At 45.4% G+C, this 71,604-nt stretch overlaps 1 protein-coding gene across 2 annotated transcripts; it reads left to right on the top strand.

The window, feature by feature from the left end:
• Positions 1 to 39,251: 39,251 nt before the first annotated feature.
• Lbh (LBH regulator of Wnt signaling pathway) lies at positions 39,252 to 66,271 on the top strand. 2 transcript variants are annotated; one of them, XM_085832563.1, is made up of 3 exons: positions 39,252 to 39,352; positions 45,613 to 45,715; positions 63,622 to 66,271. In XM_085832563.1, exons 1-3 carry the CDS (start codon positions 39,333 to 39,335, stop codon positions 63,808 to 63,810), a joined length of 312 nt encoding a protein of 103 aa, XP_085688689.1. In that variant the 5' UTR covers positions 39,252 to 39,332; the 3' UTR covers positions 63,811 to 66,271. The 2 variants fall into 2 exon arrangements, with proteins under 2 accessions (XP_085688689.1, XP_021004741.1); XM_021149082.2 differs by lacking the exon at positions 39,252 to 39,352 and adding an exon at positions 42,740 to 42,996.
• Positions 66,272 to 71,604: the final 5,333 nt, after the last annotated feature.

The following is a 71,604-nucleotide window of genomic DNA, read 5'->3' as shown; positions in this document are numbered from 1 at the left end:
GCTTCAGTTGAGGAAATGCCTGCCTCCACGAAATCCAGCTGTAAGGCATTTTCTCAATTAGTAATCAAGGGGGAAAGGCCCCTTGTGGGTGGTGCCATCTCTGGGCTGGTAGCCTTGGTTCTATAAGAGAGCGGGCTGAGCAAGCCAGGGGAAGCAAGCCAGTAAGAAACATACCTCCATGGCCTCTGCATCAGCTCCTACTTCCTGACCTGCTTGAGTTCCAGTCCTGGCTTCCTTGGTGGTGAACAGCACTATGGAAGTGTAAGCCGAATAAACCCTTTCCTCCCCAACTTGCTTCTTGGTCATGATGTTTGTGCAGGAGTAGAAACCCCGACTAAGACAAATTGGTACCAGAAGTGGGGTATTCTGGTGACAACCTGACCATGTTTTGGGGAGGACTGTGGAAGGACTTTGAAACTTTGGGCTAGAAGATCTATTCAGTGTTAAGAGCTCTGTCAGACGTTGTGTAGGAGCTTGGAAGATAATGTTGAGATCAGTGCAGAAGACAGAGGCCTGGCTTGTGTAATTTCAGACTGAAGATTAAAGACTATTATCAGGGCCATTGCTATTTTGATTGTGAATTTTCTGTGGTTCTGGTTAGCTGGGGCTGAAGAATCAGCTGTGATTAACAAGATACCAGAACTACTAAAGCAAAAACTTTGCGTTACTGGGACTATTGATGCTGGTTACCTGGAGCTAAAAAATTAGTTGTGATTAAGAAGAGACCAGCATCATTGAATTATAAACTGAGAAAATTGTTGGGTTTAGTTATTTGATTTGAGCATGATTTGTTATGAAGCAAAAATAGATCCTGAAGGAGATGGTAAATACTGGATATTTTGGGTCTTTTAGAATCAGGGTCCTGTTGTGTAGCTCAGGGTGGCCACAAACTAGAAATTCTCCTGTCTTACTTTAAGTGCTAGGATCACAAGCATGCACCATCACAGCTCACTAAAGCTTTATTTCTACCTATGTTTTGGTGTGTGTGCATACACATGTGCACACCTGTGCGCATGTAGAAGCCAGAGGTCGATGCTGGCGTGGATGTCAGTCTTCTTTGCTCCGTCACTCTCTACCTTCTTTTTGAGACAGGGTCTCTCACTGAATCTGCAGCTCATGGATTTGGCTAGGCTGCCTGGCCAATGTGCTTCAGAGATCTGCCTACCCATTTCCCACTACTGCCCCGCCCCCATGCTGCATCATAAAAGCATACCTACAAGCCTGAGGTTTTTTATGTGGGTGCTGGGGATTCACACTCGGGTCCTCGTGCTTTCACAGCAGGCACATTTCCCTAGTCGCTAATGCTCTATTTATTTTTTATTTTTTTGACAAGGTCTCACTATGTAGCCTTGGCTGTTCTGGTACTTTCTATGTAGACCAGGCTGGCCTTGAACTCAAAGAGGTCTGCTTGCCTCTGTTTCCCAAGGGGGTGAGATTAAAGCCATGGCCCACTGTGCCTAGCTTAAAACATTTTTAAGTCTGGCTATTTACTGTCTTGGCCTCTTATTTCTTTCCAGGGGCTTTTTCTGTCAATCAAAACAAAACAAAACAAAATGTTAAACAGAACAAAAAAAAAAAAATCTCAGGGCCTTCCACGTCCTAGGGCAAACACTCAGCGACTGAGCTATACCTCCAGCCTTAAAGCTTTTTCTGCAAACTGAAGAAATCAGCTCTGACCCTTCACAATGGAGAGACTTTAAGGAGTACCATTTTAGACAAATTGATTTTCCTCTTTTAACAAATACAATTTTTATTCTGAGAGGAAATTATGGTAAATAAAAAAAAGATTAAATAAAAGAGAATGAAAACCACAATTAAATAATGCACAAGAGGTACAGTTCACACTTATAGTTTTTCTTTTAGAATATTTTATATTATATATTATAGGTATAGTGTATAAATATATAAATATTTCATATAAATATTCCATATGTTCTTCACACAATTCTTATATACTCTTGGTCATTAGCAGTGATCACAAGCATAACTTCTTTTTTAAAACATTTTTATTAGATATTTTATTCATTTACATTTCAAATGCTATTCCTATAGTCCCCTATACCCTTCCTCCACTTCCCCGCCCTGCTCCCCAACCTGACCCTGGGGCACATAAAGTTTGTAAGACCAAGGGGTCTCTCCTCCCACTGATGGCCAACTAGGCCATCCTCTGCTACATATGCAACTAGAGGCACAGTTCTGGGGGGTACTGGTTAGTTCATATTGTTGTTCCTCTTATAGAGTTACATACTCCTTCAGCTCCTTGGGTACTTTCTCTAGCTCCTCCATTGGGGGCACAAGCATAACTTCTAATGGGTGTATTTATCCATCATAAATGCATGTCATACCTGAACATCTCTTTGTTGAGAAACATTATGCTATTCCAGTTTTTCTGCTATTCTAAAGAGCAATAGCCTGAATACGTATATATCTCTACTCATATCCCTGAATAGAACATCAGGGGTGAAGACTTACCGGGTTAAGCACAGTGAATATTTAGCATTTTATGGCATATAAAGACCATAATCCAACCGTCTAGGAAGAATGGCTATAGAAAGAGTTTATTTATACACTTGCCATTCAAGCGTAAAAGGACACTGATTCTGTTTGGCTGGGGTGACGTCAGAAGTGAGCCGTTGCTGGGTGGCATGTGAAGACTCTGAAGCCATGAAGGTGTAAGTCTGAGCATTCCATTCTATCCACGGTCTGCAGCCCATGGCTCCTTACCGGATCGCCTGAAGACACTTCTTGGATCTTCAGCAGTGGCCTTTAAACTGTAGCGCTAGTGAGAAGACTTCAGGAGCTCAGGAGCCGGCTGTTCTCCACCTGGCTTTCCAGCACCTTCTCCCGGGGGCTTGTTTTCCCTCCAGCTGGGAGACCTGCCAGACACTGAGGAACCAATGTTCCCAAGGCCGGTACATCTGATTTTTGCTCTTGGCTGGAATTCAGAGCAGGGGAGAGTAAACTACAGCTGGGCCAAGGTGAGTCTGTCTCGATGCCGTCCTTGGGCTAAATGGATAAGGTATGAGGAGCTGAGGCCACGTACGGTGGTGAGGGACTTCATGAGCTTGGTGAGCAAACCTTTGAGGTGAGCAACAGACCTTAAGAGCTCTGTTGGAGACCTGCTTCAGCCCCAGATCTCAGCCCTCACCTGAGGGAGGCCAGTGTCTTCCAAGGCCAATAAATGATGCAAACCTAAACCTCCATAGTGTATACCTTTGCACAAAGGTCTCAAAAGAAGACAAATTGGGATCCACTGGAGCATTTGCTATGTGCCAGGCACCTTATAAGACCAGAAGTCTTATTAATATGTAATGCTTTTCAAAATGAACAAGCCATGGGAGACAAAAGATTTTGCTTATGGTTACAGGGCTAATTAATTAAAACTGGGATTAAAGTTGAGTGCTTTTCAATTTCTAGGAACTGAGGCAGATTTTTCCGGGTGGATCACTAACCTTGGACTCCCCTCAAACATTGCCTCTTAAGAATCCCTAGAGCTAGGACATGGTTACTCATCTCTCAGAGACTCAGTTCCTTCTATAAACCCAGCCCCCCGCTGCCCACCTTACAGGATCCTGTCAGAGAGGTTGCAAAGGTGCCATTCTCAGCCTCCAGAGAGACCTCTCTAGCTAGCTGGGTCGCACATCATTTTTACTTTTGTCACCTCTTCTGAGAACCCTGAGGAGGAAACCCATCTAGGTCTCCATCTCAAGGATTTCAGGGAGACCTTGGTGTCTGGAGAGAATCCACTGACTCCCTAACCATGTTGGCCATGACTAGCTCTGCCGTGCCATGCTGCCTGCCTGATTCCTACCACAGGATGATTTGCCTCTGAGAAATAACCTGCTGGGAACACTGAGCAAGAAGATTCAACACTCTCGGAACACTTCCTGGAATCTCGATAAACCCAGTCCTCAGCTAGAGGAAGGGTCAAGCAATGACCACTCTTGCCTGGCTCAGACCTGGCAGAGCAGGAACTGTGCAATGTATCCTACATCTGGGTACCAGCTCATCCTGTTTTGTCAGAAAATTCTCCAGTGAGGATCAGGGTGCCCCTCATCTCACCTTGCTGGCTCCCAGGCATTTTCAGACCCACCCCTAGTTTCCTCTGGGAGGCTGACACACCTGCCGAATCACTCCAGTCTGGTGTTTCCTTTAAAGGCTGTGGACTGAGCACAGCCATCTTAATGGGACTAGCCAAGCCAACCAGAGCCACTTCCCAGCCTGCCTGGGAAACATTTCATTTTCTATTTGTAGAATCACAGATGTTGACTTTTGATCTCTTTCTCTTTCCCTCGGGGCCTCAAATCAGTACTGACAACTATTTGTTTCTCTTCTCTTCTCTTCTCTTCTCTTCTCTTCTCTTCTCTTCTCTTCTCTTCTCTTCTCTTCTCTCTTCTTTTTTCTTTTCTTTCCTTTGTTTTCTTTTATTGGATATTTTCTTTATTTACATTTCAAATGTTATCCCCTTTCCAGGTCTCCCCTCCAGAAACCCCCTATACAATCCCCCCTCCCCCTGCCTCTATGAGGGTGCTCCCACACTCCCACCCACTCTGGCCTTCCTGCCCTGGCATTCCCCTACACTGGGACATCGAACCCCCTCAGGCTCAAGGGCCCCTCTTCCCACTGATGTACAATAAGGCCATCCTCTGCCACATATGCAGCTGGAGCCCTGGGTTCCTCCATGTGTATTCTTTGGTTGGTGTTCCATTCCTTGGGAGCTCTGGGGGTTGGGAGGTCTGGACAGTTGACAGTGTTGTTCCCTCCATGGGACTGCCTACCCCCTCAGCTCCTTTAGTCCCTTCTCCAACTCTTTCATCGGGGACCCTGCACTCAGTTCAATGGTTGGCTGCAAGCATCCGCCTCTGTATTTGTCAGGCTCTGGCAGAGCCTCTCAGGAGACAGCTATATCAGGCTCCTGTCAGCAAGCACTTGTTGGCATCTGCAATAGCATCCAGATTTGGCAACAGTATATGGGATGAATCCCCAGGTGGGGCAGTCTTTGGATGGCCTTTTCTTCAGTCTCTGCTCCACACTTTGTCTCCATATTTCCTCCTGTAAGTATTTTGTTCCCCCTTCTAAGAAGCACTGCAACAGCCACACTTTGGTCTTCCTTCTTGAGCTTAATATGGTCTGTGAGTTGTATCTTGGGTATTCTGAACTTTTGGGCTAATATCCATTTATCAGTGAGTACATACCATGTATTTTCTTTTGTAACTGGGTTACCTAACTCAAGATATTTTCAAGTTCTATGCATTTGCCTGAGAATTTCATGAAGTCATTGTTTTTAATACCTGAGTAGTATTCCATTGTGTAAATGATGTACCACATTTTCTGTATCCATTTCTCTGTTGAAGGTCATCTGGATTCTTTCCAGCTTCTGGCTATTATAAATATGGCTGCTATGAACATAGTGGAGCTGTGTCCTTATTACACGATGGAACATCTTCTGGGTACAGCCCAGGAATGGTATAGCTGGGTCCTCAGGTGTGCCCTTCCCCCAGCCTTGAGCAGACTAAGTAGTCTTTAAGTGCCACAGTTGAACCTTAATGACCCAGGTGGAGTCAATTTCCTACAGGAGTAGACTGCCTGCTGAGCCTGCTTTGCAACATAATCCAAACACAGGATGGGTCTGTGGGCTCTCCCTATATAAACACAGTGCTGACTCTTAAATTGGAGCCTTGATCAAGAAACTTTTGTCTTGGCTTCCTCCTTCTCTCTCTCCCTGACCTTTTTCATTTCCAGCCACCACTACCCCCTTTCAGATAACCCAGTTCATCCATGGCTACTGGTCAGTTATACTCAGGTAGTACTATGTCCAATTTTCTGAGGAACCGCCAGACTGATTTCCAGAGTGGTTGTACCAGGTTGCAATCTCACCAGCAATGGAGGAGTGTTCCTCTGTCTCCACATCCTTGCCAGCATCTTCTGTCACCGGAGTTTTTCATCTTAGCCATTCTGCCTGGTGTGAGGTGGAATTTCAGGGTGCTTTGGTTTGCATTTCCCCGATGATTAAGGATGTTGAACATTTCTTTAGGTGCTTCTCTGCCATTCGGTATTCCTCAGTTGACAATTCTCTATTTAGCTCTGTACCCCATTCTTGAGTTTTTTTTTTAATATATTGGATATTAACCCTCTATCATATGTAGGTTTGGTAAAGACCTTTTCCCAATCTGTTGGTTGCCTTTTTGTCCTATTGACAGTGCCCTTTGCCTTACAGAGGCTTTGTAATTTTATGCGGCCCCATTTGTCAATTCTTGATCTTAGAGCATAAGCTATTGGTGTTCTGTTCAGGAAACTTTCTCCTGTGCCCATGTGTTCGAGGCTCTTCCCTGTTTTCTCCTCTATAAGTTTCAGTGTATCTGATTTTAGGTGGAGTTCCTTGATCCACTTGGACTTGAGCTTTGTACAAGGAGATAAGAATGGATCAATTTGCATTCTTCTACATTTTGACCACCAGTTGAACCAGCACCATTTGTTGAAAATGCTGTCTTTTTTCCACTGGATGGTTTTAGCTCCTTTGTCAAAGATCAAGTGACCATAGGTGTGTGGGGTCATTTCTGGGTCTTCAATTCTATCCCATTGATCTACCTGCCTGTCACTGTACCAATACCATGCAGGATTGTTTTTGGTTTTGTTTTTTATCACTATTGCTCTGTAGTACAGCCTGAGGTCAGGAATGGTGATTTCCTCTAGACGTTCTTTGACTGGTGAGAATAGTTTTCGCTATCCTGGGTTTTTTGGTATTCCAAGTGAATTTGAGAATTGTTCTTTCTAACTCTATGAAGAATTGAGTTGAAATTTTGATAAGGATTGCACTGAATCTGTAGATTGCTTTTGTCAAGATGGTCATTTTTACTATATTAATCCTGCTAATCCTTGAGCATGGGAGATCTTTCCATCTTCTGAGGTCTTCTTTGATTTCTTTCTTCAGAGACTTGAAGTTCTTGTCCTACAGATCGTTCACTTGTTTGGTTAGAGTCACACCAAGATAGTTGATATTGTTTATGACTATTGTGAAGGGTGTCATTTCCCTAACTTCTTTCTCAGCCCATTTTCTATTTTGTGTAATAGTTCGAAAAGTATTGGTATTAGGTCTTCTTTGAAGGTCTGATAGAATTCTGCACTAAACTCATCTGGTACTAGGCTTTTTTTTGGTTTGGAGACGTTTAATGACTTTTTTTTTCTTTAGGCAAAACGGGATTGTTTAGATGATTTATCTGATCCTGAATTAACATTAGTATTTGTATCTGTCTAGAAAATTGTCCGTTTCATCCAGATTTTCCAGCTCTGTTGAGTATAGGCTTTTGTAGTAGATAGATTATTTTTTTGGTTTTCCTCAGTTTCTACTGTTATATCTCCACTTTCATTTCTGATTTTGTTAATTTGGATACTGTCTCTGTGCCCTCTGATTAGTCTGGCTAAGGGTTTATCTATCTTGTTGATTTTCTCAAAGAACCAGCTCCTGGTTTTGCTGATTGTTTGTATAGTTCTTTTGGTTTCTACTTGGTGATTTCAGACCTGAGTTTGATTATTTTCTGACTTTTGGATGTATTTGCTTCTTTTGATCTAGAGCTTTGAGGTGTGCTGTTAGGCTGGTAGTGTATGCTCTCTCCAGTTTCTTTTTTGGAGATACTCAGAGGTATACGTTTTCCTCTTAGCACAGCTTTAATCGTGTCCCATAAGTTTGAGTGTGTTTTGCCTTCATTTCCATTAAATTCTAAAAAGTCTTTCATTTCTTTCTTTATTTCTTCCTTGAACAAGTTATCATTGAGTAGGGCATTGTTCAGCTCAATGTGTATGTGAGATTTCTGTTGTTCTTGTAATTGAAGACCAGCTTTAGTTTGTTGTGGTGATCTGATAGGATGCATGGGATTACTTCAGTCTTCTTGTATCTGTTGAGACCTGTTTTGTGACCAGTTATATGGTCAATTTTGGAGAAGGTACCATGAAGTGCTGAGAAGATGATATTTTCTTTTGTTTTAGGATGAAATGTTCTATAGATATCTGTTAAATCCATTTGGCCCATAACTTCTGTTAGTTTCACTGTGTCTCTGTTTAGTTTCTGTTTCCATGATCTTTCCATTGATGAGAGTGGGATATTGAAGTCTCCCCTACTCTTGTGTGAGATGCAATGTGTGTTTTGAGCTTTAGTAAAGTTTCTTTTATGAATGTGGGTGCCCTTGCATTTGGAGCATAGATTTCAGAATTGAGATTTCATCTTGGTAGATTTTTCCTTTGACCAGTATGAAGTGTCCTTCCTTATCCTTTTTGATAACTTTTGGTTGAAAGTCGATTTTATTTGATATTAGAATGGCTACTCCAGCTTGTTTCTTGGAACCATTTGCTTGGAAAATTATTTTCCAGCCCCTTACTCTGAGGTAGTGTCTGTCTTTGTCACTGAGGTGTATTTCCTGTATGCAGCAAAATGATGTGTCTTCTTTACATATCCAGTCTGTTAGTCTATGTCTTTTTATTGGGGAATTGAGTCCATTGATGTTAAGAGATATTAAAGAATTTTTGATTCCTGTTATATTTTGTTGTTAGAGGTGGAGTTATGTTTGTGTGTCTATCTTCTTTTGGGTTTGTCAAAAGAATATCATTTTCTTGCTTTTTCTAGGGTGTAGTTTCCTTCCTTGTGTTGAAGTTTTCCATCTATTATTATCCTTTGTAAGCTTGAATTTGTGCAAAGATATTGTGTAAATTTGGTTTTGTCATGGAATATCTTGTTTTCTCCATCTACGGTAATTGAGAGTTTTGTTGGGTATAGCAGCCTGGGCTGGCATTTGTCTTCTTTTAGGATCAGTATGACATCTGCCCAGGATCTCCTTGCTTTCACAGTCTCTGATGAGAAGTCTGGTATAATTCTGATAGGTCTGCCTTTATATGTTACTTGACGTTTTTCCCTTACCACTTTTAGTATTCTTTCTTTGTTTTGTGCATTTGGTATTTTGACTATTATGTGATGGGAGGAATTTCTTTTCTGCTCCAATTTATTCTGTAGGTTTCTTGTATGTTCATGGGCATCTCTTTCTTTAAGTTAGGGAAGTTTTCGTCTATAATTTTGTTGAACATATTTACTGAGTTTAAGTTGGGAATCTTTGCTCTCTTCTATACATATTATCCTTAGGTTTGGTCTTCTCATTGTGTCCTGGATTTCCTGGATGTTTTGGGTTAGGAGCTTTTTGCATTTTCTTTGACTGTTGTATCAATGTTTTCTATGTCATCTTCTGCACCTGAAATTCTCTCTTCTATCTCTTGTATTCTGTTGGTGATCCTTGCATCTATGACTCCTGTTCTTTTTCCTAGGTTTTCTATCTCCAGGGTTGTCTCCCTTTGTGATTTTTTTATTGTTTCTATTTCCATTTTTTTTTTTTTGATTTTTCGAGACAGGGTTTCTCTGTGTAGCCCTGGCTGTCCTGGAACTCACTTTGTAGACCAGGCTGGCGTCGAACTCAGAAATCCGCCTGCCTCTGCCTCCCAAATGCTGGGATTAAAGGTGTGTGCCACCACTGCCCGGCTTTCTATTTCCATTTTAAAATCCTGGATGGTTTTGATCAATTCCTTTACCTGTTTGGTTGTGTTTCCCTGTAATCCTTTTTTGTTTGATTGATTTTTGGTTTTTTTTGTTTTTTGTTTTGTTTTGTTTTCAAAACGGGGTTTCTCTGTATAGCCCTGGCTGTCCGGGAACTCACTCTGTAGACCAGGCTAGCCTTGAACTCAGAAATCCACCTGCCCCTGCCTCCCAAATGCTGGGATTAAAGGCATGTACTACCACTGCGCAGCTTTCTCTGTAATTCTTTAAAAGAGTTTTGTGTTTCCTCTTTAAGGGCTTCTACATATTGACCTGTGTTCCTCTATATTTCTTTAAAGAAGTTATTTATGTGATTCCTAAAGTCCTTTATCATCATTATGATATGTGATTTTTAAATCAGAGTCTTGCTTTTCTGGTGTGTTTGGGTAACCAGGGCTCACTGTGGTGGGAGACTGGGTTCTGATGATGCCAAGTAGCCTTGGTTTCTGTTTTTTATGTTCTTGCTCTTGCCTCTCCCCATCTAGTTATCTCTGGTGTTAGCTGGTCTTGCAGTCTCTGACTGTGGCTTGTCCCTCCTGCAAGCCTGTGTGTCAGTACTCCTGGGAGACCAGTTCTCTCTGGGAGGAATTTGGGTATGGAGAGCTGTTTTGCAGGGTCAGCTTGGGGCGCTGTGGCACAGGATTTTTTTTTTCCTCTTTCTTTTTCTCTTTCTTCTTCTTTTTCCTTTTTCTTTTTCGTTTTTTCCTATAAAGAGAAAATGTCAGGAAAACCAGGAAGGTTTTAAAAATGTTGGAAGAGTTACAGACCAGTTACAGGATCAAGAAAGAAGACACTTGCCACTGAATGCCTGTGACATCATGTGATCAAACAGTGGCTGAGTTAGAGAGTTTCTGAGGTCATGCTTCTTAGCCACTAGGGTATTTGTAAATCACCCAGTATGATTTTTTAAAATGACCAATTTATTACAGTTCTAGATACAATCAATCCACACACATATATATGTGCACACACACATACAAACACTCTACACATACACACATACAAATATACACATGCATACACCAATACACTCATATACCACACACATATAAAAACACACACATACACACACCACACACACACACACATACCACACAACATATATAAACACACACACACAAACTTGCGAGCCTAGGAGAATCATTATTACCAAATACATTTCATGTTCTGTTGTTTATTTTGTAAATTATTTTTATTTAATTTTTGGTAATTCACATATGTGTATAGTAGTTGTGAACATTTCACTTTACCATCCCTGCTCTAACCCCACTCTCCATGCCCCGTTCCCAAGTCCTCTCCCCTTGGTTTTCTTGTCTTGTTTTTTTGAAGTCTTGTACAGACAGTCATAGGGATTGTGTGTTTGTAATTGTGTTAACCACGTCATGCCCTGAGGACAGCTTTCCCCAGGATTCCTTCCCACCTGCCAGCTCTTACAATCTTCCCACCCTGTTTTCTGAGTTTCTCTCATGCAGGCATTTTGTAATCATGTGACTCAGACTCCTATGTGTGGGCCCATGAGCCCATGGGCTCAAGGGCCACACACAGCTAGGTGTTTACAGGTAAGGCGCTGGCCATATAAGGAGCAGATGCTGTAATTTAATTAAAAGTCACAGTTAGATTTGTGTCTCTCCTGTTCCATTTAAAGAGATTTTCTGATACATATACACCCCAGAGAAGACATTGGATAACAAGGCCTTCAAGTGGTGAGCTCTTTCTGAACTCTTAGATGATTTCCTTCTTTAATTATAGTTTGAGGTTATAATATAATTACATCATTTCCTCTCTTTCATCCCTCCAACCCCTCCCATGAACCTCTTGCTTTCTTCCGAATTCATGGATATGTGTGCAGCATGTGTGTACACATAGACACACATTATCTATCTATCTATCTATCTATCTATCTATCTATCTATCTAATATGTGTGTGTGTCTATGTGTGTGCACTTAGACACACATTATCTATCTATCTATCTATCTATCTATCTATCTATTTCATATGTGTGTGTGTCTATGTGTGTGCACTTAGACACACATTATCTATCTATCTCATATATATGTGTATGTATATATGTGTGTATATATATATATATATATACATACACACACACACATATATGTATGGAGAGAGAAAGAGAGAGAGAGCCCAGTCTATATAATGTTACTTATATGTGTGTTTTCAAGGCTGACCATTTGGTATTGGATAACTTAGAGTGCTCTTCTCTGGGGGGAAGACCAAGTCTCCATTTCTCCCGTAATTTTAGCATTTCTTAGTTGCCTGTAGTTCTTGGCCTAGAGTTGAAGCTTCCTGGCCTTTCTGCCTTTCACATTAGCATGCCTAATAAGGCCTGCTCAACACCTGGTAAATCAAGCCTGGTACTGAAGACATAGCCAACCACCCGGGGCTAGTGAAGTCATGTTGAAAAAAAAACCTACAACCACCTCTTCATTAAACCAATATAATCCCTGACTACACTCTAAATATTTATTCTTCCACCCACAGATAAGTGTGGTTCTCAACCCTCATCAAAGAAACTTCTCTTTACAACAGACAAGAGACCTCTATAGAAAATGGCAGCTGGTCCGAATGCAGAGTTGAGGAGCCCAATCCCAGTGGACACATCTACAAAACATTCCCACACCAAAGGCTAGGGGAATGTTGCAGAAAAGATGATAAGAGCCAGAGGGACAGGAAGTTTGGTGTGAGATGGCATCTCCTAGAAATGTCAGAGAAGCCACACCCATGAAGTCTCGTGGATCATATATTCTATCTAGCTCATATAAAAGACACCCAATCCTGGTATTTATTTACAAGTTGTAAGCCTAAATTGGGCAGGTTTTGAGCTATTCCCAACTTACATCCCAGCCATTTTATGTCCCTTGTTACTTGCTGTTTCCCCTGGCCACATGTTCATGGTCCAACTCCACTCATGGCTGCCTTCTCCTCTCTTCATTTCCTTTCTTCTCTTTCTCTGGTCTCTCCTGAGACCCCTCACTGGACCCTCAAGTCCCACCTTTCTACTGCCCAGTCACAGGCTTTAGCCTTTTATTGACCAGTTAACTTGGAAAGCAAGGTTTGCATAGCAAAAGCCTGTATGGGAGAATTAGCTAATCTTGGGGCAACCAAATCTTGGGGTACAGAATTTAGCATTTACACAGGAGCACCAGACCAACCCCCAACAAACATGGCTGCCTTAACACAAGCAGAACAAAGATGACCCCAGTAGACTTGCTACCCTGGGTGATTCTAGATAGAGGAGCATTATCTCTGCCCTAGCAATGGCAGCGGAGTCCCTATATGAAAACTGCAGGTTCCAGCCGGCCTCATCAGCCCCTCCCCCAACACCTACTTTCAGAAACTTCTCCAGCCTCCAGTGCTGGGTAATTTTTCTGCTCAATGCTCTTAGCACTTTCTCATAATTTGAAGTCTTAGCCCAGGCAGGCTTACGTGCCCCCAAGGACCTTGTATTACCTTTGTCCCTTGTTGCTTTGACAAGATGCTGGACAAAGCAACTTATGGAAGGAAGGGTTGGTGAAGCTCCAATTCGAGGTACAGTGACAGACGTTTGAGGGAGCTGGTCACACTGCACCCAGAGTTGGGAAGTGGATGAAGAAGGCTGCCATTTCATATATATATATATATATATATATATATATATATGTGTGTGTGTGTGTGTGTGTGTGTGTGTGTGTATTTCACATATATATTTCATTTCATATATATATATATATATATATATATATATATATATATATATGTGTGTGTGTGTGTGTGTGTGTGTGTGTATACACATCCTAATAAATGCAAAAATCAGGCAGCCCCCAACCTAAATTCACTCACTGAAGTAAATGGACTGGGAAAGAAAACAACGCATGCGTGAAAGCCTGCCGCGTGAAAGCCTGCCCGGTGACCTTATACTTGGGCCTCTGCAGGTGAGGTGTGACCTGCTACAAGGGAGAGAGCTTGCTTGTGGCTTCCTGAGAATGGGGGTTGGAAGGAGGTGAGGCGGGGCAGGAGTATTGGAGCAGCGGGTATCTAACCCTTCGTCCTTGCCTTTAACTTTAACTACCTTCCAATTCTGAGGTTGTTTGAAACATTTGTGCAGAAATTCAGGCCTTAGGCAAGTGGGGGATGGAGCCGCTACAACCTCCTAAAACCCTGAGTATCAATGAATGTTAACAGGGCTTCTCCTTGGTTTCTGCTTTGTAACACTCCAAATAAGCCTCCTTTCCAATCTGCACAGCCACTCCAAAAGGTAAATATTATTATACCCGTTTTAGAATTTTGAAAACAGGCCCGTAGAAGCTGAGAGATTAGCCCAAGACTACACAAAAGACGCGGGGTTGGAAACGGGGCTTCCTGACGTTTAGTTTGGAGCTCATAGCGTGCTTTGTATTCTGCTCAGATACAGAGGAGCGCTGCTGCAATGGTGCTCAGATTACTAATCTCCAAGAAGCAAAGAGATCTTCAACGGGTTGGAATGTTGTTTGAACAATGCCCAAGCATACCAGTAGAGGGCAGAAGCCTGCCACTCAAGAGGTTTACATCCTTTAAAGCCCTCCGTGGGGAAGGGAAGGAGGCTGCGCACAGGGGTGGGGGATCGTGGGGGAGGGGGACCTGCTTCTTTCCTTCTCCTCAAAGCAGAAGGAGCCAAAGTGGACTGCAAGATCCCTTGGTGGGAGGAGGTAGAGGCCATGCAGGACACTAGAACATTCCCGGAATTGTAACAGAAACAAAGCCATATGCTCCTTTCTAACCTGGTATCATTTCCCTCAACACCTGCTTCTGCATCCAGGAAGAAAGCATCCTCTCTTCTGTCTGTGGGAGCATGGGAACACTTAGAGTAAAAGCCCTTCGCAAATAGTACGTGCGTACAGGTCAGTGGAGGCGAGTTCACAGGCATTTAGCACGCAGCATCTCTCACTAGGGCATGCGCTCATAAGGCACAGGGATGGCCTAGAGAGGTTCGGGAACTAGGGAAGAGGAAAGGTCCTGCTTCCATCTGGATGGATCACGTGGACATCAGGACAACATCCTCCTTTAGTCTGTTTCAGACTGGCTGGCCTGTCCCCTGGGCATCCTGTGTTGAATCTTGTTGGCAGCAGCTGAGGGGCCCCCCCCCGGGGGGGGGGGTTGGATAACATCTTTAGCCTCCTCAGCCCTCTGCAGGATCTGCTGCAGCTAATGCAGCTTAGAACTGCAAACACTGCTCCAAGGCTGAGCCTGAGAAGCTAGAAACCCCAGAGCCTTGGAACTGTTGCTCCCAGCTGAAACTCATCTCAGTGACCAGGGGTTTTCCAAGTTGGCCGGAGGATACATACAGCTTATTGTCGTTCCCAGGCCTCTGCCCTGGGAAGCAGAGAGAGAGAGAAAGAGAGAGAGAGAGAGAGAGAGAGAGAGAGAGAGAGAGAGAGAGAGAGAGAGAGAGAGAGAGAGAGAGAGAGAGAGAGAGAGAGACCCTGCCTCTATGAGGGTTTTCCCCACCCACTCCTGCCTTCCCACCCTGGCATTCCCCTACACTGGGGCATAGAACCCCCTTGGGCCTCTCTTCCCACTTATGTCCAACATATGTGGCCAGAGACATGGGTCCCTCCATTCTGTTTTAATGAGACCAAAAAGCTTAACAGATTAGCACCAGTTACCCAACAGACAAAACTATGAGTCCGGTCTTGAGCACGAAGACATCATCAGCTTATACTGGCATGTCTATCAACACAGACCTCTACCTCTTATTGATCCACACACTCACTCTCTCTCTCTCTCCTAAACTTCTGTCATAGAAATAAATACCTATCATCAATTTCTTTATCATTAAGATTCAAAGGCTCCCTTATTCCTGCTCCCCCTCCCCCCACCGGCAGCTCTTTTTTTCTGAGACAGGGTTTCTCTGTGTAGTTCCGGCTGTTCTAGAACCAGCTCTTGAAGAACAGGCTGGCCTCGAACTCACAGAGTTCCCCCTGCCTCTCTGCCTTCAGAGTGATGGGATCAAAGGCCACCACTGCCTGGTTTCCTTCCTTTCTTAAAATATAAGCCTCGCTCCTAGGCTAACCTTGAACCTGTGGCAATCGTTTTTTCCTCAGCTGCCCAAGCCCTGGGATTACAGGCCTGAGCCACCATTGCTTGGCTTAATTTGTCTTTTTGTGATTGCTTTATATCATCAAGCACAGTGGTTCTCAACCTTCCTAATGCTGCGGTCCTTCCCTTCAGTTCCTCATGCTGTGGTGACTCCCTACTTAATAAACATCATTTTGCTACTGTTATGAATCATAATGGAAATATACAATATACAGGATATCTGGTATGCAACCCCGATGAAAAAGTCAATGACCCCCAAAGGGGTTGTGACCCACAGGTTGAGAACCACTGACTTTGTCTCTTGTCCTTGTGTTCTTCAGTGTTGTAGCATGTGGTAGACTGTGTTTTCCCCCTAAAGCTGAATAATATTCCAGTGGATGGATACTGTATAGCACACATTTTACATCCATCAACTCCTGAGTTTTCCTATACCTCTTGGCCATGGTCACTAGAACCACCATGAGTGTCAGTGTGCAAATATCTCCTCAAGGTTCTGCCTTCAGGTCTTTGGTCTGAATGCCCAGATGTGGGCTGCTGGATCAAGGATAGGCCTAGTCATAATTATTTTTGAGAAGGATCCATTCTGTTCCTCTGTAGTGATGACATTTTACCAACCCAGCAACAGAGACAGCAATTCCAGTCTCTCAACATCCTTGCCAATATTTGTTATTTTCTGGAAGCACACACATACATGAGAGGACATAATAGCTGTGATTTGCACTTCTCTGAAAATGACTGATGTTGAACATCTTTTCATGTGCTCATTAGTCAGTTCTGTATCATTTTTATATGTGTGTGCAAGCTCATGTGTGTGCTTGTGTGTGTGTGTGTGCCCAAGTACAAGTGTGAGTGTGGAAGCCAGAGATCAACTTTGGATGCTGTCCCTCAAGTGCCACACAGTTTGTTTTTGAGATAGAGCCTCTTCATGGGCTGGAGTTTGCTGAGTCTACTAGGCTGGCTGGCCAGCAAGTCCCAGGGGTTCTCTTGTCTCTGCCCTGGCATTGACATTGCAAACACAGCACCACATCTGGCTATTTGCAAGGATTGTGAGGCTCGAACTCAGGTCCGTATTTACCCCCATTGCCCTCTCCTGTGCACTTTTCTCATCCTGTGGACCTCTTTCCTTGCTCCAAGCAATCCTTCGACTTCTCTGTCTTAATTTTTAAGAATATAGGCTCATAAATGCGAGATCTCATGGCATTTGTCTTTCCAAGTCTGGCTCATTTTCCTTAACATAATCATCTGTAGATCTATCTTCCAGCAAATGACGGAATTTTATTCTTTTTATCTGAAAAGATACACATCATCTCTGAGTTACAAACTTGCTTATTTTTGGGTCAGGTTGTTTGATCTTTATTATTGAGTTACAGTTCTTTACTTACTCTAGATACACAGTCATCAGACATCCCAATACAAACATAACTTGTAGATATCACCTCCCATTCCATGTTACCCTTTCACTCCGTGAATTGTATGCTTCGATACACAAACGATTTTTAGTTTGGTGATCTCTCAGTTGTATGTTTTTTGTTTTTGTTATCTGTACTTTTGGTACTACATCCAAGAAATAGTTGCCAAACTCAATATTGAGTTTTAGGGATGTTATAATTTGGCTGTTTTGTTTTTATATCAGACTTTCATTCATGCGTTATTTGTTGGTTATATGTGTGGTATGAGGTGCTGGCTCATCACCAACTGCCCCAACACGGTTTGTTTAAGAGCAGCCCTTCCGTTTGAGGCCCCTGGCACATATATAGCAGAGAACTGCCTTGTTTGCCCTCGGTGGGAGAGGATGCTGCAGGGAAAGAGTATGTGGGGAGGGCACCCTCTCAGAGGTGAAGGGGAGGGGGAGGGGGAGAAGGAAGAATTCTTTGAGGGGAAACAAGAAGGGAGGGCAACACTTGGGATGTAAGTAAATAAAATAATTAATAATAATAACAACAACAATAGGCAACCAGCCCTTCCCCATCGGCAGGTCTTTATGCTAGTGCCGCAATGTTTTGATTGCTGTAGGTTTACAATATGTTTCTAACTCAGGAAGTGCTTGCTCTCCATGCTTGCTCTTCTTAGCAGGTTATTATTTGAGCCCCTTGAGATTCCACATTAATTTTCCCACGAATAGAAAATAGATTTTTGTGTGTGTGTAGAATTTCTACGAAAATTGCTGTTGGAATCTTTTAGGGGTTACATTGACAACGTAGATCCTATGAGGCAGTAGGAGCAGCTTAACATTTGAACTTCCACCATGAGTGTATGGTTATGGGATGTGCTTTGGGTTGGTTGGTTTGTTTTTAGTTTTTGTGAATGTAACCTTTACCATCATAGTCAACTACCTTAATCATCAGGGAAATGCAAATCAAAACAACCCCGAGATTCCACCTCACACCAGACAGAATGGCTAAGATCAAAAATTCAGGTGACAGCAGATGCTGGCGAGGATGTGGAGAAAGAGGAACACTCCTCCATTGTTGGTGGGATTGCAAGCTTATACAACCACTCTGGAAATCAGTCTGGCGGTTCCTCAGAAAATTGGACATAGTACTACCGGAGGATCCCGCAATACCTCTCCTGGGCATATATCAAGAAGATGTTCCAACTGGTAAGAAGGACACATGCTCCACTATGTTCATAGTAGCCTTATTTATAATAGCCAGAAGCTGGAAAGAACCCAGATGCCCCTCAACAGAGGAATGGATACAGAAAATGTGGTACATTTACACAATGGAGGACTACTCAGCTATTAAAAAGAATGAATTTATGAAATTCATAGGCAAATGGATGGACCTGGAGGGCATCATCCTGAGTGAGGTAACCCAATCACAAAAGAACTCACACAATATGTACTCTCTGATAAGGGATATTAGCCCAGAAACTTAGAATACCCAAGATATAAGATACAATTTGCTAAACACATGAAACTCAAGAAGAACAAAGACCAAAGTGTGGACACTTTGCCCCTTCTTAGGATTGGGAACAAAACACCCATGGAAGGAGTTACAGAGAAACAGTTTGGAGCAGAGACGAAAGGATAGACCATCTAGAGACTGCCATATCTGGGGATCCATCCCATAATCAGCCTCCAAACGCTGACACCATTGCATACACTAGCAAGATTTTGCTGAAAGGACCTAGATATAGCTTTCTCTTGTGAGACTATGCCGGGGCCTAGCAAACACAGAAGTGGATGCTCACAGTCAGCTATTGGATGGATCACAGGGCCCCCAATGGAGGAGCTAGAGAAAGTACCCAAGGAGCTAAAGGCATCTGCAACCCTATAGGTGGAACAACAATATGAACTAACCAGTACCCCCGGAGCTCGTGTCTCTAGCTGCATATGTATCAGAAGATGGCCTAGTCGGCCATCAGTGGAAAGAGAGGACCATTGGTTGTGCAAACGTTATCTGCCCCAGTACAGGAGAACGCCAGGGCCAAGAAGTGGGAGTGGGTGGGTGGGGTAGTGGGTGGGGGACTTTTGGGACAGCATTGGAAATGTAAATGAAATAAATACCTAATTAAAAAAAAGAATATCTAATTCTTTTTGACACTGTGATAAATGGAATTGATATTCCATTTCCTTTCCAAATTGTTCATTATTAGTGTATAGAAATACTTTTCTGACCATTGTGGGTTTTTTTTTTAATTTTAATGGAATCCCTAATTCATTTTTAAAATTTAATCACATTGATATTGCTACTTCTGCCCACTTCCTCGTATGTCACGGTGGGTCTCTGTTCATCTCCATCTTTTTTAGTAATCGATTCCCTTAGTGAGCCAGCTCTAAGTGTCTTTCAGCAAGGGACATTCATGCCTGTGTCTCTTTATAGTTATCGGCAAAGTTTCTTTATGGCCTATACCCAGGAGGAAGAATGCTAGATACTGGGGTCTGGAGTTCCTACAGTTGCTCAATCAAATACAGCCAGAATATACTCAGCACAGCAACACTGTTCCTTACCCCTACGCACGGACTCTTTAGACTTCCATTTACGCACAGAAGGGCTAACGCTTTATCTTTTCCACCTTTCTGGTTTGCTGGCTGAGTGGGTATACAAAGATGTCCCAGCCTTTTCATTTTTATCGTTAATGTCGTTGACAACCATCCGAGTCTCCTCCCGACCATTCATTCAACTTACCAAAAGTCATCTGACGGTTTCTCTCTTTTCTATTGGTTTATACGCAATGCAAATATAATCCAGGTGTGCAGCCCCTTCTGGATACAAAGACTTTTCCAAACTATCATTTAGTTATCCATACATCGCACACACTAAAATAAATATGCACTTTGGATATAATCAACTCCATCAGGTCTCTACCATGTGTTTATTCTTTCCCACTCCCAAGTAACAAAGAAATTCCCTTTTTTTTTTTTCATACTGAGTTTACATGTCGCGTAAGGTCAGAATGTGTTTTGCTTTTCAACACAGGATGAGCTAGCTAGACCCTACCACTGATCTCCAAACACATCCTTTCCTTACAGTTTTGGGTGCTGCCTCCACCACACGTGTCAGAATTTTCTTTGTATCAAGGGGTCTGGCTTTGACGTCTTTGTCTTGTTCTGCAGTCGTTGCCCATTCCTGTCCCAGCACCACAGGCACCTGACACTCTCGTGGCTCTCTCATAGATGTTATAGAATATGCTTCTTTAGTTCCTAAAGCAATCTGATGGAATTTTAATTTGCAGTTTGATGGGATTTATAAAGTAACTTGGAGGAAATGGGTACATCAAACCTGTTAAGCCACTGGAGCTGGCTAGTGGTTAAGGGCGCTTGCTGCTCTTGCAGAGGACCTGCATTGGCAGAAGTCCTGCACTGGCAGAGGTCCTGCACTGGCAGAGGACCTGCACTGGCAGAGGACCTGCACTGGCAAAGGTCCTGCACTGGCTTCCCAGAAGCCACATCAGGTGTCTCAGAACTGTCTGTAATGCCACATCTTAACATCCAACATCCTCTCTGGCCTCCTCGGGCACCCCCACACAGAGCACACACGTACATATACACACACAAACACATAAAGGCTATAAGTGTATCGTGAAAAGAGTTCAATTAGCCCATCAATAAATATAGTCTTACTTCTCTTTAGCTCTTCTTTTGGGCCAGTTTAATGTTTTTCTCCTTCAAAGGGGACAACACTTCTTGAAAGAATAATTCCAAATGCTCCAGGGTTTGTTTTTATTTTGCATTTACTATCGTAAGAATCATGTGTGTTCTCATATGTTTTATATTTTAATATGCCTTTTATTGTCGACATTGAGGAGTGACATTCATCTTTGTAAAATAATTGGTATCAAGAAAACTTGAACTTTTCTTTTAAAGACGTATTTATTCTTATGTGAGTACACTGTCGCTGTCTTCAGACACACCAGAAGAGGGCATCAGGTCCCATTAAAGATGGTTATGAACTACCATGTGGGTGCTGGGAATTGAACTGGAAGAGCAGTCAGTGCTTTGAACGACTGAGCCATCTCTCCAGTCCAACTTGCTGAACTTTGATTAGATCTAAATTTGTGGATTGAGTTCTTTGATTGTGTGCCACCAGCCTTCACTCCCCCTCCCAGTGGCTTTTATTTGGTTGTTTGTTTGGCTTTACTGCTTTGCTTAGACCTCTTAACACTCCCTTGAACTGTGGCAATGATAATAGGTCCTTTGATTGCAGGCATAAACCTGAAGTCTCTTTGTGTCCTCTATTGGGCATAAACATTCAGTGAATAGCCTCATCCAATTGAGAAAATAGAGCATAGAGATATTCTTTATTTCTTAAAAAAATCCAAATTTCTTAGACTTATTAAGTTTGGAGTTTAAGTTTAAATAAACCACTTAAAAGATTTTAAAATAGGAAAGCCTAATTAGAAAGAGAAAAAAAAAAACCATGATGTTCACCATCAATGGACTGAAGAGTTCATGAGTTAATGTTCATGATTATATCTCAGTAAAGTTCTTTCTCCAAAGTGGTTTATTTGTTTGTATTTTATGTGTATGACTGTTTCACCTACATATGCCTGCACACCACATGCATTCGGTGCCCTCAGAAGCCAAAAGAGGGCATCAGATCTCCTGGAACTGGAGTTATTAGATGTTGAAGGGGCCTAGATGCCTGCTGAGCAGCCAATTTGGGTCCTCTGCAAGGGCGGCAAATGGTCTAACCTAGTGCGCCATCTCTGCAGGCCCTGGTGTAACTTTTCACTTGTTGCTTCTTTTACTTTGTTTCATTTCTATTAGCATTTATTAGTTTCTTTGTTTATGTTGAAGCAGGCCCGGAGCTAGCTTACTCTGTAAACTAGGCTGACCTAGAACTCAGAGATCCGCATGCCATGCCTCTGCCTCCTGAGTGCTGCGATCAAAGGATACATCCGATGCTTGGTCTGGCTTACTAGCATTCATTAACTGTCGAAAATAATGGGTTTCACTGTGACATGTACACGATATGCTTTGGCCATCTTCAGTCACCTAGCCGACAGCCTGCTCCCCCGCCCACTGTTCCCTGGATTCTTTTCTGTCTTATCTCAACTTAACTTCTATCTTATATACATACAGTTAGCTAATATTTTATTTAGAATTTGGAAACACGGAGTATTACCATCCTTACCTGACTTTGTAATAAAGGTTAGTCTTACAATGGAGTAACTCGGTGCTCTTTTCTAGAACAGCTTGTGTTTGTCTGGGGATTATCTCTTCCTGTAACAAGAGCAGAACTCACCTGCAGCAGGAGTCTAGTGCAGTGCTTTATTGAATACCTGAAAAAAGTCCGCTTGTTATTTAGTTCCAACTTTGGAACTTTACAGTTTTCCCAAAAACTATAATCAATATTAGTAAGCTTCCAAAGTATAATTTTTTATAATATCATTAGCCTAAAACGTTTGTTAGAGCTGTAGACACTTTCAGTATTTAGCATATGACTTTAACTTCTCTTTTTAATCTCTCCAGCAACCTCACCAGATAGCTGTGTGCATATATGTGTATTTTAGAGTTTATTATTATGTGTACGCATGGATAACTCCTATGTGTATGTATTGTCTCATATACTTGTGTGTAGAGGTCAGAGGATGCCTTTGTGAATTGGTTCTTTTCTTTATGTGTGTCCTGGGAATTATACCCAGGGCATCAGGCTTGCATGGCAAGTGTTTGTACCAATGGAACCATCTTGCTCAATCCCATAATACTTGTCTTCTGTGTGTGTGTGTGTGTTGAACAGGTTTCACTGTAGCAACAAGTACTCTGGCACTCACTGTGTAGCGCAGACTGCCTTTGAACTCTTGCTGACCCTCCTGCTTAGCTTCCCAAAGTGCTGGAATTACAGGTATGAGCCACCATACCGGGCTGACTCAATGTGTTTTCTTTAGGTTTATTCTGGATTTCTGTCATTACTGTTTTTGTTCGTCAGTATATGCGATTGAACATTTAGCTACAAGAAGGTTTCCAGAAAAGATTTAGAATAAAGTTACCTAAAATCTTAAATACTTGATACTACTTTGTCTTACTTTCATTCAAGTGACAGTTTGTTTGGATACGAACTTGTGGGTATAAAATCCCTTTCCATGAACACCTTAAATATTACTTAATTGCCGTGTTCAATTTCACCATTAAGTTTTTGACATCCTGGTATTTTTCCATCTAAAGTTTCTCTAGCATCTATTAGTGTTTTGAGACTTCTCTTGGTCGCTTATGTTCTTAAGTTTTACTACAGAGAACTGGCTTTCTTTTCTGTCTCTCTTGTTAACACTAGGAGTCCATTCAATCTGATGTTTTGTGTTTTTATTTCTAAGTAGTGCTCGCCTTCAAACGTGCCTTCCTTTCTTCCTTATTTGTTTGCTCTTTCCTGCTCCAAACCCTGTGCTCCTAAGCGCTGTACCCTTTGAAAATAGCACTCTTTCTTGCATTTGTCTGTGGAGGTCTTGCTGTCCTCTAACATACTGTGAAGGGCAGAAATGGGACCTACGTGATCACAGTGTGCACAGTGTAGCCTTGTCTATCGTTTAAGTGAATATATTGATGAATGAACCAAGAAAATACAGGGGTGGAGGGGTAACGCAGGAGGTGTAGTGAGCACACAGTGGGAGTCATGACTCAGCATGTGCCCACACCCAGGGCATGACCTCTGTCAGGGTGGCAGCCCCTTCAGCAGTCCCCTCCTTGTGGGAGGGAACTCCTGAGCCAACCAGCCCAGCTCAGCCCAGCCCTGAGATAATAACCTCTACTAGCTCCCTACTTGATTCATGTTCCATCCTGACTGTCTGACTTGACTTCTTGGCTTCCCCCTCTTCCTCCTCCTCTTCTTCCTCCTCCTCCTCCTTCTTCTCCTTCTTGAACCTTGTTTTCTTTTCTACAATTAGAGATAAAAATCATACCGCCCCATGTAGCTCCCAGGGGTAAGAGGAAGCAAAGGAGACCTTCCTGGGCTCAGAACACACAAAGACTGCACACAGCATGGCGTTGCTCTCGCCACACACAACATGGATTCACACCGACACACAGCAGCTTCTACCCTGGAGTCTGAGGGCCTAATGTCCTAATGTAATGTGAATCCCATGCTTTAATCCTGCTTATTGGAGGGGGTGGGGAGGAACAGATGTCCCACAGCTCTGCGGCTATTGGGATTGCTGGGAACTTTCTAGGGACTTAAGGCCAACAGAGAAGTAACTCTGTGGTGACAATCATCCACAGTTTGGCTCGCCTTTCCTATCCACTCATCCATGATTTCCCAACTAGCCTTCACCAGTTTCACTGGATCTCCCCTGGCCTTCCCTGATGCTAAAAGGCCCAACACCTTAAGTCTTCCCTTCCCTTCCCTTCTGCCCAGAAGAACTTGTTATCTGACATCAACATAATACAATCCTCTAGGCCCACATGGAGGAATTCAAACTAAGGTTGTCATGGGTGATATGGTCTCTCTCTCTCTCTCTGTCTATGTCTCTCTGTCTCTGTCTCTCTCTCTCTCTCTCTCTCTCTCTCTCGTGTGTGTGTGTGTGTGTGTGTGTGTGTGTATTCACAGTGGTAGAAATTTTCAGATCCTCTGCTTGGTGGGGAGCAGGGGAGAGAGAGATTCCTCTAGTAGCCCACTTAGGAGTAATAAAGGCCCAAACCTTTCCCTGCTAAGTCTGTTTCTCCAGGACCCCAGCCACCAGCTCATGAAAAACATGAGCTTTACCTAAGGGCTTCTTTCAGTAACCTAGAACCTCTTATGGATCTCGACTACTTCACCTCTTCAGTTTGTTTGTTTAAGAAAGCGTGGTGATCGTTCACGATTCCAACCATTTTGGTTTTCCCTCCTACCCGATTCCCTCAGCCCCACCAGCCTCCTTCAGATATTTATCCTAACGTGCTATCAAGCACGAGGCAGGACAGGGGACTGGATTATCTTAGTGGCATTCGATCCTGAGCAAAATGAGTCTGAAATTCAAAAGCCCGATCAAAGCCAAAACACCAGGGCCACTAATGATTACATCAGCTGAAGGGATGGAGGAGGCCTTCTGCCTGTGAGAAGATGAAGTGCTGGCTCTTTGCTTGCTGTTGGAATGTGGAGGCAGGTTGATCTCTGTGACTTTGAGACCAGCTTGGTCTACAGAGTGAGAACCAGGTCAGCTAGGGCTACACAGGTAAACCCTGTCTCCAAAAACCAAAACCAAACAAATAAACAAAAATGTTGAGCAAGGCTCAGAAGCCCTGTCTCAGTAATGGCAATGACCAGCAACACATCAATGGCACCTGTAATGTGCCTGTCACTGTTCTAAGTGCCTGACTCATGTTAACTCTGAGTCCCTGTAGCAACAAGCACAAGATAATTAATATTTTCAATACTACGTTACAGAGGGGAAACTGAGACACAGAGAGTTTACATTTTGCCCAAGATCTGATTTGATAAATGATAGAGCTGGACTTCAGAACCACCAGACTACATCCTGGGTGTGTTAAATATAATGCATACTATATTGTAAAACTCAGAAACCATGATCGTGTGCCCCTTGTATATAATTATGTTTTCGTATCTCTTCATTGGCAATGGCCAGAGAGCTCATTCTCCCTCAGCCCCATCCTCATGACAGACATCTGGGTTTTATCTCTTGCACACCCAGAGAAGGAGTTTAATGGATGTGGAAACTTAGAAGATGGATGGTACCACACACGGAAGAATAACAAAGCAATAAGAAGTAATTGAACATAACACTCGAGCCAAAGAAGGGTTAGAAGGAGGAAAATAGAAGGCCGTTAGGAGTCTTACATAAGCCCAGGAAACTGTAAATGCACACCACATACAAATAATTAAAAAGGAAATTCAAAAACACGTGTCACTTCTTTCTAAATTAATCTATAGAATGTCAGTTAAGTTTAATAGTTTTGGACCGAGAGTTGTGTTTTGTTTTATTTTGTCTTGTTTTGTTTGGAACTAGATAATATCATTACAAAATTCCTCTTGAAAAGTCAATGGCCAAGAATAACTAAAAGGCAGTTTTGAAGAGGAACAAGCAAGAAGAACTTGCCATACCAGATGTCAACATTTAGTCTCAAAATATTTAATAAGAAGACAATGCGGTTTGGGCACAGGACTGACTAATGGAGGCGGGCAGAAAAACCAGCCATGGCTTTTCCATTTCAGAGACAATACCGGGCACAGGTGATGCTGTGAACCAGAGTGGAAAAAGTGCTCTGCTGACTAATAAGTGCTTGGAACAGCTTCCATCTGTACGGAAAACAAAAAAGTAGATTCCTATGTCAGATTAGTCTCAGGAAGACTAAAAGAGAAAGCAAAACTTGAAAGGATGGCATAAAAACATTTTTAAAAGCCATGGTCTTAAGATAAAGAAAAATTTCACTAAGTAAATGAAACACATAAACAGAAAATTAGAGGCAGAAAAAGTTCATAAATTTAGCTGCGTTAACATCTGGTCAACACAGGCCATTATAACAGATAGAAAACCAAACCACATTGTCTGGGAGAAGATATTTGTAATTAATATGTAAATAGATTTCTCAAATTGATTTGTAGTCAAGATGTGGAAGAGGAATGGATGAAGACTATAGAAAGATAGTAGAAAAACCCTGGAAGGTCAATAGATAAGAAAAGGCACACACTCTCACTGTTTGAGAAATACAATGCAAAACAAGAGAGTTACCATCCCACCCACCAGATCAGTAAAAATGTGCAGCTCGTGCCAAGTCTTAGGAAAGAGCAGTTAAAGCCCCAAGTCTCACGCACTGCTGCTGGGGCGGTCAGCTGATTCAAGCTCGCTCTGAAGGATAGCTATCTGGCAACAACTCATGAAGATGAGAAAGTGATTGTGTGGAGAAACTCCACTCTTCGCAGACAGTCAGGAGGACATGTATGAAGACGTTTACTGCCACGCTGGAAACGACCGAAATATCCATCAACAAGGGAGCGGATACGCACATCATATTGTAGTTATACCGTGGAGTACAGCGGCATGTGTCATCAGAGATTATGATCCCACGGTTATGATGCCAAGACGGAGGCACAGTGCAGATGATAATGTTCTCTTCATATGCTATAGCCTGTGGAATATAAAGGCTTACAATACTTTATCAGTAAATAGTACTTTACAATGTTTGTGAATACACACCGAAGCAATAAAAAGAAAAAGCAAGGGAGAAAATGATTAGGGTGGGATTCAAAACAAGTCCTGGAAACGGAGCAAAGAGACTGCGTTAAGTCGTCAGAGGAACTTAGCTGTGTGCCTCTCGGACTTTCTTTCTTCTGTGTTTTTTAGAGTACTTCGTTTTGGAGAGCGGGTCTCACTGTGTATCCTTGGCCGGCCTGGTATGTGCCTTGTAGTTCAGACTGGATTCAAACTTGCAGCCAACAGTCTTCTGCCTCCATCTCTAAATGCTGGGATGACAGGTGTGCACTACCACACAAGGTTTCTACTATTTACTTTCTTTGAAATAAAAAGACACAAAGCAAAAGGGGGTAATGCGTTAATATTTGCTAACATTCATGTGGCCATCAGAAATGCTGTCTACTAAGTATTCTCTAGCCTTCTGGACAGATGATTCTATTTCCTATCTACTTTGAAGTCAGAGTGGCCTGGAGACTTCCCCCCTACCCAGTAAAATAGAAATGTGGCTCACATTTATGACCTTACAAGTCAGTGAGCAAAAAGCTTTGGCCAACATGGCAGTCCAGATACAGAGCTTTTATCCCTCTGGCCTCTGAGACACCCAGCACATCTAGAACAGATGTGAGAAAGGAACCTTTGTTGGACTTGGCCAGAGATTGGGGGTAGGGTGGGGGTTATTGTGGCTGCAACACATTTGAGTCCATCCTGCAGTCACTGTGGGGTCCAGAAGCCTAGTTTGAAAACTTAGCCCTGTTCCAGCCTGTTGCGCTTAGGCTGGCCCCAAACATGCAGCAACCGTCCTGCTTCAGCCTCCTGAGTGCTGGGGTCTTGGGTGTGTGTGACTCCAAGGCTTCTAATAGTCACTTGAATAGCGTGTTAATAATGTAAGCAAGGATCAGGATGAATTCGATTGTCGTGGAGTCTGTGTGGCTTTGGGAAATATCTTTGTTTACTCTTTGTTTTCTGTTCTCCAATGTGTCTGCCAACAACAGGCCTCCCCCTCAGCCCCACTGAGTACTAAACTGTTTGTCCAGTTGCAGTTCACTGTTGAGAGAAATATCAAGGAAACAGTGCCTCATCTCTTAGACTAAGGTTTCTTTTCAAGGCTGTCTCTGAGTCCCTAGAGGGTCAAAGCCCCAGCAGGTGGGTGACAGACAGGCAGAGTAGAAGAAGAAGGAAGGGAAACTTGCACCCTTGGCTAGTTCTGTTCCATAGGCACTGGGCAGAGAAACCCAAGCAGTGCCTGGAAGTGACAGTGACATGTGATGCCGGCGAGAAGTTCCGTGGAAAGAATGACATCATCACAATCTGTCTCCCCACCTCTTTTTCCAGTGGGAGTGAGAAATAAATAGTCGGACACATTTTCCAGTCAGGGAGCCATTCAGGAGAGCAAGTTTACCTTGGCAGAGGGGCCCAGGTGGAGTTGTGAGAAACCTTATCTGTGCCTACCCAGTAAACAGAAGCCGCAGTCCCCAGGGCCTTGGCTAGGTGATAGGAGAGGGCAGGTGAACGGTGCAGGTGAGCCGGAGGGAACCTTGGTCTGGCCAGAGCGACTGCAGAACCAGCCTGACCTGGGATCACCTGTGTTGGGTCAATATTGTCTTAATTTGATGGGCAGACTTATTTGACTGACTGTTCGTTGCCAGGAGACGTGCCATTAAACACCTGGGGTTCAAAGGTGAGGCTCCTGACCTCTAAATGGACAATTCTTAAACTGTGATGGGCACACAGCCACCTGGGGGAATCCGATTAAAATGCAGGCTCTGATTCAGCAGGTGGGTGGAGAAGGCCAGAAATCGACATCAATGTAAGGTGCAGAAGGGGGCTGACCTTCAGGCCTTTCTGGAAAGTAAGTGCTGAGGCTTCAGATGACTGCATTTGCAGAAAGAGACAGGGTGTTGTTGCTCGCCAGGTGTTTCCTACCATTTTAACTCTTCACCTCCGCAAGGCGGGTGTTCTTATCCCCACCCCTGCTTGGCAGGTAAAAGGCCTGAAGCTGAGAGTGGTTAATTCATGTTTTCTACAAGCCATTTCCAAGAGATCTCACTGCTGCCATCGCTCTTTTCCCAGTGATCTGAAACAACCCCAAGACAAAGGGTAATAGACACCCTGTGGCTGACAGGCGTTGTCTGCTTGTGATGACGGGACCTCTCATTCTGAAGTCATCCCTTCGGTACAGAATCCTGGGCAAAGCGCAGGACTTTAGAGATCCTGGTATTGGTGGTGTTTGGCCTCAGAAGCTTTGGCTTCCACACAGGCTGAAAGGTAGACACGTCTGGTTTTCAAATCTCTCCAGTGCTGATACGTTCTGCCTAGGGACATGGAGTTGGAGGAGCCATGTTGATGTGTCAGCTTGGAAAGAGCACTCAGGCAGGCCACTGAGGATTGCAGGAGAAAAAAAGCAAGACTAGAAATGTCCAGCTCGAGGAAACAGTGCTGCGAAGGCAATGGTGGCCAGACGGAGCATTCTGGAGAGATGTAAACACCTAGAAGGTCTGTGGTGTACAAAATAAATTCAGCTGTGCCCAGGGAGAAGCCTTACCATGTCTGGACCAGAACTGGTGAGGCAGCCAGGCTTCCAGATTCCGAGCATGCGCTGTCCTCTGGATAACTGAGGACTGTGAGACCTGATGTTTGCGATGCAGTCAGCACATCTGGCTGCTCAGTGACTCCATTTGCATACTAACCTCTCTCAAGTGCTACCATAATTTGCACTGCAGTGGGCGAGGGCATACCCCGAGCCCCCTAATAGTCTAGTGCACCATCCCTTCAAAGTGGTCCCACATAGAAAAGGAGAGATAAATCCCAAAACAAACAGCCTCCCCAAAAGGCATTACTTGGTTTTGTTTTTGTTATTTATATTTTACATCCTTCTAGGAAGAATTCACGCTTATAATAGCCATAGAGGGTAGAGCACAGGTTTTAGAAAGTGAGAGACTTTGGAGAGAGAGAGAAACATAGAAGGCAGGAACAGGTCAAGCCTAGAGCAGTTGCTACCTTGGCGTGTGCTATGAATCCCCAGGCACTTGCACTGGGGTGTTTTCAATCTAGACCAGAATTCCTGACTTACAAAGCCACCTCTGAGCCTCCTGATCTAAGTCAAAGCAGAGCTGCCTCAGGTAAGTATAATCATTTCCTATGCCCAGGCTCCCTACGGCGCCTCTAAGGGAGACTAACAACATTCAACCGGACAGTCTTGGAGAGGCCTCAACCACAGCCCTACAGTAAAACCCAGAGGGAGTTTCCTGGGATGCTTCCCATAAAACCTTCCATGAAGATGGATGGCTAGGCTAATGCTTACTCCAGCAAGAACAATTATAGAAGACTCCAGAACAACTTCTGCTGGCCCGACTTAACCCCAGGATAAAAGCCAGAAGTAAGAACCTGTTTGGGGACTCCCTGGGAACCTGGATTTGGTCTCCCGGTCTTGTGCTCACCTCACTTTGGGAAGAAAGACACTGGGACTTCCTGAAGGGCTGTACACATGGAAGAAGGGGCACAGCATCTGCCATTCCACAGGCAGGAGCTGTGGTCTTTCCTTTATCATTCTCAGAGCATCAGATTGTCTCCACTTAGGAGTCGAGAAAAAGCTAAGGGGAGGTCGGACCACACAGTGGCAGACCTAGACTCACTCACTGCGCCCTGACTGTTGAAAGGTAGATTTTTTTTTTTCTGGGCTTTTATTCTGTCCCCTGCAATGAGGGAGAATCAGATGAACAGATATCAGGTCTTCCCTGAGGAGCCAATCAGCTACAGTGCTATGCAGTGCAGAGCTAGCTGAAGCGAAGCCATGAGGCAGGGTTGCAAGCCTTGGGGTCTGTGGAAGACACCAAATGAGGCAACCCAGATCTCCTTCTATGGAAGAATCGGGACTGGCTGTGAATGTGAGTCAGCAGACTGCCTCCAGCTGTTACGTCTTCCAGATGTGCCTCTCAGGTGCTCAGGCCCTTTTAAGATAGCCCATATTATGGTCTGAGCAAGCCAAGGCAATAAAGGTTCAGGCATCTCGTCACAGGAGGCTATTTTGATGGGTGACATTTCCCCCCAAAGCTTCTTGCAGAGTTACTGATGTTTCGCATTCCCTTTCCCCCACAGACCCCACCCTTTCTTCTATTGGGCATCTCTTCCTTTCTACAGGTGTGGATCCCAAGCCAAGTCTCCATCTGCCTCCGCAGAACACAATCTGTACGAATACCCATGGCACACCCTTGCAAGCTCATGACCTTTATACAGGAAAAGCCACAGTGCCACAGACCCTAGAGCTTGAGCAACAGCACGCATTGGTAGTGGCTATGACAATAACACGGCGGCTACTCCACAAATGCCGGGTGGCTGTGTGGGAGCCCCATCTGTTGAAATAGACCTGGCCTTTGCCTCCTCAACCAGCCCCCTCTTGACTTGGCTTCTCTAGTTAGTGAAGCTCACAGTCTTCAAGCCCGTTGCATCTCCCTCCCTTCCAATCCTCCATTCCCACAGCGATGAAGTCCTGAGGGTCTGTCTGGATATCCACTTTGGCAATCTCCCCCTCCTCCCATCAAAACCCACGCTCTTGTTGCCGCTGTTGTAACAATCTGTTGGCTGCCCCTCTTTCTCCTGTAAGGCACTCAAGCCCAGTGGCTGGTTCTATGGTATGTTCCTGTTGCCTCTCATATGAATCACTGCCCTCCAGAAAGAAGAGAGAATCCCGCTGGAGTCGAGCCTGTCCCTCACACCTGCTTCCCTGAAGTCACTGGCAGGTGTTGGTTGCTACTTGTGAGAAATACCCAAACACAAGAACAAAAGATGGCGAGACAATGGGAATTGGACAAGCTTCTAACTGAGGGCGGGTGTTCTTTCCCCCAGCACTGACCCAGAACGCAGGGCACTTGTTCAAGTCTGAGATACCCTTGGCCTGAAGCATCTGTGCTTGTGTGGGCATGCAGAGGTCCCAAGAACAAAAGAGCAGAGCGGCTTGCTGGCGCTCAGTACTGTGCTTTTCGTAATGCTCCTGTATAAGAGGTTGATGGAAGTGTCTGCGGCCCTGGGTGTGAAAGGGTGGGTTATGAGGGCGGAGCCTGTAAACCTGCCCCTGAGGACTAGAGCTTTCGTATCCTGCCACCCAGACACCTCAGCTCTCAGTCCTGTGTGTGCGTGTGGACATGATGCTGGTAAGTGTGAGGTCCTGTATAAGTGCACCCCAAAAGGTGCATCAAAAGAAGGAGTGATGGGACATGGAGCTCAGTGGTTGGCGTTGTTCTCTTCTAAAGCTGGCTGTGCTGGGAAACCCACAGAGTGTTGCATTTGGTGCTTTTGCTGTTTATCTACTCATGAGCAACAGAGAATCGAAGATAAGGCTGCCTCCCTCCCTCCACCCTCCCTCCCTCCCTCCCTCCCTCCTTCCTTCTTCCCTCTCTCTTTTCTTTCCCCGCTGTCCCTTTGCAAGCAGAGACCACTGTACCTCTCTGCTAAGGAAGTTGAGCCCCTGTCATTATTGCACCCTTGCTGTGCAGTACAGTTGAGGACAGTGGGTATCAGGCCATTTTACATACGAATAAACTCTGCAACAAGGAAAGAGAGCTGTTGGTGGCTTATTAAAAAAAAAAAAAAATAGCCGGGCGGTGGTGGTGCATGCCTTTAATCCCAGCACTTGGGAGGCAGAGGCAGGCAGATTTCTGAGTTTGAGGTCAGCCTGGTCTACAGAGTGAGTTCCAGGATAGCCAGGGCTACACAGAGAAACCCTGTCTCAAAAATCAAAACAAAACAAAAATAAGTAAATAAATAAATAAATAAATAAAGCCAGGAAACACCATCTAATCCTCATCCTCCTTTCAGACGAGGAATCACTGAGTAGCCCAGGCTAGTCCCATCCAGAAAGCATCCTGCCTCAGCCTGCAAAGTGCTGGGATAACAGGTATGTACCACTACATGCTGATGTAAGTTTTTCCTTATGGAATGGCAGTGAGCTGAGACGCCCATGGCTATCTTCTCTGCCTCTTGCCCTTACGCAGTGGTTCTCAAACTGTGGGTCATGACCCCTTTGTCTTCACATATCCTATACCCAGCATAGCAGCTATTTACATTAGGGTTCATAACAGTAGCAAAATTGCAGTTATGAGGAAGCAATAAATAAATAAATAAATAAATAACGTTATGGTTGGGGGAAATTGCCACAGTGTGAGGAACTGGGTCGCACCATTAGGAAGGTGTAGAACCGCTGGCTCTAAAGTCTCTGGGGAATCTTTTCCTCCCCAGAGGAGAAGCAGAAGCTCTGAGTGCAGCACTCTGTGAGTGCTAGAGCAGGTTTCCAAAGTGGCCCTGAGTCAGAAGGGTGAGTGGGATGGATAGCCGGCTGCCCAATCACCCTCAGTGGCTGAGGCCAGGATGGTCAGATGGGCCCCAAATCCCTGCTCGGGGAGCTCCACATCCTGCATGCGCTCTGGCACTTCCTGGAGCATTAGAGAAGGCCCTGGGCATCTGACACCACCCAGGCTGGCAGTCCAGGACTTCCTCACTGAGACCACGGGCACCTCTGCTGGTACCCATCTCTGCAAGACCAGCAAGTTCCCTGGGTCCAGTAGAGGAGTCCCTTCAGGTCTGAGTCTCTGTCTCTTCTTAGAAGGAAGAAAAATTATCTTCCTGGACCTTTCATTCTCCTCTCATTAGTCACAGGAGCTGATTCACATTAGAGCAAGGATCAGGGATTCCAGTCAGATGTCCTTTAGAAAGGTGTGACAGATGGGGACGAGGAAAGCTGTCCCTATGGATGCCTGCTGCCAGTGTCTGTCCCAGACTTCAGGCCGACTTTCTCCCTCCTGCATCACCATGGCCCTACAGTTCCTCCTGCACTCACCTGGCTGAAATGCTACCTTAGTAAAGCAGCGTTGACTGGTCCCACATGTCATCCCTATAGCTGTGAGAATTTATGTGTCAGATTTAAGTTCTTGGCCCGGGCAGCTTCTGAGACTTAGGGAGTCACAGGATAGACCTCTGTGGGGAAAAAAGAAAAGGAAGGCCCGGGAACTTGGGAAGCAGTCAGAACATGCTAGGCTCTGAGGGCACGGGCCTGCACCCAGCTGCAGAGAGGTGTGAAGCCATAGGGGACAGAAGGAGAAGGTACCAGAGACCTGTGTCACAGAAACGCAATCTGACCCCCTTGCTCCTCCCAGCTGGTCACTAGCCCAGGTAACAGAGCCTGTGGAGGACTGGTTTGGCTAACAGAAGAGAGAACTCTCCCCCACCCACCACCACCCCCCTTTTTTTTTCTGCAAGAGAGTCTGTGCAGTTCCCTCTATAGAGCACAAAGCCCTTTCTAGATATAGGTGTTCCTTCTGTTTGCCATGTCAAGTTGGTATCATAGGAGGCTTCAGCATCTCCTCCTAAGATCTATCAGTTCCCTCTCCATGCCCAATCTACAGCCTGTTAGTGGAGGCTTAGCCTTAAATGTATCCCAAGGCAAAATAGTACACTCACTTGAAACACTGATATTTCCCGTACTGGCCACTCAATTACATGTTGTTGTTGTTGTTGTTGGTGGTGGTGGTGGTGGTGGTGGTGGTGGTGGTGGTGTTTTTGTTTGTTTTGTTTTATTTTTGCTTGTACTTTGTAGATGACAATAGGTCACTTCTAGCTCCCAGCATTCTCTCGTTACTTTCCTACCCCTGAGCCTTTGCTAGCACTGTTCCTATCACCAAGATCGCCTTTCTCTGGAGCCTTCTCATCCTTATGTTCATAAACTATATTAATATGAGCCGTGTTTCCCAGCAACTGTCGTCTAGCGGATATTTGTAGCATTCCTACTATGTGCCAGATGTCAAAGAGACATTAGAACCCAGCTAGGCACAATCCTTGTTCTGGTAGAGCTTAGATTTGACACCCCTCTGTATGGCTTCAGCCCATTACGGTGCCTATCATACATCCCTATCATGGTCACCTGTCTCTGGTTTGCTGTTTCTCACGGAATATTAGAGGGAGCTGGTATCTCAGTCCTCCCTCCCCAGTGTCTGACAGGATGTCCAGCATCAGAGACAGCACCTCATTTCTTTGTAACAGGAGCTTGAATAAAAAGGGGAGAGGTCATGGGTCTTGACACACCCTGCACTTAACACACTGTGCAAGCCATTGCTCTAGAGTGGTGGTTCTCAACCCTTCATATCAGATATACTGTGTGCCAGATATTTAAATCACTGTTCATAACAGTAGCAAAGTTATGAATAAAGTATACAGTTATGAAGAGTCGATGAAATAAGTGTATGGTTGGGGGTCACCACAACATGAGGAACTGTATTCGAAGGTCCCAGCATTAGGAAGTTTGAGATCCACTGCTCTGGGGCGTTGTAATTCATTGGGAGTCACTGATGCTGGTTATAAGGGAATTCTTATAGTTGTGTTCACTCACTGGGCACAACACTTCTGCCTATAAAAACAACGAGGGCACTCTGAGGAATGGCTTTGTCTGGGTGAGGGCAAGGACTAAGACGGGAGAGACCCAAAGTTCACCTAGTGTGGCTCCTTGCAAACAGGGCCAACCCTCCTGGTACACAGTAGGTGCTAATGCCTACTGGAACTGTTGAACGCCGGGCAGAAGGGTGTAAGATGGGCCTGGCTATCTGATTCCAAGGCGTGCCTTGTGGGTGTGAAGTACACCAGGGACTCCAGCAGGCTAGAGCTGGCTCAGGTTACCTCTCAGAGGCAGCGAAGTGCTCAGAGGCCGTTCTCCGGGGGGCATCGCCCGCTGCTTGCTCCTCCAAGGAGGAGCAGTGGCTATGAGATCTTCCGCGACCAGTTGCCCCTGGAGGAAGCTCACTGACATTCCGTCTATTTGAAAAGAAAACGGGAAGGGCTGTGCCTACCCCTTCAGAAAGCTCCTGAAGTGTTTTCTTCCCTTTCTTTTTTTCATCACGCCACAGGTATGGTGGAGTCTCTCTGGGATCTCTGGGCTGGTAAGGAGCAGGATTGGGTTGGCATGAAGGTGTCTGCATTATTTTGTAGTCCCTGCTCTTTGTCTAAAGCCTTGACAGGCCCAGCCCACCAAAGGAGCCCTCTACTGTGCCAGCAGTGTCCCGGTGATAGTAGCCTCTCCTTCTGGCTGCAGAAGTGCATTCCTGTGTGGATATGGAGGGAGAGAAAGAAAGATAGAGCCAGAGCTGGCTCAGGAATGGGAGTGGTCCCTTAATTGGACACGAGGGCCTTGAACCAATTCCAGCTGGACTGTTTTCTTTTAGGGCCTGGTCCCTCAAGATTCTGTAGTGTTTTCATTCTCAGGAAGGAAAAAAAATCCCTTTGATTCAAAGGCCCCTTGATAGAAATAAAGAAAAAGCCAGGCCTGAGTCTCTTTGATATTTGGGAAGGCAAGAGTTTATGGGCAGCCAGTTCCCAGGCCTCTTGTGAGGAGATTCTGGGTGGAAAGGAGGAGGCATTTTCTGAGATAGGGCAGGGTAGGGAGGGCCACGGGCTTTCCATGGGGCTGCAGAGTCCTGACATGTTGAGGTAAATATTATTTGGGGGTTTCTACCGCACCTTAGATCATTTAGTTCCCAAATAGGAGACACAAAAATCTTTATATTTATAATAAGTGTTTAAGCACCAGAGCTGGGCAGCTATGAAACCTCTCTGCTAAGTTTGTCTACTTCCCTGTCAATAGCCCTGAAACATCACTTGTCATGTTCCACCTAGGCTGCTCTTGCTTCAACTGGCTGCCCTTCATAGCCATGAGCTCACGATCTATGTACCCCCCAGCACCCCTTCCACGGCACCTCCCCCCATGACAACCCTCCCCACGTTTTCTTCCTCTCATTGTGGTCTGTCTCAGACCCCAAGCCGGGGAACCCAAGCCCCTACCTCTTGGGGGGGGGGGCAAGGTTTATACAATGAAAGCTGGTATACGTTAGGATTGCTTTGTCTTGCAGCAATTAGACCTTGGGATGTAGAATTTAGCATTATAATATATAGCAACAGACCGTACCTCAACACCCATGCAAAATGCTTTGCTCCCAATAATTTTTCGACTGAGTTTCAACATCATCATCTCTCTGAGATCTGCAAAGAACATAGATATGTAGTGAGTTCTTTGATTGCTTTAGGAGCCTGAGGCAGAGAGGTCAAGGTTTGATTTTTGGGTTTGTGTGTGTGTGTGTGTAGCTAGCTTGCTAGCTAGTTAGCTAGCTAGCTCTGGCTCTCCTGGAACTTGCTATGTGGACAAGGCTGCCTGAAGGCCTGCCTGCCTCTTCCTTCTGAATGCTGTGATTGGCATCTTGCTAGCAAATACACAGTTAAAAAAAAAAAATCGAAGGTTGAAAGATTTTTGTCTTGTGGGTTTGGGGTTTTTGTATTGTTGATTGCTCATTGCATAATGACCAAGGGGAGAAGATAGATTCACATTCCCAGGCCTCTGTATTTATCATGCACCAAGCTTGGCTTATCTTGGGAGGTACTGGTGCCGTAGGGAGATGTGGACACTAGAGTGACAGTCATGGCCACTTGACAGAGCATCGCTACTGAAGTCTATTTCCTACCTGACGAAAACAGCAACAGAGGTACAGGCAGGGGGCAGGGCAGGGGGGGAATCAAGAGCTCTGTCTAAAATGTAGAAGATTCTGTAGTCGATGCAGTGGACTCTGCTAAACTGGTCTTCTTCCCCAAACACCTTACAAGCAAGCCCTGATGCTGCTCAGTGCTTTCCAAGGCCCCAAGCGTTTTCACAACTCCTCTCATCTGCTCTTGCCATCTAGATTTCGTTTTTTAAAAAAAGATTTATGTATTTGATGTATGTGAGTACACTGTAGCTGTATGGATAGTTGTGAGCCATCATGGGTTGCTAGGAATTGACCTAGCTCACTCCAGCCCAAAGATTTTTATTTATTATTATATGTAAGTACAGATGTAGCTGTTTAGACATACCAGAAGAGCGCATCAGATCTCATTACGGATGGTTGTGGCCACCATGTGGTTGCTGGGATTTGAACTTAGGACTTTCAGAAGAACAGTCAGTGCTCTTAACTGCTGAGCCATCTCTCCAGCCCCTTAGATTTCTTATGTACCCAAATGAGTTTCACTGAAAAATTGGCCCCAAACTTCCCAACTGCTCACATTGAAAAAAAAAAAAAAGGCTTTGACTGACATCTTTAAGAAGTTCCCAGGTTACCAGGGTGGGTAACATGTTTGCTCTGCCTGCCCTGCCCTACTGGAGAGCTACCAAGAGTCCTGTCTTTACTATTGCTTACAGTTCAGCTGTTAAAACAAACAAAGGCACAAAGGCCATGGTAAGTGTGATACTGTAGGGGACACAGGCTCTCGAACTAGCAAGCCCCAGAGTTAGGTTTTGGCTCAGCCACGAGAAGGCCTTGTGGGCGTGGCCAGAGTACTTAATCCCTGGAAACTAGATGTCTTTATTCCTCCATAAAGTGTAGTCACAGAGACTGTGACTAAGGTGTTCTGAGGCATACACATGAGAACACCTCTGCAAATGTTGCTCCTTGCCTCCCACCTCCCCCACCCCCCCAGCTGTCCTCAAACAGATCAAATATACTCGCTAAAGTTCCATAGAACTAACCAGAGGACCAGTTTCACCACTACTGGCTCAACTCAAGTGCAATATTATCCTTGGCAAAACAAAAGGAGACCTAATGTGAGACACATCTTTAGATGAATTTAGATGGGGACTTCTTAATAAGATGAATAGTTAGATACGTGCCTCCTATATACAAAGTTACAACCAAGATAGCTAACTCTAATAGGATTCTAAGTTCAGCTGGCCAGGGTGACTCATACCTACAATTCCCAGCACTCAGGAGTGGAAGTAGGACTGCTGCATGTTTGAGGCTAGCCTGAGTGATACCCTTTCTCCAAACAAACAAACAAACAAACAAAAAAAGCAATATTTCCACACTATTTTGTATGTGTATATTTGTACATATATCACTACATATGCATATCTTAAGTTCTTTACCATTAATTTTTTTTTTTAAAGATTTTACCCAAAGGAGAAAAGGAGCTAGACTGGTACAAGATTGGAAAGCAAAATAATTCTAATTATATCTAGATTTTTAAATTCAAGCTGAATTGCAGTTCAACCCTTTGGTCCCTTGGACAAAGGTGGATGGAGAAGCCGGTGCCGAGGGTTCAGTGCACACACTAGGAGATGCTCCGTGAATGCTGGTTGATGGCTTGAGGTGAGTTATTGAGCCCAGGTCTCTTATCTCTGCACTGCGGTGTGATCACGGAAAGAACGCTTGCCCAGTGGTCTGACAGGGAGGTTTCCATCTACATCACTATCAGCCTGGCGACCTTGAACGTGCCATTTAATCTGTGAAGTGTCTTCTCACCTGTAAAATGAGGAACCTGGAATCTACGATTTGGAAGGTCTCTTTCGGCTCTAAGGTTCTGGGGCTTGAAGTCACTTCATTTGCTGGTATTTCTGTTTCTTCATTTATTCCAAGGCAGGGATGGTAGAAATCTGTCTCAGAGCAAAGAGAAGAAACGTTAAGGGTGTGCCTTAAAGTCTCCTGTATCTTTTGGTTGGTTTGTTTTAGATATTTGAGACAGAGTTTCTCAGTGTAGCCCTTGCTGTCTACTTTCTCTGTAGACCAGGATGGCCTCGAACTCACAGAGATCTGCCTGCCTCTCTGTCTTAGTCAGGGTTTCTATTCCTGCACAAACATTATGACCAAGAAGCAAGTTGGGGAGGAAAGGGTTTATTCAGCTTACAATTCCATACTGCTGTTTATCTCCAAGGACTGGAACTCAAGCAGGTCAGGGAGCAGGAGCTGATGCAGAGGCCATGGAGGGATGTTACTTACTGGCTTGCTTCCCCTGGCTTGCTCAGCCTGCTTTCTTATAGAACCAAGACTACCAGCCCAGAGATGGCACCACCCACAAGGGGCCTTTCCCCCTTAATCACTAATTGAGAAAATGCCTTACAGTTGGACCTCATGGAGGCATTTCCTCAACTGAAGCTCCTTTTTCTGTGATAACTCCAGCTGTGTCAAGTTGACACAAAACTAGCCAGTACACTCTCTCTGCCTCGTGACTGCTGGGATTAAAGGTGTGCATTGTCACTGCCTGCCCAATCTCCTGTATCTTAAAGGAACGAGGAAACGCAGAGATGTGAATGACTGGACAGAAGAGGAAGCTGAGTGTGCCTAAACCCGGAGTTCCAGTCCCAGTCCAGCCTTGTCTAACTGTGGCAAGTTCCCTAATTTACTTCAGCCACGGTTTGTACATCTGTAAACTGGGCTCTGTAAACTGTTAGGCTATGCCGTTTAATCTCATTCCACTCGGTTAAAAGCCAACACAGTGACAATGTTTTGAAAAAAACACGTAGCTCCTTGTGAGGAGCTACATAAATGGAGTAGCATTGAGAATTGGCGTAGTATAGATCCGGGAGCCACGATCCAAGGCTGACTTTCTGCTCTAATTTACTGACAGCTGAAATTGAGCTGATGTATTCATTCATACGCTCTTCCAAAGAGAACTCACCCGACACTAACTCGGTGTCCTCCAATGTAGGCCATTTTCCACGAGGCCAGGTTGTCATTCTAGAGGGAGACTTTTCTTCACATCCTCTTCCCCAGAAGGGCTGATTGACTTCCGTGGTGTGAGGAGGTGGTGAGAGAGTTTGATAGGTAATAATCACAAATATGTAACATGCGTGTGTCTGTGACAGGTCACGATGGTACCATCCATCGCCTTTCATCTCAGGTCTTGTGAGGGATCGTATGGGCAAACATGGGAGAAGGTTTTCTTCTGCTAATCCCAGGGTCTGCTTCAGGGGCCACCCTCAGAGGATTTCCAGGAAAGCTCAGCCTAGAATCTAGATCTCCAGACTTTGGCTTCTCTTTGGCTCCCCAGGTGACAATATGCCACATGTCAGCCAATGGCACTGAGATACTTAGAATGGATCTGAGATACTTAGAATGGGGATAGAATAGAATTAATAGAATGGGAATTCTATTAAAAGGCTCAGGCTGCCCCTCCGTTAATAACACACCACGGACCATCTTCCCTTGGCCCCTGTTCATAAAGCCCCACCCTCCGCCAGACCCCTGTCACCTGGCCAGAAGCAGAAGCGAATAGTCCTGAAGAGCACAAACAGCGCTTCCTTTGTCTCAAGGGGGTAAGGACAGCCTCCTGCATTTTTCTGATTCCAGGGCTTATGAAATATGGCTCTTTTAGGACGCTCCAGTTTTTACTCAGGATGTATATAGGTACACATAGTTGGGAAAGCAGTTATTGCAAAGTTGCTCTTAGAGCAGATGCTGAAAATTATGAGGTCCTCTTTCTCAACATCCGCGTGGCCCCTGCTACTGAAAACTCGTCTCTTGATGCCAAGCAGCTTTTTGCTGGATATAACCAGTACGCTTTTCTTTCAGGGTGCAGACTTATTTTAAATCACATTTAATTGTGTTTAGTTTTCGACCATGGCTCTCTCCCGTTCCCCAGTCCCTTTATGCACATAGGTCAAGGTTAGGAAGCTGTTTTACAAGAGTAATTTGAAACAGAGGCCACAGCGGGGCAGCGCTGCGTACTGAGTCAGACTCCGTTCTTCCTGGCTCTAGGGGCTGCAGAGCAGTTTAGTCTTCAAGATAGACACCCGAGCCGCAATTCCTGGGCTATGAAATCTCTCTCAACTCTGTGTTTTCTATCAGACGGGCTCTGGGAGCTAAGGCTAGCCGGGTGTACTTGTATTCCGCCCGTTCTCCTCACCCTCTACTCCCAATGCAAACCCTATATGCAACTCTCTCTCTCTCTCTCTCTCTCTCTCTCTCTCTCTCTCTCTCTCTCTGTGTGTGTGTGTGTGTGTGTGTGTGTGTGTGTGTGCGCACGCAAGCGCGCTCGCGCAACGGAAAAAACCCTAGTAAGACACCACATCCTTTCTCCCACAAACAGAGCCCTCCATGGACTCAAGGACCGCAGACTTTTAGAAAGCCAACAATGCCCCCTCGGGCATGGGTGCCTCCAGCCCCGCAGCTCTGCAGTCTTCTTTCCCATCTTTTCCTTCCCCCGCCCCCACCCCCCCCCCGGCCTCGCCTTGGGCGCCAAGATCGGGGTGCCACAGGCGATAATGTCCAAGAGAGGCCTACTTTGCATGGATGACCAGTGAAGGGTCCTGAGATGTGGAAGTCACAGAGAACCCGACAGCAGGCGCTCGGATGGAAGAATATCGCCCTCCCCCGGCGATTTGTCTCTTCCCGCGTGGGCCCCTATGCCTTCCTCACGCCCACCCATCCACGTAGCCCTTAGAGTCCCTGTGTTCAGGGAGGGGGCTGCAGACGCTGCGGATTTATGGTCAGGAAGCTGCGTTGACATTGAACTCCAGCTCGGGAACACGCGTGTGTGTCAACGGTGGGGAGGGGGGCGGGCTCGTAGCTGCTGCGAGCCAGCTCAGGCAGGGTGCAGAGCCCGGCTGGTCCCCGCCGCCGCCCGCGGGAGCTGTGAGCGCTGAAGCCATTCATGATTTTGGTGACGTTATTCTAAGAGTGGGCGAGGAGAGGCGGGGCCGCTCGCCGACAAGCCCCGCCCCTCCCTTTTAAATGCTGCTTCCCGGGCTCTTTGTGGGACCCGGAGATCGGTGGAGAGCGGAGAGCTTGGTCTGCACTGCCTACGCTGTTGGCAGCGAGGCTGTCTCCGGAAGGCGGACCGGCGCTAGCCCAGTACCGGCTCTCGGCTGCCCGCTGCTCTCCTCTACGTCCCTGCCAATCTCATTCAGGACTCAGTGACTGGTTTTGTTTTGTTTTGTTTTGTTTTTTTTCTTAATCACAAGGGCGTGGGTCAGCCTCCCCTAGGACTTCATGTCTGTATATTTCCCCATTCACTGGTGAGTATTCTGCGCCTTTGGCGGCCGCCAGTTTAACCCGGGTGGCTGCGCAGCCGGGCAGCCTCCTAGTGTCGGCTCCGGGTACGAGGCCGGAGAGTGGCACGGACACCCAGTGCGGGTTAACCCGCCAGCCTCAGCCCCTGCAGGAGTCGACGTCAAGGTTGCAAAGCTGGAGGTTGGGGGAGGCGGTGCTGAGAGCATCCAGACAAAGGAAGTGAACTCGGAACCTTCACTTAAGTGACGGCCAGAGGGCGTGGATATGGTGGCGTTGGGTGGGGAGAACCTGGGGTCCCACCTGAAGCCCTCTAAGGAAACCCTGTCCGCCGAGGGCCACAGGAGATGAGTCCTGCTTGGTGCAGGGGGCTCCGGCTTCCCGGGCCCCTCCCCTTGTCCTTTTTGTTTGCACGCAAGTCTCGGCGTCGAGGATGGCTGCAGAGGGGCCGAGCTGGTGCAGCCGCTGGGTTTGCAGAGCTTCTGGGGGAGGGAGGATGCTGGGGAGACGCTCTCCACAAACAAGCCACAAGCATCAGGGTGCAAGCTACACCCTCACAACCCCTGCCCTCTCCGTTGTCTCTTAAATCCAACGCGCCTTTGTGGAGGGCCGGGGCTGGGGCTAGGAAGGAGCAGGCTCTCCCAGTGCCAGATTGGAAGAAGCCGGCCACTGCTGAGTCGGGGGCTGCAGAGATTTGCCTGCAGCCGGGGAAGATCGGGGTGTGGAGGATCAGAGCCGGGAAGGATCGGGGACAGGCCCCTAGCTGCTGGGACGTGCGCGCCAGCTGCTTCTTCCTTCCTGCTGTGTTGTAGAGGAGAGGCAGGCGAGCGCCCGTGGTCCTGGAGCGCGCTCGCAGGTGCCAGCCTTGGAGAGCCAGACCCGGGTCCAATGCAAGGTCTGAACCCGGGGAGAGCGGCGCTATTCTGCTTAGCCCAGGAACTCTGAAAGTTCGTGTTTCTCAGTTTAACTTTTTGGGCCCGCGCCACAGTTCCAAGAAGGAACAGACGCCGCTACAGGAGGCGAAGACCCTGGTCTTAACCCTGTAATGCTATTGACTCTCTTCTTTAGGGGGTTGGAGGCAGCTTTTCCAGACTCGGGAGGAAATTGTTAAAGTCTAGCATCTAACCCTAAACTTGCCCCCACGACAATCACCCTTTCTTAGTCTCTCCTCTCCCTCCCAGTTTAACTATGATTAGAGGGGCCAATGACTTTCAAAACAAAGTAAAAATCCCCTACACCTGAAGCTTGTGTACCCCCTCATGTGCAGACAAGTCAGTTGCCATATGGGTGAGGCTTTGAAGAGTGGTGGAGGCATTGTGCTCCACCCCCCACCCCCCTGCTCAAAATGTAGTAAGGTCGAGATGTCAGAAGCCCATGGGGACATTGGCCCCCCACTCACCCATTAAGATTTATGATTATTTTGTTAATTGGTACTTCCTACAATGTCTGCAACATTTTCCCCTTCAGACATAACCATGAGATTATGCCTTATTAGCAATCATTTGCATCTTGGTTATAAACAGGGCTCCCCGCAGCTCAGAGAGGTTCTATGATCTGTTAAAAATCACACATTGGTGAGGGCACCTTTTTCAGATCCCAGAGGAGGTTATATATATATATATATATATATATATATATATATATATATATGATTTGTGACTTCCTGTTTTCTTAGATGTAGTTTCTCTAAAGCCTACCCCTGCCTAGACTTTTACCTTTTTAAAACTTTGTGCACACATATGTTCGTGAATACTGGGAGTTGTGTCATGGGTACCTGGATTTGGTGTAAGTATTTGGTACTATGCTGACTGGACTCTGTGTATGCCCATGGTCTGTGTAAGGATAATGGACTGTTTGTACCCTGCTTAGAGTACAAAGTACTTTCACATGTCAGCCATTGGTGGGCCAACTTGGCCCCTCTGGAAATGTCCTTGTACTCAGAATCTGTCCCCTTAAGGCTTTTAATCCAGGGATGTTTTTCACGCTAGGAGTTAGTAGCCTGCAGCTGCTGCACTCCAGAGAGGGGGGAGAGTGGCAGATGTGAAGCTTGCAGAAAAGCTGACCCCTTGGGGTGGGACATTTTGCCTAAAGGAGCACCAGACCGACAGAGACAGTTAAGAAGGCATCCTGATTAGATGATTAGACTTTGTCTCCCGGAGGCTGGACTGTTATTGTTATTATGTAATCCAACTGTGCGGTTCCCACTGGAAATTCATGGACAAGATTACTCTTCTTTTTAGTGGATGGGTGAAGGGAAACCTGGCTGCATTACTTTCATATAGACACACAGACGCAACTCTCCCCACCCCCACCGTTGTGTTTCTAGTTTGTTTAAAAGAAAATCCAATTTTCTTTGTGTAGGGGGCTGGGGGTGGCAGAGAAGTTGCAGAGGGCAGGCTTTGTCTCTTGAGGTGAGTGAGCCAAAGGGCTGTAGGTCTGCAGGTTGTTTGCTCCAGGGAGCTTGTTTTCATCCTGTCTTCAGCCAATCCCCCCATCCTCCCCCCTCCCCCGCACCCCCCACCCCCACCCCCACCCCCCACCCCCACCCCCCACCCCACCGGCGCGCTTGCAATCTCCAGGCCTATGTGAGCATGTATTGACTTCTACTATGGATTTCCATGCAGCTCTGACTATCTGAGATCGGCTGAGATGACCGAGGTGATGATGAACGCTCCATCCATGGAAGAGATTGGTCTCAGCCCCCGCAAGGATGGCCTTTCCTATCAGGTGAGTTCAGACTTCTTGGAGCCTTGTGACTTCTGCTGAGACCGGAAGTAGGCTTGGTATGGGGAATCCCAGTATCACCTGTAAGAGTTTGAGGATCCCAGTATCACCTGTAACAGCTGTGTCACCTTGAGAAAGTCCTTGACTGCCAGCGAGCTTCAGTTTCTTCATTTGTCAGAGGAAGCAACAATGGTCTGCATCCTAGAGGATTATGATGAAGAAAGAGTCAAGGTGATGGGGGAGGGTTGGTCTGACAGGAGAAATGGCTACCTGTCTTCTCGGGGTGATAATTGACTGGCTAAGTCAGAGTTCAAGTTTAAACTGTACAGAGCTGAAGAGGACAGTCTCTTAGGGATGCTGAGAGAGAATGTGGCATAAGAGACCATCCTGTCTCGTGGGGATAAACACGGAGGACAGCAAAAACAGAATGGCAGGCCTCCTTTCTCAATCTTGGCCAGTGCTCTCTAGGTGTGGTGAGGCTTCAGTATGACAGGGAGGTGGAAGGACAACATCACAGTCAGCAAGAGTACTTCGGTTACCTCCGGGACAGACAGACAGACAGCTGGTTTTGGAGCATCGGAGAGTCCCTAGATTGGCAGATTTGGAGAAGAAAAGTACCTATGGGAATGTTTTTAGGCTAAGAATATTGTGTAAAGCGGCTAGCCCAGGCAAGATGAAAGAGCATGAGGTGCGAAGCACTTTGCACACATTGCTTTGTTTATTTCTTGCTCTAGCTCCCTAGGGAATGTCCACACACCTTTAGGTTGAGACCCTAGCCCTGCTGTATGTGGGGGCTTGGATTTCTACTCCTAATGTTTTTTTGATCTTCTCACATATCCAGTGTCTTCATGCTGGGCTAGTTCTGGCCTGAGTCTAGACTTATTCCAGCTGCTTGCTCCTTCGAGCCGTTTTGGGGACAATTATTTTGTAAAGAATGAAACAAATAGAAAAAAACTGGGCCGGGAGCCATTTGATGGGAGGAGAGGAGCCAAGGAGAAGCCAAGATGAAAGCTAAGATTGGGAGCATGTCTTCAGATACCACACATGCGTGGGGGATTCAGGCATCCCTTTCTTGTGTGTCAGCACCTCAGACCTCACTTGTTGGCCTGCAGGGGGTGATGAGGGGCTTAAGGGAAAATGGTCTTTTAAGGCTGTTCTAAACTTCTTTTCCTGGAGAGGGACTGAGAAAGGCAGTTGGGGCCCCCGTGGCCAGGTGGGAGGTACATAAGGTTCCTGGCCCACCTGCCTGCCTGTGTAGTTTTGCTTACCAGCCTCTGAGTCAGACTGAATGTCTGGTTACAGGTGAGGGCGTATTGCTGAGGGCGTATTTCCGTTCCAGGTTGTAGATTTCCACCACAGAATCTTTCCCAGGTGTACCTGTCAGTATGTTGCTGTGCATGCTTTAAATAGATCCCAGGCAAAAGAGTCAGGGAGCCTTCTCAGCCCTGTAACCCTCAGAATACAACCCGATGGCTATGGAGAGGGGACCACCATGCTGGGGAAGAGGGCTGAGATGGCTGGAGAAAAATAAAAGCATTTCTGGGTTCTTGCAATATCTGGATACCTCTTGAGAAAAAGACTTCCTAGGTTTTTCCCCCATCATTCTGCTGTATTGAGGGCCCAGTTCCCACAGCCCCCAGGAAGTCAACCTCTGTCCCCTGGGTGGGGACCACTGCCCCATGTCCAAATACTTGGGACCATAGAGCCCTTCGGTCATAGATGGCTTCAGAAAAGGCTCTTGGTTGTCTGGTGGAGAGAAAAGGGAAAGTTGTAGTGTTTCGCCAAATGGTGTTTACTAGGCACTTTGTATATTTAACCCGATACACTGGTTGCTGCACTCAGGGACTGGGGCTTATGGGACCCAGTATCAGTGTGTACTTCTGGAACATATGCGGTCTGCCCCAAATCGGTGGGCACTGTTGCTGCTGTTATCTTATAGAATCTGAGATGTCACGAGCCAAGGAGTCATGACAAGGGGTGGGCTTTGAAGAAAAAATGGGAGCCTTGGGGGAAGGGGCAGGCAACCCCATCGTGCACATGTAATTTTATTGCAGCTTCAGATACCCTTAGGCTGCGTGTATAAGCAAAGTGTGGGACTCTGCCTTGAACTGGACTGGCAAGTGTCAAAGGATGGGTTACTCTCTGGGCCCCCACAAAGCGGGTGCCATCAAATTAAAAGCTTTCCCACCAACACCCTGGGGGAATGGCTGGGCCTGGCTCTTGGCTAAAGCCTGTCGCCCTGCATTGCTTGGACTCTGCTTGGAGCTAAGGGCGGGAACTCAATGCTCTTCTTTTGGCTTTACTCCTCAGGATAATAATAGTATGTGGCTTTGACTGAGACCTGCTTTTCCAAGGAACTGAGTAAGGGCTGGGGACAGTAACCCCGACTTGGCAGATGAAACACAATCTCAGGCTTGTGATTTGACCTTGAAACAAGGTCATCATATAAGTGGCCCATTCCATTGGACATTCAGGTCATTCCCGTACCTTCCAGACCCACCCAGAGTCAAGCTTTGCTGAGTTCTCTGTGTTGTATATGGCCATCCTTTCCATGTTGATGGAACCTTTTATTTTCTAAGGATGCTGTGATGGGTTTTCAGGACATGGGTCCTGCATTGCCTTCCCATGGCCAGGTCTCCAATTCCAGGGCGTTGCTATCAACTCTGTATCCTGTATCCATCACCCTTTCCCCATTCATGGACCTATATGTTTACGGAGACACTCTTAAGAGGACCTAAGCCACCTTTACCTCTATGGTGTCTTCTGAAGGACCTGATGATATTCCAGACGTATCCAGGCTCTGAATACATGTCCTTTTTAATCCCCTGAAGGATTCAGATTAGCCTATTAGTCTTAAGAAATTCGCACCAATAATTTTTTTGTTTAGTTTTATTGTACTTCATTTTATTTTGAGCCTAATGTATTCTATAGCCAAAGGTGACTTCAAACTCTTAATCCTCCTGACTCTACCTCTCAAGTGCTGGGATTATAGGCACAGATTACCATGCCCAGTTTATGTAGTGCTGGGGATTGAACCCAGGGCCTCACACATGCCAGGCAAGCTCTGTACCGACCGAGAGCAATGTCCTCAGCCTTGAGTTCATGCCGTTTTTTTGTGAGCATGTGTAAAGATCTGGAGCCAGTGTCTTGTTTTGTCTTCGCATCCATCTGGAGAGTCATTTCAAATAAGTGAAACCCACGGGGCACATTTATTTGGCAGGAATTATCACACCCTATGGGGTGGGCGAGGAAATGCGAGGAAATGGTTACTAGAAAGTCTACTACATTTAGCTCAGGCTGTGGGCGGCAGCAAGCTTTCAGAATCACGTGGGAGGGTCTCTGTGAGGATATTTATGTCCTTAAGGGCTGTAGCTCCATGCCTATGCTGTGTCTATAGGTTTCCCAGTCAGTCACCAGCCTACGGGACAGGAATGAGGGCCATCCAGTGCAGACCAGTCACTGGATGCCTGGTGGAGCATGCTCTTTCTATGGACGCATACTGTAAGAATGTGATATATAGGGATATGTCTTTCTCTGAGGGTTCCTCTCATATTGGCCAGAGCTGTAGATAGAGAAGGGTTCTAGTTATTTTCCTATGAACCCTAAGGGGCCCTGGCATTTTGACCTTGCCCCCTAACTTCTCCTAGCACAGTGTACGTGGGCCATCTTACTTTTAATTACTATACTTAGGTCTACACAGTTTGTTTATTGTACTCTCCCACAATTATTGTATTATTTAATTACGTACAAGGTCTCTAGCTCACATTGGCCTAAACTCTCCGAGTAGTTGAGGGTAACCTTCAGCTTCCGATCCTCTCATCCCCAAGTTCTGGAGTACCAAGCTGTGTCACCATGCCTACTTTTGTGGTGCTCGCGAGTAAAGCTAGAGCCTTATACACTCTGAGAAGCACTCTGCCAACTGAGCTACAGCCGCAGCCCTCCCACGGCTCTTCTTTGGCCGCCATTGGTACATTGCTCTTACTTTTGGTCATGCATGCCTGCCTTTGACATCATATCTCAGTCAGAGAGGCTCCCAGACTCGCCTTTCCAGAAGGCCATTCTGAAAACCGGAAGGAACAGTTTCTTTACACGCCCGACTGCTCCCGCGCCCGTGTGCCTTCCTTTTTGACTTAGAGAGCTACAAGCAGCCTGCATGTACCCGTCACCTCCCAGGTAACGAGAGAGACAGTGGTGGATTGGTCTTTCTTGTCTCCCCATAGTATCTGCTTCTTGCAGGCCCAGAGCCTTATCATAGCTCTGCCCAGGAGCCAGGACTGAAGGACTCAAAGAGCATGTGCAAGATAGTATCCTGCAGGTTCCACGGCCACCGGGAAATCATCTTTCACAAACATCAGAGTTTAAAAAGCTTCAGTTGTCCCCAGAGAGACATAAAACTAATATCCCCAAAACCTGTGGCAGGAGACAGTCAGCCATAGGCTCGACACATTGCTGAGATTGTGGCAAGTTTTCTTTTTCCTGAGCCGCCTTCTTTGTCTCTCAAAGCGCCATTGGATTTAGAAAGCATGAGCTGTCCCCTCTGAGTGACACTGGCTCTTTCTAAGCTACTGCACACCCTTGCGTTGAAAGTCTTCTTTGAGAGTTCAGCACCTTCCCTTTTATGTTAGAAGCTGAGACACAAAGGTCATGTTCACTGTTGTGGAAAGTCCCTGGATTAGGGCCTACAGATGGCCAGAATTGTTCCCATGGGAGACTTCTCCTTCCCCCCTACCCCCATGGGCACAACAGTGTGTTTGTGCCTGGCCATGGAGAGAGCAGGACTTTTTTCAAAGCAAGCCAGCCAGCCTGCTGCACACTGGATTCATACAGCTTCTCTCAAAAAGCCTGCCTGTGTTAGGGCTCCCCCTCCCTCCTCCGGCAGCCATGTGTTCGTCATGCTGCAGAGCCAGGGGCTATGTCTTACACTGCTCTTTGTTCCCAGTGTCCTACAAATAGATGCTTAATGAGTCCTGAGTGATGGACTGGGCCCTTCCTCCTTCCCTTTCCTGGCCCGAGACTGCCTCTGTACCTTGGCGGTCCCATGGTAACTGTTTTTTTTTTTTTTTTTTAACAAGATCAGCATTTTCTCCCAGTCGCCCCAGTCTCTCTTACGTTGGATAGAAGAGGAGGATTGTACTGTACGGTGAGGAGAAGGAATGCATTTGGGTGGTGAATCTTGTGACTGAAGCCAAGAGCTATTCCTGGGTGTCTGGCGAATGTCCTGAGATGATCTTTCAGGCCCCAGTCTGAAATAATCCTCAGAGGATAGGAAGACAGGACCACATTCACACAGGGCTGCAGTGTGCTGGGCCTTCCTTCCTTCCTTTCCAGCCTGGGGAGGCAAGGATCTGTGTCAACCAGTCAAAGCCTGTGTTCTACACTTTATCTTTGACTTGAGGCTAGCTTTTGAACTGCACAAACCCACCTAAGACACAATGTTTGTCTCTACCCAGTGTTCTTCCAAAGTGATATTGGGATGGCATTGTGACCTCAGGGGATGGATTGGAGCACCCTCCACCTCCTCGTTATTTTGCATTGGGACAACTTTTTTTTCTTTCTACTCCTCTTCCTCCTCCTTCTCCTCTTCTAAGGTTAGGCCTTATAGTAGATGTTTCCAGCCATTTAATTAAAGCTATGTTGACTGCTGGCTTCTTGGCCAGGGATTTTATGGGAGTCCTAGATCTTTTGTGGGAAGCAGCATGGACCAAGCCAAGAGGAAGAACGTCACAAACATCCTGTAGGGGTGCTTAGTCCCCATACCTTAACTTCACCTTCTGCCTTTACTTTGGAGACCATAAACTCTGTCCCCACGACTATGCCTGTGGACAGAGCAGGTGTGTAAATGCCGACAGTTGCCTGTGTTCCCACTCCCGCTCTGTGCAGCAGTGTCAGTACAGCGGGGGTTGATTGTTTCCAGTTAGAGTGTTATAGTTGTAGGAAAGTCCTTCCTTCCCTTCTTGTCAGTCATTTCCTGTTTTCATTGAGAAAGCATGCATTTGATTGCTTTTGTGCTTTTCAAAGCGGGGTGACTACTAGAAAATGTTCATTTTCTTCTCTATTTTTTTCTTCTAATTTTCATATGCATGCGGAGCACAACTCATCTTTTTTTGTAAACCTTCTCTCCTACCACAACGCAAGCAGTTAGAGTTTATACCTCGTTCTGGTCTGAAGTTTTAAATAACACTGGTCACCAGCATCGTGGTGTCACTACAGTATTATTTTCAGGATAATCTAAAGCTGTCTTTCTTGGTCCTTCTGGTTGTAGGGATTGGATCTAAGGTTTTGTGCATGCTGGTCAATGGCTTTACCATGGAGCAGCATGCTATTCCTTACTTTAGATTTTGAGATAGGTTCTTGCTAAGCTGCCGAGGTCGGCTTTGTACTTCCTGTGTAGCCCAGGCTGGTCTTGAACTCTCAACAGTCTTCCTGTCTCAGTTTCCATAAAGGCATCCTCCACTATACCCTGGAAAAGGTCACCATGAGGTCTGATGATCATCTGTTTCACTGTTGTCTTATTGTTGAAAATGTTAGGTCATATTTTTTTTCCCTCTCTTATACTGTGATAGTTCACATTAAAATTTTAATATAAACCTTAGTGAATAATTTACATTGTATCTTGATGATAGTTTTATGAGTAGGATTTTTGAGTCAGAGGGTAAAAGTGTGGCTGAATGTCTGTATGTTAGCGTTATAAAGGTAATATTTGTTCTTCATAGAATGTAGCAAAGCAGACCAGACAAAAGAGGAACAACCTATTCACATCCCTATTACTGGAGTATTTTCGTGTGTTTACTTTTGACTGTTTTCTAGACATATTTTTCAATATGTAGCAAATCTTTTTTTTTTCTTCTTCATTTAATATAATACTGTGGCTATGTTCTTGTCATTTGGTTTTCTTTGTAAAACAGCATCTCACTCTGTATGTACCATTTCTGATTGCTGGATGTCTAGGTTGTGCCATCTTTTGTTCTTGAGACAAGCAGTGCTCTGAACATCATTTTACATAAATCTCTACACAGCCCCTGACTTGTTTCTTTGAAATCAATTCCTGGAAATAGAACTACGGGTTCAAAGAGATCCAACAATGTTAAGCCTCTCGATTATATAGTACCTTAAAAATGGAATGCATAAATGAGTTTATTAAAATGTAATCTGCCAGCATCTATAGAGATGGGATAATGATGGAGCCTGTGGATAGGATCAGGAAGGTATCTTGTTATTTTAGTGTGTTCAGACGTTGTACATCTTCTTGCAGTTGATTTATTTTGTGCATGATGATAACAAATTAATGGTGCTTAAGCAACATTTAGCAAGCATTGAAAAGTAGCTAGTGATCATATTCTTGACCCATAGCTAATGTACACTCTCTAGATTACAAATGCATAGAAGCCAGCCATTGTCCTATGTGTATGTCTTACTCTATTATTGACATCGAAGCATCTTGTAAGCTTGAAAAGACCAGTGCAGTTGTACAGACCCATGAAGTTTGGCCAGTGGCAGGCTTAGTGTTAGGAACCATTTTGGGGTCCTTAGGTTTCCTTCTCTGGATGTTAGAGTAGACGGAATACTTAGTAGTAGATCTAAATTTAGTGGCTGCCTTGCCAATGGCTTGGTAAGGCCTCTGGTGCATGTAAATAGCCTAGGCTGGTGTTCAAGCAGGGTCCAGTGCTCCTGTTGGCTTATGAAAATGCCTGTGCTTCCCATGGCACAGGCTAGTTTCTATTTCTCAGGTGATTGAGTTTGATATTTAAGCAAGTTTGCTTTAACCAAGCAAGTAAAGAAGGGGCTTGGCACCAACGCAGATAGAACAGGAAAATGAAGGTGGCGTTGTGAGGCTGGCAGACACCTGTCCCCAGGAGTGGGGCATTCTGCAGCATGGTTTCTTAGGCGGCTAACTCTGGGACTGGCCAGGAAGGGATCTGTTTTCTTCAAAAGCTGAGTATCCTCTTTGGTAGAAACACTATGACAGTTAGTGCTCAATTATGATTTCTTTGTTATTTTACACACACACCCCCCGAAATATGATTCACTGCCTTCAGACGCTTCCTTGCTGTTTTCTTCAGCACTTTAACATGAGAGAGATTCATGCCAAATGGCTTCTCAGTAATCCCCTGTGTAGATGCTACTCCACATATTTCCAAGTGTGAAGGCAGGAAGGCAGCTGCCCCAGGGGTTGCAGAAACTCTCCAGGGGGCATGAAAGCAGGGAAGGTTCTAAGGGAATCCATGCTCTCACTCCCAGCTTCCTTCTGTGGCTCTGCACAAACGACCATGCTGAAGAATAACACCTCACTAGCTCTCTTTCTCTACTTTCTGTGCAGGTTGTCTTTGTCTCTTTACAAGGGAGATCAGCTGGCCACGGGGTAGAAACTTTAGGGCCATCAGAGAAATGGACTGTTCAAAACACATGTTCAGGCAGTCTTCCCCCTTCCCAGTGAGAAACTTAACCAGTGAAAATTAGCCTCTGTGCTTAATAATTATTTGTGATATTTATTGATCAGTTAGTACTATTAACCACATTGAGCCAATACAGAAAATTTGAATTTATAAGACCCCAAGGTCACTGGACTTTTAAAATTGTCAATTTATATACATAATAGATCTTTTGTTGATGGAAAGTATGAAAAACCAATGGCTAAAAACTTGAAAATATAAAAATATATTAAGAGAATATCCAGTCAAGTGTGGTGGTACATGTCTGTAATCTCAGCTCTCATAAGGCTGTGGTAGAAAGTTCATGAGTTTGAGAGGCAGGCCTGGGGTATTTGATGAGATCCAGGCTAGCCTGGGTTATATAGTAGAATACTATCTAAATTTTAAAATAAAACAAGTATAAATATCATTTAGAAATAGAGTAGACATTGTTTAAAATAGAGAAAGGAACACTATCAAGTTGACTTGGGGATTATTTATGGGTATTTTAGTAGAAAATAGTTGATATAAAATTGCTATAGTTCTCACAATACACTCAGTACAGTTTTTTGTTAGTGTATTGGGGCTTTTTCTTGTTTTTCCTTCCTCCCTTCCTTCCTTTTTGGCAAGGTCCAGCTCAGGCTAGCCTTGATCTCTCAGTGATCGTCTCTGCCTCAGCTTCCTGAGTACTGGATTTGTAAGTTCGCACTACCGTGCTAAGCCTAACACTGGGTGTAGTTAAAGAACAGTATATACAGCCCTGGTTTAAGGTGTTAACATAGTGATATAGCAGGAGTGTTTGGACATTCAAAAGGAGGCATAGTTGTTCAAAATTCTTCTAGTGATGATGTCAGCAAAGATGCCTGTATGCCCACAGGCCCTCTAACCCCACCCTCCCAGAGTAAGCATCTGAGTGAGAGGCAAGTTTGAGATTGGACCAGTCATCTTGACATGAGTCCTCTAAAGTAGCATCGTGTCGCATTACCCAGGGATCCTCTGGGCACCACCAAGAACACCAAACTCAGAACCCCTCGACTCAGAGGGGTTAAGAGCGTCTGGATAACTATTGTCTACTCTCATTCTTGTGTTATCTGTGCCAACGCAGGCAGCACATCAGCACTGTGGGCTTCGATTTCCTTTTTCATTGTAAGAATTAATCTCTATTCATTTTGTTCGACAGATTCATGATGACATGAAATCTTCCTGTTACTAGGCTTTCATACATTAGCCTTTGACATATCTGAAGGAACCTTTGATGTTCTACTTGACTCTTGCAGTGTTAAAACGTATGTTGTCTTCAGCATTGACTTCCCCAGCCATCTTTCTGAGGATATGCTTTTTGTCTCAGGCCAATGGTTCTAAATTTTGGGTTTCAGTTTATACTTTAAAAAAAAAAATTATGAGCTTTTGTTTATGTGTACTGTGTCTTTAGATTTATTGTTTTAGGAATTAAAACAGATTTTTTCAATTTTTGCTTGTTAGCTTATTTAGAATAACAATGAAGTAATTCTATGTTGATATAAATAATAGTTTTTTTCATAAAATAACTATATTTTCCAAAATGGAAAATCCCAGAGAGAGGAAAAGCATTGTTTTTTACATTTTTAAATCTTATGTCTGGTCTAATGGAAAATGGTGAGATTCTCATGTGTGCTTCCCATGAGTAAATTTGTTGCAATATGTGATGGTTGAACTAAATGAATAAAATCTGGCTTATACAGATTATGCAGGAATGGGAGAAATAGTTTCACATCTTTTCCAGATTGTAACATGTAACATGTAATAGGTGCCTTTTTTTTCTTTTCTTTCCCCATTCCATCCTCCCTCTTCTCTTCTGTTCACTCCTCCCTTCTCCCCTGACATTCTTTTGAGACAAGACCTCAAGTGGCCTAAGCTGCCCTTCAACTTGTTACTTAGCAGAAGATAACCTTGAATTTCAAATTCTCCTTGCCTCCAAATCCCGAGGGCTAGGATTACACACTCAACAAGTGGTAGTTTCTTAAATGTCAAGTGTCTTCAGACAAAACCTTATGCATGAACTTTTTGTACTCTTAACATTAAAATTCATTAGTCTGGCTTGTACTTTTGAATCCTTCCTCCAAGTTCAGTATTGTAATGTTTTATACTGATCATTTGGCAAGAAAGATCTCTCAAATGGTGATACATTTCATCATTCAATATAAAAAAGGTATATTTGTTAATATCACTGCTGGTTTCATTAGAAAGCTATCAAGAATTAGGAAGTTATCAAGCTCATGATTGCTGATACAAATTTCCCAAGATTCTAATTTTCTCTTGAGAGCTCTATTTTTATCATTGGTTACAGATATCATTAGCCATTTCCCTTTAAATGGCAATCTACTTTGTAATTTCCGAGAAATTACCCATATTGGAATAACCATAGTTTGTTTTTTTAAGTAAATTTTCAAGTACAGTGATGTTCCATTGAAAAAGTGGTTAGTTTAGCTGGCAACTCAACCATGTCAGTGCTTTTATTGGGGATAGGTACCTTGGTAAGCAGCAGGGATGCTTTACTTTAACTTGGCATTTCACTGCTCCAAATATGGAAGCATTACTCAGAAGTCAGTATTTGCAAATATGAAGTACGTGGAGGGTTTTTACTGTGTTGTTGTTTGTCTTTATTTAATCGTGTGAGGTGAGAAATGATAAGTGATGACAGGTACACACTGCAGGCTATTGTGATGATGCCAGTGGTTTCAGTGACTGTGGCTTTTTATACCACAGTGCAAGTGTCAATGCGGTATAAAAAGCAAGTGGAAACTGAGTATTTCCTAAAATATTTTCATTTCCATCTGTGCTTTCTCCCTGAAAGGATCTTGGAAGTGGCTTCTCTAGACTGAACAGAATGTGTCTGCAGAGAGCAATGGGGCTATCAGCTAGTGAGATGTGTGTTACTGTCAGACAGGTTTTGTTGGGGAATACCCTTAAAGATGGGTCATTAGCAGATGACTTAACTAGTCTTGGGAGCAAGACTAGTTGACCTGGTAATATGGACCAAAAGTGGTGGTGAGTGAACCCTGGCAAAGGCCTTGAGAGGACAATAGAGTTGTCTGGGGAAATTTGAAAGTTGGGGAGGGGCATTGGGTGGTGGGTTTGGAAGCTGTAGGGTAGACCTTAGAAGCAAGATCTAGACAGGATGCCAAGGGCTAAAGACTCAAGACTTTTTATCTCTAAAACGAAGAAGGAAGGGATGGTTGAAATGGCAGCTGGGTTAGGCTGAGTTTTCTGACAGAGGATATGTAGTCATGGGATATGTGGGTAGTGCTGATGAAGGAGGATAGAGAGAGGAATTGGGAAGACTGGGAGCCAACTGGGAGGCTGTCTTCTTTCAAAGAAGTAATGATGATACACATGTATGATAAGATGTAGATATTTGAAATCATGCCCACAGACAAATGTGGGAAAATCATCTAATATCCCAGAAGGTTCATCTGTTTCTGGGCCCAGCATTATCAGGATCCATTAGTACTAATTGATTGGAATTTTGAACCCCTGACTTGCAGGATGGGTGTGTGTTTGAGAGATGTTTATGAAAGATGGTGTTTATCCCGAGGATTTCCTTTTCCGTCCAGTTTCAAGGCTTAGGCAGTTAAGTATCTTTGATCCAAAGGAAGGAGGTTCAGAGTTGTTATAAAGCTCAAATCTCTGCTCAAGTGCCCTGAGGATTAGAAGCATCATGGAAGGAAGGGCAGGATGGACGGGGGTGAGTTGAATGTCCCATAGCTTTGGTTCAGAGAAAAGTTGAGAACTGAGACAGATAGGACAAAACTGGATAACATTAGGCTTCTCTGAATCCCCACTAGGACCCTCTGCCCCTAAGAATCCTTGTGTTTTTCCCAGCTACTTGCCACAATGAAAACTCAGTAAGATGCTAATAGTACTAACAACATGATAAGATTAGATAGCGGGAGGTCAGATTTCAAAGACTGTAGTTGTTGCCATCATGTATATTAGGTAAGGACAAAGTTCAGGGTACTAGCTGGACTAGCTGATGCTCATTCATTCCACCCTCCTCAGAGCAGGATGCTGGGAGAGATCTGGGAAGCGAGGCTTTGGGGGGGAATCAATTTCTGAGTGAGGGCCCCTGGAGTAGGCCCAGCATCAGAGGCTTTCCATGATGAGATCAGAGTCTGGTCAAGACCAAGATTGCCATTCCAGCTGGTCTAATCCATGTCCTAGGAGGAGCTAGCAGCTCTGGGAAGGAGGCAGTGACACCTGCCCCCATCCCCATCCCCATCCCCCCCACCGCCACCGCCACCACACACATACAGGCTTTTCTTCAAAGAACCTGGACTGGAATTTGTGAATACAAACCCAGTCCATTTGTCTCAAGCTACAGTTGTTGGCTTTCCAGGCTTACTCTAAATGCTCCTCTGGGTGGGTGGGTGGGGGCTTTACTTAATAGGGACCAATATCAGCAATTAAAGAGTTTCCAGAGCATGTTCACACACACCTGGATTTGACTCTCTCCCAAGCCCTGTAAGATCAGCATTAGGATAAATCCAAATTTATAGAGGAGGGGGGAGAGGCGGGCTGGCTCAGCATCAGAACCCTACCCCCTTCCCCAGCCACCCTGCAGAGTCCAAACCCCTTCCTCCTTTCATTCAAGGGGCCCGGAGGGAGGAACTAAAGTGATCCAACCAAGACCACAGAGATAGCCAGAGTTAGCGGCCAGGTAAAAGCCAAACCTCCTGGCCCACCTGTAGGCACAGGGGGCTATTTTTCCATAGCTGGCTCAGGGGTTGGCTCTTTGTTGCTCTTTGCAACTGGAGAGGTTAAAGGCTTTCTGTGTAGTTTTGTGTGCACGGTGTCTTAGGGAGCTAGCCTGACTCTTTCTCCCAGGCCTTCTGTCCTCCTTCCCACCCCAGTTTCTCCTGCCCTCTGCTCCTCCCCAGCCAAGAGGAGCAGGGGATCCTGGCCTGCCAGCGTCTCGGCTTGCACAGCTGGTAATTAGCCCTTTGTGTCCAGCTAAGCACCTTTCATCTGCCCCACCTGCTGGTGTCTTCTTTCCCCATTAGCATCTCCCAGCTCCTTGCTGAGCCCTCCACCCTCTCTGTGGCCAGATCATCTTGTTTGTCAGAGATGATGGCCAGGCAGTGCACAGACAGGGAAGGGCCACAAAGACCAGACTTGCTCACATTTTCCATAGTAGGTGCCAGGCAACTCTTTCTTATCCCCACCCCAGAGACAGCTAGGTTTAGGTCACCTGGCTCAAAGGCAGACAGCTGATAGCTAAGCCTCCAAATTTGGGGCCTTTGGAGGCCTAGTTTTTTCTTTTAGTTCCTATCTGTTCATGATAGGAGAGCTCACTCACTAGCAACTCTCTAGCCTAAGCACAAAGGCTACTGATGAGTTTATGGTCTTTGGAAACCTGGCCTCAGACCCACAGCTCTGTTCTGAGGCTGCTCTTGTTGGTCAGCCAGTCCAATCGCCCTCAGTCTCCCTGAAAACCCTGTTTTCATTGTTCTCATAATTAATTATGTAGCCTGAGTACAGTAGCTGCTTAAATTTTTTTAATTAAACTTGTGTTTATTTAAATCAAACGTAAAATTTGGCCATCTTTCAAGGGCCCAGTTAGCCACCCGTGACGAGTGGCCATGGTACTGGACAGCCCAGAGAACATTTTCATTACAGCAGAGTATTCTCTTGGACTACACTAGCCTTCACAGCCAGAAACTCCAGTATCTTGGCGTCTAAATCACACGACACAGACCTTGATCATTCTGAAACTCCCTGTCCCTTTCCAGGGAATCCTCTCAAGTTCCCAAAATGTCAGGACCCATGGTGATGAGAGGGCACCTGGCAAAGGGCACCGCTCCCGAGGTGTCCCCTGTGAAATTCAGTCACGAAGGCTGCACGCATGCTGTTCATGTAGAATCCAAGATGTTCTTGGAGCATGTATGATTGGCAAGATCCTATTCCCTTTGTGTAGGTGGGAACTTGGTGTTGATCAGTTCCGTCCATGCCATCATCCTGGGCGTCCCCTGTGTGACAGTAGGGTAGTGATGGCAGAGACAGGAAGGGATAGGGCTGAAGAAAACACAGATGCCTGCTGGATGCTTCTGAACTTGCCCTGCAGGGGATGAGGGTAGGAGATCCCCATCAGAGCTTCCCATACCTCCTGAAGAACCTCTACTGTAGAGGGATTTTCCAGTTTGTTTGTTTGCAGCTCTGAGAGAAGATGGGGCTCTTTGGACTTGAAGGTTTAACCAGAAGCAGTGTTTCTGAGCAGGGCGTTTCTTGGTTCTGCCAGGTTCCGCTGAGGCAGCCCAGCATGCAGTACTTTGTTTGCTTGCCACCCCAACCGTACCTGTCATGTGCTCTGCAAGTCCAACGGGAGAGTTCTTTTTCATTTTCTTTTTTTTTTTTTTTTCCATTGCCTTCCCCACCCCATCAAATTGTAGCTGCAGCCTCTCATTTTTCTGCTGCCTAGATGATTAAAAACCATGACTTAGTGGAAAAATGCTGACCTCTTCCGGGTCAGCCTCTTAAGCAGCTGCCGGAGATAAGATTGGGCTGGAAAAGACTCAGAAACACTCTTGCAAGGCTTTCTGGCTTTTCCCGGAGAAACAAAAGAGGCTGTTTTGGTGCAAGATGTGTTCTGTTGTTGTTGTTGTTTTTTTTTTTTTTTTTTTTGGAGAGAGCTACAGTTCTCAGAAGCACAAATCTTTGTGATCTGATAATGAAAGAAAATCTCTGATGGAAGGGGTATATCAATTATTATAGTGATTTTTTTTTTTTACAAATACAATAACTTGTAAAAATAACTTTTTCTCTTTGATGGTTCCTGCTTTGAGTAGGTCACAGAGCAAAGGTCTTTGGCAAGTACCACAGTATCAGACTCTCAATGCTCAAGATTGCTCCCCCACCCCCACCCCCTACGGAGGACTTAAAAGACTTGGCTGTGGAGCTTTTGGTATGAAAGCCATTGGTGGATATTGTTTTCATGACTGTGTTAGAAGGATGGCTTCACACTTGGAGCACGGAAACTAACGCTCCATCTGAGGGGGCCATTGCAAAGAAGACATTGTTGTTTAAATTTTGTTTCTGCCCTCAAGCATTGTATTACTTCTGTGTTGGCCAAGAACTTGGACCCCATCTTGTGTGATAAGAAGGCCATTTCATTTCTCTGGAGGAGAAACTGAGTGGGGGAGCTTGAGAGTCCTTGACGGGGGTCATGCAGTGGATGTCAAGGGAATAATACGAATCCAGATCCAGTGCCTTAGCCCTATGTCCTCAAAGGACATAAAGGACATCTGGGTCCTTTAGACATCTGGGTCCAGGAGCAGCTGATTTCTAGGAATGTAGCCTTCTTCTTCTTCTCCTCCCCCCCCCCCCAGGAATGTACAGCTATCTACTTTATACTGTTATCATGGAGACAGAGGCTCTGCTCTGCCATGGCTGGGCTCATCAGCACTGTCTTCCATACAACACAAGCATTGCTTTGCTAACTCATAGTAGAATCAGCTGCTCTGCTTCTGCCAGCCTGGGCTGCCCGAGTCCTTTGTGATAGTCTGTGGCTTGAGAGGTCATGTGTATCCTGGGTCTATCCTACCTAGTTCAGAATGAGATCTGAATGCTAGCTCTGCCTTTTGACCTTCAGGGTCTCAGATGCTTGCTAACCCTGGGGTGGTAGTGCTGTCTCGGTGAAGTCCTATCTGATAGAGCTTTGTAAACTAAAGAGTGCTTTTCACTCACGGGCACCTGCATCACACCTCAGAGCTCATGCTTGGAAGATGCCTTATTGTCCTCACCTTCAGGAAGGGGCTCAGCTCCATAAAATCGAGTAAACACCCCTCCCCCCCACCAAACCTAGCTGATCCACTTTCCCCTCACACTCATTAGTGTGAACTCGCCACCAAGTCAACAAGGGCAAACATGTGACAGGACATGGTGGACAGTTTCTCCAGGCCTCTCTGACCCGCCTGGGTCCAGCCCCTCCCTGGTTTGTTTTCCTTCTGGCAGCTATTACGATAGTTTTTATGAGCCCTTTTAAGTCTTTAATGATGCGTACTCCTGCAGCTGGCTTAAGGCTTAATCCCAAGCAATAGGCCTTTATTGGATAAATGGTTAATAATCACTGGTCTGTAGGGATTGGGACGATTTGTGAGGCCCGTGATTCTCAGAAGCCCCACGCGGGCATCTAGGAGATCAGACACCCTGGGAGACCTCAGATGTTCGGTGGGATAAGCATTTCTTCTGCCCTCTGAGTACAGCAAAACAGGCAAGTTCCCAGGATTTCTCCCAATGCCTGTTTCCATCCACTTGAATTTGAACAGACTGTGTGACCTTCAGTGAAGTCCCCTTTCCCCCTCTGGGGCCTGGGTTTCCTGTCTGTCAGACAGAGAGGTGGGAGGAGATGGCCTTGAAGGTGCCAAGTGTCAGTGATCTGGTGAGCCCCAGATTTCCCAGACCAAAGCTCCTCTCTCCTCTTGGGCGTGTCACTGAGGGCTATGAATGGCAAGGGACCAGCAGCTCCGTGGATTAAGTGCTTAGCTACTGGGCAAAGAATTGGGTCAGCTGTAGTCACAGGGCAGTATGTGCAAAGGGAAGCCAGACTTGGCCCCTAGTTTTATAGCCTGGCTCAGTGTTTCGGTCAGCACTGGGAAGGACCCACATAAGTGGACTGGGGCCTCTTCCACGGGACTCTGGGAGGAGATTGGAGTCTTCCAGGTGTACCGATGGCAGGAAGCCAGGACTTGCTCACAGGTGAAAAGGGAAGGCACCGTGGATGCTTTTCCCAGGCAGCTTGTGACTGGAGGCCTTGACTGGATCTGGATCTGGCTTAGACTTGGCAGTTGCAATGAGATCCAAAAGGCAGGTGACACAGGAGCATGGGAGCAAACACACCTGAGGTTGAGCCTTAGTTCCGTCTAGGCTAGAAGGGCCTAGATGACTAGTTTGCCCAAGCCTGGGACTTTTAACATAACCCGAACAACACTTGGTTTTCACTGTGTTAGTTTAAAACGATGAACGATTTGGTTGTTTATTTCTTCTGGGTACCAATAATTATTCTGGCAGAAATGTAATGTTTTAGTGCCTGCTGTATGGTGTGGATGGCAGGCATTAACTGCTTGCTTATTCCAAAGCAAAACCTGGCATACCGTGAGAAACGTGATCTTTTTTTATTCTTTTAGCTAGAAGTAAAACACTAGAAACAGAGTTACACCCACCCTCTTGTTCGGTGGTATGGTCCACAAATTTTTAGCTTTAGGATTGGAAAAAAAAAAATCTGGCTGAGAGATAGCTTTCTCTAGAATGTATTCCCCTGGATTCTGTCTTACACCCACAGTGTTTAGAAGGCAGAACATAATCCTTGGAAGACAGCCAGTGTGTTCTCTCTCTCTCTCTCTCTCTCTCTCTCTCTCTCTCTCTCTCTCTCTCTGTGTGTGTGTGTGTGTGTGTGTGTAAGGAAAGAAACACGTTTCTCTTTCAGATGTATATGTGACCAGATGTCTGCGTTGTTCTTTAAATTTTCAGATCTTTCCGGACCCATCAGACTTTGACCGTTGCTGCAAGCTGAAGGACCGCCTGCCCTCCATAGTGGTGGAACCCACCGAAGGGGAGGTGGAAAGTGGGGAGCTCCGGTGGCCTCCTGAGGAATTCCTGGTCCAGGAGGATGAGCAAGACAACTGTGAAGAGACAACAAATGAAAAGAAGGACCAGTAGAGTCCATGCAGGCTCGCCTTGGGTCATGCCAGCCAGCACACCTGAACTGTTTTTCCCATGGTGATAGAAGAAGAGAATGAGCCACAGTCATTGTGAAAATGTCAAACGAGGCTTCCGTTTTGCACCTGAAAATCACCGAGTCGGTTTTCTTTTCTTCTTCTTTTTTTTCTTTTGGTTTGTTTTGTTTTTAAATTCGTTGAGCAATGGAGCCCTCTGACAACTTGCAAGGCTGAGAAAGGAAGTTGCTGAGAACAGGGGTGGAAGGGGGTGGGGGGAAGGGGTGCTGCTTCAAAGATCCCTATCTGAACTCTAGTGCCAGAGGCAGTGCGTGCACATGTGTGTGTGGGGGGGGGGCAGTTCTGGCTGAGGGGGGTGAGCAAATGAGCAAGAAAGATTTTGTATTAGAAGAAGAACAACAACAACAAAACAAAACAAGCTCTATACTTTTAAAGAGAACTACAGCCAGGAAATGCTGCTCTTTCCAGCATTTGTCCTGGCTACTGGGGCATCTGACAACCAAGTCCTTCTCTCCTGCTCTGTTGCTCACAGCCACCAGCCTTTGCTTTCATTTCAAGTGTGTTTGGCCACCCACAGAGAAGTAGGGCCAGGTAAACTGCCTAGGAAGCCAGATGGAGAGATACACAGGAAAGGAAGACTCCACCGCCCTTCCCCAGATGCTTCAGGCTGTCAGAGCCCCCAGGGACCTGGAAGGCTTTAAGACATAGTACTTTTGAGTTTTTCTCCCTACTTACCCCCTTCTGCCTCCCAGTATATAAGGGGAACAGCCAGAGCACTTCCTGCCCTTGTGAGGTACTGCAAGGCTGCAGCCTGAATAGGGAGTGCCTCCTCCCATGGTGGATCTCCCAAGAATTCTTATGTAATCTCCATGGAGCAGGAGGGTAGAAGAGTGGGCTCTCTCAGGCCTGCCCTTCCTTTCTCCTTTGGCCACAGCAGTCAGGTGGACGGTCCCCAGCTATGCTGTGGCCCATCATTGTCCATCTGACCTGCAGCAGGGACACTCCGATGGGTTTCCCAGCCTGGCTTCCATGGGCACTAAAAGCAGAGTGAGCTTCCTGATTGGGAAGCTGGCTAGCGGGCTTCCATGCAGGGGCCTGGGTGGTGCCGCATTGATTTCCATGTGGGAATCAGCCCTCCAGTGGAGCAGCTGTGGGATCCAGTTTGAGACAGTAGCTGTTGTGAGATCATGGCTTCTCTTCGTGTTGCTCCTGAGCACAGGTTGGGAGAAGATACAGGGTGTGCTGGAGTATCCTTGTAGAATAGCAGCCTTTATTCCTTCCCCACCTTACCTGTCTCTGGAAAGAGCAGCAGTTGCATGGGGAAATTAACATCTGGACTTAGCCTCTGATCATAGCCCAGAACCTTCTGGAATAGTGGGTTAGAGGACAGAATTTTTAGAGCAGGGCTGTTTGGTCAAGAGGTGGACTTAAAGCCTTCCTTAGGCTTCACTTAGCCAACCAAGGCACTCACAAATGTCCCCTCACGTCTCTGTCAGTCCAGGTTGATCCCCCGTCTTTGGACTCGTGTGTCTGGTTCTATTTAATACCTCAAAGTCAGTGTGGCTCTGGGCCACGTTGGGGCAAGAGCGTGGGGGGTGTGCTGTTGACACGGCATTCAGCAAGGTTTGGTTCTGGGATGCCGATGGTCACCCCCTCCCCTGTCTCTTCCCTCTGTCGTCTGCCTGTGATACACACCGATGGCAATAACTTTTTTCCGGCTCCTTGCAGAAGTGGGAGAGGGCTGCGGCCAACCCCGCAACCTGAGAGCTTCTCGCTCTCTTGCTTCCACTCTGCTCTGTTTTGGCTACAGAGATCTGTTCATCCCACTCCCGTTCCCCCGCAGCATTTCTCATCCCTCGCCTCCCTTTATGGACAGGTGTCTGGCCTTTTAAATTCCCGTGTTGTGGTGTCTTCTCATCCCTACCCCAGTTATCTGTCTTGGTCTTGCCGTGTGATGGGATGTGCTTGTAAATCCAGTATCAAATTAGCTTTGTGTATATGTGTGTCTCTGGGGTGGCTTCTTCCTTTTGCTGGTCACTAGACCCTGTTGTACAACCGTGTGCTGTCTGAGCAGGTCAGGGGCTGACCGCTACAGGCCCCTCAGCAGTTGAGCCTGTTGGGGGGACCCAGCTGCTCTTGGACAAGTGGCTGAGCTCCTGTCTGGCCTCCTCTTTTCCTCCTCCTCCTCCTCCCTCCTCCTCCTCTTCTTCCTTCTCTTCTTCCTTGTCTTCCTCCTCCTCTTTCTTTGAGTAATTTGTGTGTATTTCTAACTGATCGTATTGAAAAGAAAATCCTAGTATTTCAGTGACATGCCTGTTGCGAGATGAACCTCCTGTGACTTCTGTCTGTTCTGTATTGAGGCTCAGGGAGAAACTAGCATTTTTTTTTCCAAACTACTTTTTGTCACTGTGACAGTTGTAAATAAAGTTTGAAAATGCTTTCCATTTTGGTTTGGGTTCCTTTTTACCCCCCTCATGGTATTGGATGGATGGGATGGATTCAGCTCATGAGAACAAGCACTCAGGCTGCAGAGGTCTCCCATGCATCTCTATTGCTGGCCTCTAACACTAACTGTTCATGGGGAAACGTGAAAAACAGAAAAGCCTGTTCATCCAAGTCCAACATGGTGAACTGATGAATCTATTGGTTTTTTTTCTTTTTAAATAGAAACATGGTGAGCCTAACTAAAGTAGTAGACATATCACCAAAAAGTCTCACTCAAGCATGAATGACAACATCCCCATAGTTGAATAAACTCAGTGTTCTCTTCATTCAGCTTTCCACCCTGTGTGTACTCTAACACCTTCAGAGTCCACACACAGCTGGGGTAGAAATACAGAAACCTGGAGGGACAGTGGCTGGAATCCCAGGTCAGGGTATAATGGCCCTGCTCAGTCTCTTCCTCTGTGAGGAACATCAGCAAACCTGACCTTGAGGGTCTCTGTGTATGACCACAACTGCTTTGGTGAAGATGGGGGTGACTGTTACACTCAGCAGACACCATTCCACAACTTGGCCTTTATAGTCTAGGAGAGTCCATCTAACACATGGTTGTCCATCTGACACGTGGTTGAATGGTAACATCCTTTCTTCAGTGTTCATGGTTCTCCATTCCCGATGTATATCAGAACTCTCTGGAGGATTCCACGAGCAAATGCTAGGCCCTTGCCTCAAGAAACTTGGGATTTCAAGGATTTGAAGTGGACTAGGCATCCATATTTTTATAGAGTCACTTGGGAAGATTTTTTTAAAACAGGAAGCCAAAAGTCTTGAAAGGAAGAGAAGCTCAGGATGCTTCGTAAGATTGTTCATAAAGGTTGGGATGGGAGAGGGGGTAGCTGGACCTAGATATGAGTCCAGAGAAATGGAACATGGTCCCAGCTATCCATGAGTGCCCACCGCTTGTCAGTAGGGGAAGTACACAGTCCCTCGGTGACCCAGGCTCATGGTATGTCACCAGGTTAGTGTCAAATGATAAGCTCAAGTTCAAGGTCAGGAAGGGGCTGGGTGCTCTGAGAGCAATTATCAGGTCAGTGGGAATGTTAGGAAGGGCCTCAGGATACGTGAAGAGGAACTGGTCTGCTTAGGAGTAGCAGAGAGAGGAAAGACTTAGTGTATGGAGGAAAGCTGCACAGAGGGGCTTGGAACGAACTGGACCAGGATAGATGGAAAGAAATAATATGACAAGGAGTGCTCAGGGATGGGGAAGCTTGCATTTCATCCCAAGTGGAAGATTCACATCCTGACATACTCTGACTCAGAGGGAGGAGGCAAGGCGATACTCTCAGAGGCCAGAAAGGGCTTAAGAAGGCAGTGCTCTGGAGAAGGAATCTTTGAGCATTTTCTAACCCTGAGGCTATGCATTTTTTTGCTTCCACTAAGCCCTCATTTAGACCCCTAACAATGGTGGGTAGAAATAATCACATGATCTGTGCTGGTGTCCGATATCCAATAGAATGTCAATCCATACAGATGTTAGCCATAATGAAGCTATCAGAGGAATGCATCTGTGAGCCTGAGGGTAGCTTGAGAAATCCATCTGTCTCCATGTTAGACTGTCCCTCTAATATCACTCCAATATCCTGAAGAGTTTATCTAACATGGACTTCCTGAACACAAACTCTGAAAAATCTCTTTACTTGCATTTATATGGAAAATACTATGAAAGTACAAAAAAGCAGAAGGAATCAATGTGATTTTCGCATGGTTACAGCATCTAAACTCAACATATAAAAATGTATTGGATTTCCATGTAGTAATAAACAAGTGGAAATTGAAATTTAAATAATATAACATTTATCCTAGCACATACAATATATCACTTAGGGATGAATTAGGTATATAAAACATGGGCAACAAAATCTACAACGCTGAGAGAAACTAGAGAAGACATAAACATGAGAGATATACCATGTTCATGGACTTGAAGACTTGATGTAATTAAGTTGGTACATTCTTGATTCATTTATAGATTCAAAGCAATCAGAAATCTCAAGAAAACTGTTTTCTGAAAAAAAAAATGATGATCCAATGCTAAAATTTCTATAACATTGCAAAAGACCCAGAAGGGCCAGAGCAATATTGGAAGAGAAACTGGAACTTTGAAGAGTTGCAGTTTTTAGTTTCAAAACTTACCACAAAGTGACAGCCGTGAGGACAGAACAGCTTTTGCATCAAAGTAAACAAATGGATTTAGTAAGACAGAATGGAGCCCAGAGATAACCAGACATAGGCCAGTAGATTTTTTTTTTTTTTTAACAAAGGTTCTAAGATGACTCAGTGGAGCATAGCAGTCTCCTCAACAGCTATGCCACCAGTGGCCTTCCAAAGGCCACTAACTTCTGGTCACAGAACCCTAACTCTCCACTGCTGCCTCACGTAACCTAGACAGAATGATTCTTTGTTTGAAAATAGCTCCTTCATCCTTTCTCGTGCTTGGCCCATCAACACCGTCCAACTTTTCAAACCTCCTAATGGAGGTGCATGGAGTGGTGACTGGTGAGCTTGGCTGTGTTACACAGGGTTGATATAATTTGGCTCCTTCATTTGTACTTCAGGCCAATTTCTTACTGTCTAGACTCCTCAGTATTCTTGTCTGGGGATTGGAGATAAGACAGGCAGCTCTTGCATGGGAGTGTAAAGACTCAAATACTTAGCTGGCCTCCAGAGTCGGGAGTTTCTCTCTCCTCTTTTTGAAGATCCTGAGGCTAATGAATAGCTCCTGTCTTCTGGGCCCTGCCTTGTTACTCTGGCTCCTTTGTGCACAGGGTTTAAAAGTAACCTCTCAGCACAATGCTCCTCTCCCTTCAAGTTCAGCTCCCATTCTGGCACCTTTCGTTGTTTTCATCCTGAGATTGGAAAAGCAAAGAGAAGTAGGACAATGTCAAGCTTTATTTATCCAGTATCTTGGTGCATATCACCTTGCATCAATAGCTCAAGGCAGCACATGCCTGTAGTTATAGAACTCCAGAGGATCAGACATTCAAGGTCATCCTTAGGCTACACAACTGCTGATGGCTGAACTTGGTGTGAACAGAGGAGAAAACTGCAGGGGAGGGATAGGGCAAATAGGAAGGTCCTGAAGCAGTTTGCCTTGGCATTGCTGAGACATGTCTGTAAGTAGAGAGACATGGAGGAAGAGGGAGACGAGTGGCCCAGGTTAGAAACCACATGCAGTACCTGTGGGTCCTAGAAGCTATGGTCCTGTTGATTTAGAGTTGTATGGCCTTCTGTGAACAGTGATCATGGAAGTGAACAGCAGCAATGGGCAACTGTAGACATCTTCAAATATTGGTAGACCTGAGAAACTGCCCCATTCTAAAGGGGATTCTAGATCTTCAAAGCAGAATGAGACCAGATAGAATCCAGTTATTCCATCTATCCCCAAAGAACTCTGATTATGGCAAGAATGGAAGCTCTATGCTAAGACTGCTGGATTTTTAGCTCAGCCCTTCCTCTTACAAGCTCTGTGACCTTAAGAAAGTTACTGTTGCTTCTCTTTCCCTCACTTTCTCCACTTATAAACCGTTATGGATGATGGCTATAAGGAGCTTCAATGTATTACTAAGAGTAGCTTGCTTAGAACGGCAATAGACCCTAAATAAATGCTCAAGAGATGTTAGTGATCACATAATATTCTAAGCCCCATAGATATCCGCATCCTGATCTCGGGTCCTTGTGAATATGTTATGCTATTCACAGGAGGAAGGACAGGTTAAGGTTGTAGATGGAAGAAAGGTTGTTAATCAGCTGACCTACATCTGATGACCCTGGGTTGTCTAAGTGAGTCCACTCTAAGCACAAGGATCCTTGCATTGAAGGAGTGAAAGGGGAGCTGGAATGATGGCTCAGTCAGCCAAGTGCTTGCTTTGCATGCACAAGGGCCTGACTTTGATCTCTAGGACCCATTTTTAAAAAGTTGGGTGTACAAATGGGTCAACTATATCAAACCCCTCCCCCAAAGTTCAGGGACCATTTCAGGAAAGGAGGCAGAAAGAAGAGACAGAGGCAGAGAAGGACCTGAGCCAACCTGTATCTTCCAGATTATGACTTCTGTACTAGTGAACTCACAGCGGCTGTGGCTGTCTGCTTGAGTTCAAGCTGGCCAGTATTTTAGCACTGACCGGGGAGAACGTCATGAACCCCAACTCTTAGCTCAGGAGCTCTTGACAGTTGATGTAGAAAAAAAGGAGAAGGAGGAGGAAGGGGAGGAGGAGGAGGAAGAGGAGGAGGAGGGGGAGGGGGAGTGGGAGAAGAAGAAGAAGAAGAAGAAGAAGAAGAAGAAGAAGAAGAAGAAGAAGAAGAAGAAGAAGAAGAAGAAGAAGAAGAAAAAGAAGAAGAAGAAGAAGAAGAAGAAGAAAAAGAAGAAGAAGAAGAAGAAGAAGAAGAAGAAGAAGAAGTTGAAGTTGTAAGGTAGTGAGTAGAAATGAGTAGATCTGGAGGACTTAGGGCATGACTGGAAGTGAATATGATCAAAATGCTTTATATGCATGCATGAAATTCTCAAAGTAATAAAAATCTATATTTTAAGTTGGGTGTACTTGTGTACTTGTTATTCCAGTGATTAGGAGGCAGACGCAGGCAGATCCTCTAACCAATAGAACTGTAAGAGGAAAGAAAGTTGACTTTGTTTAAGGTACTGATGTTGTAACCCCGTCACCGTCAACAGCTGTAAACTAACACATCCCCAGTCTTTCTCAGTGTGAAGTAAAAAGATTATGGACCATGTCTGTGCAATCTCAGACAGCGATGAATGGACAGAAGCCCCAACTTTGCCAGGTTCAATCTCTCCTCTCCCCAGGCAGAGACATCTGTGCTGTGGAGGGGCCATCAGGACCTGGGATTGGATTGCTGTGGGGACCATAACACCTTTGCACTAGACACTTGAGAACCAGTGACTCACAACACTCATTTGGTAGAATCCCCTTTCTCTCTCTCTCTCTCTCTCTCTCTCTCTCTCTCTCTCTCTCTCTCTCTCTTACATTGCACAGCCATTGATTTGCAATGTTGCAATGTTTCCTTGCCCTTTTTCTGCCAGAGAAAAACCAACTAAAGAGACAGAACAAATTTATTCTTCTCTCTGTCTGGCTCCCATTTACAGAGCTCTGCCCCCCTCCATTTCTCCCATCTCTGACCATACTTCTGCAAAGTGTGGCTTTGCATAGAGGAAATGATTTTGTTTCCCATAACTAGCAATGGTGGCGATGATGAACAGCAGTAGAATGCAGGGTCTTCATCTTTCAAGTCCCATTGGGCAGCAGATTGATTATTTGCATTT

The sequence above is a fragment of the Mus caroli genome, unplaced genomic scaffold, assembly GCF_978045245.1.
Source record: "Mus caroli unplaced genomic scaffold, Mus_caroli_1 scaffold_18, whole genome shotgun sequence".
NCBI lineage: Eukaryota > Metazoa > Chordata > Mammalia > Rodentia > Muridae > Mus > Mus caroli.
This window is presented reverse-complemented; position numbering and strand designations above follow the sequence as displayed.

Bases quoted from the DNA above. Each gene is read 5' to 3' on its own strand.
- Lbh (XM_021149082.2), top strand. From the start codon at position 42,971: ATGTCTGTATATTTCCCCATTCACTG. The intron at 42,997-45,612 runs GTGAGTATTCTG...ATTTCCATGCAG, and splicing joins GTATATTTCCCCATTCACTG to CTCTGACTATCTGAGATCGG. The intron at 45,716-63,621 runs GTGAGTTCAGAC...TTAAATTTTCAG, and splicing joins AGGATGGCCTTTCCTATCAG to ATCTTTCCGGACCCATCAGA.